Source organism: Micromys minutus (genome assembly GCF_963924665.1).
Source record: "Micromys minutus genome assembly, chromosome: 13".
In the NCBI taxonomy this organism is placed as follows: Eukaryota; Metazoa; Chordata; class Mammalia; order Rodentia; family Muridae; genus Micromys; species Micromys minutus.
Genome location: NC_137982.1, coordinates 36,398,683 through 36,461,182, shown reverse-complemented (window position 1 = coordinate 36,461,182; position 62,500 = coordinate 36,398,683). Strand labels below are relative to the sequence as shown.

The window sequence follows — 62,500 nt, the reverse complement described above, 5'->3', positions numbered from 1 at the left end:
TGCTTAATCATTTTTCTTTATCTGTGTTGCTGGCGTTCTCTTGTGTCACATAAATACCTGGGTTTGCATCAGTCTTTAAGAATAAAAACAAAATTATCGTGTCCAGTTTTTGTTGTCTAGTCATTAATACCAAAAAATATTTATAAGATATATAAAATTATTTTTAAAAAATTGCTTTTTATGAGTCCTAGAATTGAAGAATAGAAACCTCTAAGTATAAATGGCAAGAACACGTTTGAGTTTAACCACTCAGTAATAATAATAGTTATTATTTTCTTATATTAAAATATTTCACATATTTTCCACTGATAAAAATAAAACTAAATATCTTTTAACATGCTCCCGCATCTGCAAATGCTTTCTAAGCATGTTTTGGATTGCTATCACAATTAGTAGTTCTTCTTGACTAATTTTTTTAGTTATCTCTGGTATCTACACCACTGTTTTATGTCATAAGTCACTTTATCCAATTTTAAAGTTTAAAATTTAACTCCACCTACAAAAGCTTCTCTTTTTCGATTTGTTCTACAAAGTAAAACATATAAGAAACAAAACTCTCTTCTGAGAGTGCAATTTACCCTGACTGACACTTCTTCAAATCCATATCTGTGAATTCTTATATATTGTCCATTCCAAATATAAATATAAAATGTGATCAAAACAAATAAATACAATATCTTGAGCAGCCTTTGTTGCAACCTCTTTTTTCCCCAGCATAATGTCCAATTAAGCTACATATAAGCTTAAAGGTTTACATGAGTGTTCTTATATATTTATGTGGTGTGCCTAGATATATACATAGGTGGAGAAATCACAAATGCTTGATCCCACAGCAGAGGTCCTCAAGTTTTACCACATACTCATTTCACTGGGTAAGTTATAGAAGTGCAGATTAGAAGACAGTAGTAGGTCTGGACTTTTCAGAATCCACACTTAAACAGGTTGCCAGCAATAGTCAGTGTTGCTAGAGTAAGGATCACAGATAAGATGACATGAAGGTTCTTGGCAATGGCCTTTCCATTGCCCAACCCACCAAGCAATGCGTCTGCCTGTCACTCTCATGATACTGCGTGATGCTGCACCCACTGTTACAATTTATTATCCATGTCCTTCACTTCCTTATTTTACTGTTTGTATGGTATGTGCATGTGCACATATGATGGTTATATGTGTGCATATATGTGTGCATGTATAGAGGTCAAAGTTGATACTAGATGTCCATCTTAATTATTTTCTAATGTATTCACTCAAAGTGTCTCAGCTGAACTCAGAGCCTGTCAGTTGACTCCCATAGGTATCCAGATTTCTTTTGGGATCTTCCTTCTGTGCCTCCTGAATGTTGGAGTTAAAGGTGGTAGCCATATCTGCCCAGCTTTTCATGTGGGTTCTGGGAATCCAAACTCTGATCCTTATGCATGTCCTGGCAATAATGAAATCACATTCAATTATTATTCATCATTGTGTTCTCATCTCTCCTTCCTGCCTTATGTCAAATCTGATTGATAACATCTCTTTGAGTAAAACTATTCTTCTTCCAAAACTTTAACAATCAGGCAAACAAAATCTAAAACTGGGTTATTTTGCATTTTAAAAATGAAGAAAAAATAGAAATTCTTCTCACCTCCCTGTAATTCTTTCTATATATTTTAGTCTCCAAAGAATATATTCTAATTCAGCAATAGACCTGACCATAGCATGAAAGTAAATATTATCATTGCAAAGACACTTATGACCATACCCTCTTGCTGATATACCTAATCAATCACCTAATTCATTTTTTAAAAATCTTGAAAAATGAATATATATGCTGTAAATATGCATTTAGAAAATAGGATATGCATAGAATATATATATACTTATGTATATGTAGAACATAATATACATATATGTATATAGCAAATATTAATGAAAATAGAGACCATAAATTTGAAATTTTGTGTTTTTTTGTGATTATAATATAATAACATCATTTTGCTCTGCCTTTCCTTCAAACCTTCCCATGTTATTATATTATAATCACAAACAAAACAAAAAAAATAGTTTTGAAAAATGTTAATAATGTGGGGAAGAAGACTAAGATAGTCAGCTGCATCGAGCCTCAGACAGGGCACTACAAGGTATAGTGATCACAGGCCATTGTGATCTGGGCCTTCAAGGTAGAAAACTGCTCTTGTTTTTCCAGGCCATGACAAATAATATTAGAAAAGCAGTTTCTAAGGGGTAAGTTTTATATTTGTTCCTGGTTTCAGATGTTGTCTTCCGTGATTTGGGGGGAGGGGGGGCTGTAGTAAGGGAAAACACCACATATCCATCAAGGATACACTCTTTGGGATATATTTTCTCCAACTTGGCCACAAGTATGAAGGTTTCCTTTGCTTCCAGGTAGTACCATCAAATCAAAAACCTACCAGTGAATTAACCTTCTGAAGAAACAATTTATATCTAAACCATTAAAAAGTGGTAAATTTCTAACATAACACTTTGTATCTGATGGGCAAAGAGAGGTGAGAATACTATAGAAAGACTTGATAATGTTTGATTAGAAAGTTTGTTCAGATGAGGTGATTTATAGATATTTCTGTGCTGATATACCTAGCTCTTAGTCTCAATTTTCTTAGGCAAAACTTCCTTGCAACAAACAGCTAAGCCAAGCTAATAGAGACAGTCTGTAGTCTTATCTAAGTAGAATTAACACAAATGGTCTCCAGTCTCACCCTACGTCAGCCATTTGACCTGACATGATGTTCTCACAGCCACAGACTGCAATTATGAGGCATACGGCTGCTGACGACCTGCAAATGTGTCTGCAATAGACATTATTTAAATAGGATCTATTATAAAGAGATTCTTTTTCTCTCAGACACTGCTGCTGTTTAACAAAAGCTTTTCAGGACTCAGAAATATCATCATCTAGAATCTAACTTGTCAATGAGACATTTATTTCATAATTCACAACCAAGTCATTTTACATCCATGGCGTATCTTGGCAACAATAGAAAAGAGCATCCCACAATCCATCCACTATTAAGATGTCACCATTGATAAGATAAATTTGTACAAATCCTCATGAAGACATTTGAATTTCTGGGCCAGTGTTGCAGGGTTAGGGGAATAGAAATAGTTATGGGGCACTCACCGAAGACAACCATTCAAACAGTGCATAGCCAATTGAAAGACTTATTCCAGCCTGCTGGAACCACACCCAAGTGTTTGGGGGACCTAAGTGTGGTCCCTACTGTCCAGAACACAGGTTTTTACAAAGCATAAACCATGACCAGGTCTCTTGCTCAGCAGTTTCAGGGAGATTTGCAAAGGCAAGAAGTTTAACCGAAGTCAAGGCAAGTTAACTAGTCCATCCTGACCTTTCATTCCTAAAATAGAGTTGGGTAGATTTCCATGTGATTTTCCATCAAAGAGATCAAATTCTAGTTAAAATGGAAATGGCCTCAGTCAGAACATTAAATAGAGGAACCTTTGCACTATCTTGCCCCATCACAAAATAATTCTGACTGATTTAAATGAGAGAAGAATTTTTGGTGCAGATAAAATTGGAGTTGACTCTTGAAGTATAAGATGAAAATTTGCTTCTTAACAATCAAATAATCTTGTTTGTTCTATTTAACTTGTACCACAATTGCATAGGACATTTAGGCATCAACTAGCTGATACCTTCATTTTTCCATTTTCAGTGTGCAGCAGAGACATTTATATGACACAATCAGCTATATTTTATAAGCCATTAGTAAGAGGAATACCAATGCATTCACCAGTTATATTTACCAATGAAAGAAAATCTATAGGAATATATCATAACTCAAAAAGAATGATTCTTATTATGAATGTTAATATTAAAAGATAAAAAGAACCTTGCATCTGGCACACCTATAAACCCATTAGTTCCAGACACTTGAGAAGTAAGTGTACACTAGAATGACCTCCCTGCACAGAAAGATATTACCTTAAAATTAAAGTGAAAAATCATATGTAGCTTCTCTGTTTCCCAGATTTTTATTCTCTTTAAAAAGCAAAGCTAATTTCCACAAATATGTGTATTTAATTGAGAAAATAATTCTAAATGTTCCTGTTGTCTCTAAATTCAGTGCTAAATCACAAGTACAAATATGATAATTCAAAGAACTTTCTAAATATGCATATGGTTCAAATTTTGCTCTTACACCCACAAAAATCCCTTATCTTAAGCTGTCCACACAGGGTAATAAAACTATATGTGAGGGTTTTGGCACCAGATGCATTTGAGGGGGCTCAGTAAAGTAACCGCTGACATGAACGCTCTGTGGTATTTTTGTTTGTTTGTTTTGAGACACAAAACAACCAGAAGCATCTGGAAGAGTCCAGAACAGCATATTGGATGGAGAAGAGCAGGAGACAAAGACTAGAGAAGGCATAGGGGGAGGACTAAGAGAACCAGAAAACACGGGAGCAAAGTGAGAGTACCAAGAGGTTGAAACAGCAAACATTGTTGGGTTAGATGCAAAATGAGTATCTGGGGAAAGGGATAACAAGGAACTGGAGGGAATTTAGCGTAGAGAAGGAGCTGAGATAGGCTGGAAGTCTAGCATGCACTTTGAGATATATACCAAATGAGAGACTGGGGGAGCCTAGTGGCTCCCTTGGTAAGCTGATAAATGCCAGAGGCATCTGTCAATTATCTCTGTCTCTTTTATTGGAGGTAAGGGAAATGATTCCTTCTGGCCTGTGGAAACTGGTGTCACAAGTTCCAGAGGAATTGCAGGGTTTTCTCTAGCTGCCAAAATCCTCCTAAGTTCACTTGTGGCTCACTTCAGGATATTTGGATAGCTTTTGGGATTTGAGGATTTGGAGTTTCCTTTGGACCTGGCACAAACCATCTATTTTTCTCTAGAATTTTATTTTAAAATGAGTGGTTAACAACTTGTGAGCTTTGGAGAAAGCAATGGTTGTTCATACATGGTGCAGGCCAAATTGGTCACAGAGGCAAGTAAACTTTAAGATAAATATTAGAGAGAGAGAGAGGGAGAGAGAGAGAGAGAGAGAGAGAGAGAGAGAGAGAGAGAGAGAGAGAGAGAGAAGAGGAGGAGAAGGAAGAAGAAGAAGGAGAAGAAGGAGGAGGAGGAGGAGGAGGAGGAGGAGGAGGAGGAGGAGGAGGAGGAGGAGGAGGAGGAGAAGAAGAAGAAGAAGAAGAAGAAGAAGAAGAAGAAGAAGAAGAAGAAGAAGAAGAAGAAGAAGAAGAAGAAGAAGAAGAAGAAGAAGAAGAAAAAGAAGAAGAAGAAGAAGAAGAAGAAGAAGAAGAAGAAGAAGAAGAAGAAGAAGAAGAAGAAGAAGAAGAAGAAGTACCATGACCAAAGCAAACTGAGGAGGGAAGGGTTTATTAGACCTAAATTTTATCACAGTAGTCATCAAAGAAAGTCAGGACAAGATGTCAAACAGTGCAGGAACCTGGAGGCAGGAGCTGAAGCAGAGGCCATGGAGGGATGCTGCTTACCATGGCTTGCTTACTCATAGAGCCCAGGACTACCAACCCAGAGATGGTACCACCCAAGATGGGCTGGGTGATCACTAATTAAGAAACTGCCCTCCACCCATTCTTACAGAGGTGTCTTCTCAATTGAAGTTCATTTCTTTCACAGTAGCTCTAATTTGTGTGTAAAGATGACCCAAGACTAGTCAGCAGAGCACATAGTGAAAAATACAAATTTTTGTTAGATGCTTTCCTGAGAATTTGTAATCATAAAGAAACATGTGACTGAGTTCATCTTCAAAGGAGAGGGAAAAGCAGTTCACAGACTTGAGAGAACACCTAATCAAAATCAAAAGGTTGATGATTGCAGTGCTTCAAATGTACTTTATATGTTAAAATCGATAAAATTTTTGCAAAGATAAAGCTTATTGTATGTGTTCTCTTTTTCTGTTAGTACATGCATAAGAAATCAATGACCTATATCAGAGTACTGATTCTACAGGAAGGGTCAAGTAGGAGTGTCTCTGCCCCTCCCTCTTTCCGGTTTCGAGCAGCTCCTTGTAGTCCTGTTTGTTAGCTTTGCTGATGCTGTCTCAGATGTTTCTGCAGGTCGGGACTATTTAAAACTATCTGTATCTTGCAGACTTGAATCCCAAATGACAGCGGACATCCAGGCCATCTTACAGCTCCTACAGAAACAAGCCACGGTCGTCCCTCCAGCCTACAGCATGGTGACCGCAGGATCAGAGTACCAGAGGCCCATCCTCCGTCTGCTGAGAACCAGTCACCCCAGAGCATCCATTAAGACAGACCGGAGCTTCAGCCCCTCCTCACAAGTGAGTGGAGACATTGCAAACCTGACCGTGACTCTTTGAGCATATCTCCAGAGATCTCCTGAGTAAGAGTCACTTGTGCAGAACATACATTCCCATTCCCATTTTTTTAGGCTCAAGGGTTTCTGTAAATTGGGCTTGTGTTTCGCATTATGTGCCCTTAAAAGTTGCGAACAACAGATTTTTTTTTAAATTATTTTATTTGTTTACATTTCAAATGCTGTCCACCTTCCTGGTCTCCCGTCCAAGAACACCCCTTCCCTTCCTATCCCCTTTGCCTCTAGAACAAAGAGAAGCAAACACATCCAAGAGGAATAAACAGCAAGAAACAATCAAACTCAGAGCTGAAATCAACCAATTAGAAGCAAAGCGAACCATACAAAGAATCAACAAAATCAGAAGCTGATTCTTTGAGAAAATCAACAAGATTGATAAACCATTAGCCAGACTATCCAGAGGGCACAGAGGCAGTATCCATATTAACAAACTCAGAAATGAACAGAGAGACATAACAACAAAAACTGAGGAAATTAAAAAAAAAAAAAAACTCATTAGCTTCTACTACAAAAGCCTATACTCAATAAAACTGGAAAAATCTAGAAGAAATGGATTGTTTTCTAGACAGATACTACATACCAAAGTGAAAGGATTAGATAAACTATCTAAACATTCCCATTACCCCAGAGAAAATAGAAACAATCATTAAAAACGTCACCCAACCAAAACAAAAACCCCCCAAAAAACAAAAAACAAACAAACAAACAAACAAAAAACCCAGGCCCAGATCATTTTAGTGTAGAATTCTATCAGACCTTCAAAGAAAACTCAATGCCAACACTTCTCAAACTGTTCCACAAAATAAAAACAGAAGGAACACTATCTAATCCATTGTATGAAGGAAGGCACAGTTATGCTGATACCTCAACCACAGAAAACCACAACAAAGAAAGAGAACACAATTTTTCACTAATGAACATTGATGCAAAAATACTCAATAAAATTCTCACAAACAGAATCCAAGAATACATCAAAATGACCATTAACCACGGTCAAGTAGACTTCATCCCAGGGATTCCAGGATGGCTCCTGATCCTAAACCTTCTGATAGTTCCCTTTCAGTTATTTAAGCATGGTGGGCAATAAAGCCTAAGAAAGATTATTTGGTTAAAAATTTGTAGACCATCTTGTGGAAATCACTCTGTGGAAATTAAGTGTAAAATAGTCTAGAAAGTGAAACAATGTGATAACAGAAGGTTGCATGTCAGAAGATAAATAATGGCAATCCAAAACAGAAAAGTTAATTTATCTCTGACTGTTTCTGAATGGATGGGAAATACATGCAGCTATATTTTTATTCTCTGTTTGTAATCGGTTTAAACTGTGTTTTCTGCTAGGAATGGTGATTTTATTTCCTTTATCTCCTTCTTAGATAAAACTAGTCTCCGAGAGACATTTCTAAATCCAGTCTCATTTTAACTAAAGCCTATACAACTCAAAGTTGAATTTTTAGGAAAAAAAAACCCCTGAACTTTCAAATCTGGCTTTAGAGTGAAATTTATGTTCTTTACCTGAGACAACAGACCCCCAGTATCTTGACCTTTTTTAAGAGAGAGATGTTGGCCAATATCTTTAGTTTCATACAATGACTGGGGAGAGAACACACGTCTGGGTTACTTGATTTTAGTTCACTATTAGAGTGAACTGTAAAAGCACATTTTTCCTTCTCTTTCTACCAGTGTCCTGAGTTTCTCGACCTTGAAAAATCCAAACTCAAATCCAAAGAATCACTGTCCAGCGGAAGGCGCCTGAACACAGCTTCAGAAGACAACTTGACTTCACTTTTAAAACAAGACAGTGATGTGTCTTCAGAGCTTGACCCGCGGCAAAGAGAAGCTTACCTTCATCCCGTCCGGCATCCGTCGCTGCCAGATTCCTCCCTAAGCACTGTAGGGATCTTGGGTCTCCATAGGCATGTTTCTGATCCTGGTCTTCCAGGAAACTGACCCTTTTGTACCGTTTCCTCCTCATTCAATGTAAGTGCTTTTAATGGCTGTTTTCCTTTTTTTGTATTTAAATCCTCTCTACTTGACTCAGGGGCTCACAAGGTACCATTATATGCAAAAGTACTGTATATTTTTCCTAAATTGAAGCTTGTAAGGTAAAGTTGAGCAGTTAGGATGTAAATATACATAAGAGCTTTTTGGTTCCAAATGTTAAAACTGCCAGCATCTCAAGGCACCTTTGTTTCTTGAATTTTATTTTTCAAATCATGTGCATGTTAGGGAACTCCAGTTTCTCTTGCATGGAGACTCCTATTGACTGCATTTACTGATCCAGTGCTTCATTAGGAAAATGCCTTCCAAGCGAATAAGAAACCAAGGAATGAAAGAGTTCATGAGTCCAACTCAGATGATCCTCAACTTCCGGAAGGTCCGGGGGTGGGGTGGGGAATAAAGAGAAGTTAGTCACTTTGGAGCACAGACATCCTTCTGTATTGACATGTTTAGAGTTACTTACATTCATTTCCTTTGATAACAATTAATTTTAAAAAGATGCAACGTTTGAGTTACACACAGTAGTCAGAAAGGGAGCAAGATCCCCAAAATACCAAAAGATATAGTTCTTTCTGGATAGATTTTACAGGACAGGTTTATGAAAGACAAATGGAAATGGAATTAGTAAACTTCAGATCACATGGGAAAAAAAAACTCATAGGAGGTTTCCACAGCAACCTAGGCCCTGGTTTTATGTCCCTAGCAGACCTGCAGCAAGAGCTACTCATTTTGGCGAGATGACAGCACAAAGCTGTCTCAGGCTTCCAAAGGTGAGGGAGCCATGGGTAGCAGCTGCCTGCAGTCTCTGGGCCAGTGAGCAGTCTGTCAGTAAAGAGGATCTAAAGAACAAAAAGATCTGGTGTGAATTCCAGCCCTACGTTTGGACAGATTGAGGAGGCACAGCTCCCCCGAGCTTGTCTTCAGCTAAACCGTCATGAATACAGGACAGTAGTGGGGGAGCATCGTCTTTCTAGCAAATTCTGCATTAGCTGCATTTACAAACTACCTAAAATATTTACAATAGGACATTTTTTTCTGAGGGCTTAAAGGGAAAATAATTTTGTTTTGGGTGTGGTCCTTAACATGCCATTTCCACAAAATGACATTCACAATTTCTTCAGATTTTTATATGGGATAACAATCTTGCATTTGATGAAATAGTAGACACTCAATTTTTTTAAATGGGCAATTTCAGAGTACTGATGTCAAAACTTTTTAAGAATGGGCTGCATTCATGCTTTATTACCCCAGCTGTGGCAAACGGTGTTCATTGACCCACCTAGAAAATTATTAGGTTAATTAAAAATTAAGTAAAAAATAATATAATTTAGGCTGATTTATACATTGTTTCCAAATCACAGGAGACATAGTAGAATACATTCTAACATTTAATTATGTTAGGTATTAGAAATGGAGATGTCATTTGGACATAAAATCAACAGAGGGAAAATATAATTTACAACTCTGATTTCGTCAGAATCTAGTTAAATTTCATTTTGAACTCAGTTATAATTTTAATATTTTTAGACACTGACCTATTCCTTTCTTCGGGACAAACACTCAGAAATCTTTTAAAGTTTTCTTAGTTTTTCTATTAATTCTTATGCTCTCAGCAACCTTTAGATATTATTTTATCTGTACATTATTAAATGGTTGGATTTTCCTTCTCTTTGTCAATGAACACTTTGACACTAACCTGTCAATCCACTTCAATGCAAGCAGTCTCTTAAATGTGCATAATAATACTACTGTATTTAAAATGTGACTATAGAGTGATCTTAAATTGTTCTCTCTATATTTTTAAGCAGTCACAGAATTCAGTAGTCTGACCTGGGTGGAAGTAATCAGTACATTGAGAATGTTCTTATTCTCACTTAACTTAAGGAAAATAATCATAAGTGGTTGCATACTTATGGCAAAAGACCAGTCAAGTCAACAAAACTATAGAAAATTAGAATGGGCTTCTCAGATCATTTCGTGACCACTTTCAATCATTCACTCAACAGACATTTGAATGAAGTGCCACACAGGTGAGAGAGAGAGAGTCCTATATGTATCGAACAATTTTAGATGTGGGTTTAGGGATCCTATTTCCATGTCAGGGCACATTTCTGCAGCTGCAACCACTTTCCTAAGGACTATTCTGCCTAAGCTTTGTGAGCATTCAGAATAAATTCATGAGCATTTGCTCATTTGGACATAGAGAGGATTTGGCAGGTGAGGAACAGAGGTCTAGTTGTTTGATTAGTGAATGTTTCCACTGCAGTATTTGACATGATACGCATACAATTCAGCCTGTTGAAAGTCTTGGTTTATACTTCTGTATAGAAACTGGGCGCGCAGAGAAAGGAAGATGGTGGGCCATGTACAAGCATCCACCTAGTTTAAATTCTAGCACTACACAAAGCTATATCCTTCTTAATTCTTCCACATACAGTGAATTGTTTGCTGTTTAAATTGCAAGTCTCAGGGGACTGTGTAAGAATATAAGCAGATCTTTTATAGAATATTAGTTTTAAAAGCGCCCTAAGCAAAATAAAGATGTACGTAGTCATAAATGTTAGATGAAAGACAGTTTAGTTGACTTAGGGGTAATAAAAGCAATTATCTTGATTACAATATACACCCTAAAATAGCTTTAAAGCAGCATTACCCTACCTATCATCTATAGCAAAAGCAATCAGTCATCTTCACCTTGGAGTCTTGCCCAAGGCCAGGTCTAACTGGAGGCACCAGACAAACCTTAGTATAGCAGATGCTTTCCTTAAAGAGTATTGATGTAGCACCTTTTGCTCTTAAGCCAAAATTAGTTTCTGGTTCATGTCCATAAGAAAAATGCTATCTTAAAGTTTATTTGGATGAGATGTTCTCCTGCTGCTATTAATTGCAGGACAGAGAATTGCCTCTAAGACTCATCATTTTATCTCAGAGGGGAGCCCCATCCTTTAATTAGCTGATGAGAAAACCAGGAAGAAAAAATATAGAAGAGATGTTTTTAATATAACAGTCACTAACTCAACAAACAGGGGAAAGCAGGGGGCCAATTTGGGGCCATGTAAATTTCAAGTTTATTATAATGGACTGGCTATGAGATTTAAGTTGCATACTCTTTTCATCAGGGGAGCAGGGACACTGACATTGGCAATCAGGTGTAATATGTGCATTTTAGAGCTCAAGAGCGTGTGGACTTGAACGAGTACAATGGCTCCAAAACACTTCTGAGAAAGCATTTGTATCTAGATGTCATTTTCAAACCCTAAATTACACATCACAGATAAGGTTAAAATGTGTCAAGTCTTCAGATCATACAAGAGATTACTTAATAATAAGTAATATATTTGATAGTCAGAAAAAAGCAATTCAGTAATCAGTTCTTAGAAATGAACTATGATTCTGGCTATAATTTAATATAAGGGACTCTCTATTGTTTACTTATGGATGAAACAAAACTAGAAACCATGGTCTTGATACGTTAATGAACTTTTTATTTGATGTTAGAAACTTTTAGGTCAGAAAATTCTATTGTTACTTCATTTGTAATCACATTTTTGCAGTAACATAAATATTCGAATCCTGGTCATTCAGAGAGGCTATGGGAAGACAGGATATGGTGGTGTGTCCTCAAACTGTGGTCCCGAAGTTAGCATTGCTCATATCACCCAAGACCTGAGAAACAAATGGTTCCAAGTCACATCCCAGATCTAAGTGAGACACATGAAGACTGGGCCCCAGCACTGGTCCCTCAGTGGGCAATCCTTCACAGGGTCTGCATGCACACTAAAAACACTGAGGTCCATGATGTGCACCCCGCAGTCAGGCCAACTAGGTCCTAACAGCAACTGTTTTATTCACATGCTGTATGACCCTGAGTGAACTGCCCACTTTGAGTTTTCCCCGGATTCTTTAAAAATGAGATAATCATCCTTGCCTCACTAAAGTTTAAGAAGAAGCAAAATCAAGTAAAGAGAAGGGCCTGGCATAAAGTGTCTGCTTTAAGAAAACAAAAACCCTAAAATCCACCCCCACTCCCCAAACATGACATTAAAAACAATTAGGAAGACAACTAATTCCCTTTTGCACAAGTGCTAAGTAACTATGTCATTGTTTCCATGACTAAAGCTTTTGACTCAGAAAAACATAACTGTGGCTACAAGCTACCCTTAATGTTGTGCTATTCGAGTTACAGCTTTAAAGTAATGATATTGACAATAATAGTGATAATATGATAATATGACTTTCACTGTTAAAACACACACACACACACACACACACACACACACACACACACACACCTGCTCTAAATTAATTCTAAATTCTTCAGGGTGACCTGTTCAACTCAAAGCTACTAGCGTATGCTCTATAAAGAGTAGTGCACTATACATTGTCTCCTTGGATGTGATATAGTTCCTAGATGGACGTTGGAAACCATTTACAAAATTTAACTTAGACTAAAGCCCCACAGTGGTAATGGCACTTTCAGGCCCCAGATCCTTTCCCTCACCGCCCACATACATCCTATAGATCTTAAACACCCGAGTTTCTCGTTCGGAATGCTGGAAAGGGCAAAAATGTTTGGTGTGGTAAACCTGAAATCAAATCCTACTTTCTCTGCTTATGACTGAGGAAAAACCCCAAAGTGAACCCCGGGTTTGAAACCCATGCAAATAGAAATGATTTCTGAAATCTCTTCTCTGAAATGTACAGAGCATACAATGGGAGTGTGCGAGACATGTGCTGTGCGAAGAGGCAAGTTCAGCCTGTGATATGGGTGTTGTCTGTGGTGCTCGGGCTTTGGCACTGTTCACAGTGAATGATTACCATGTGAAAACACCGGCACCACTCCTTCTTCTACCTTATTCTCCACACGATGCTCAGTGTGTGACAGAACTCTCCAACGTGGGTCTCATGCAACTGTCAGAGATGGGGTTGCTAAAAAGAGACGGTGTTAGTGCTGGGGCCACCTCTTCTGTGTTTTCTCCTGGGTATTTGGTTGACATATGTAGACTGGTGTATCCACACTACGAATGCTGTCTAGATTTATGATAGGTTACCCACCTTCTCCATGATTCCCCAAATGATTTTGTTCAGAGCTGTTTCCTTGGGATTCTTAAAGAATATTAACATTTTAAAAAGAATATTTTCAGTGCATTATAAAATATTGGGTATCACAACTGAGCAGGGCCCCTGCTTAGAATATCATTAGAGTCTTCTGTAGTTAAAAAAAAGTGTTTTATTTTAATGTCCAGTACCGAAGAAGATTCACAGAGGACATGACTTGGCATACGGCAGTGTGAAAAGAAACCATCACAAAGGTTATTTTCCTAACTATCACATGGAAGTTCAGAAATGACTAATTGGAAGTTATTTAAAAGGACCACATTTTCACTATATGAGAATAAAACATTCATAGAAATGGGATTATACAAACCTATGCTCAGTTGACTCAATCTCTCACTCTACCAGACATGACTGGGCTTTTAAACATACACAGCAAGAATAGCAGGAGTGCCCCTAGTTAAGCACCTGTATTTGTGAGAAGTACCAGTGGGAACATGGTCACTCTTATAATTCATGCCAAAACTGAGTCTGATTCCTGAACTCTACTCCTGTCATCTGCAGCTTCCATAAGTTAACATATTTTGAAAGATTTAAAATAATTGGCTGCACCTGTGACTTCAAAGCTTTATATATTTAATTCACACTTTGGACTTCCTCTGGTATATTATGATGTAACTTAAAATCTCATAATTGTGAATGGCTAGTTTTCATTGGATTTATACTCTGTTCGAGCATAAAAATGTCCGCACCATACCCCCTTATCACTACTTAGGTGCAAAACTGAAGGGTAGGTAAGGTTTTAATGAGCTCTTCCTACACTCTCCTCAAATGCTCAGTTACAACAGCAATAAAATGGTACACACACACACACACACACACACACACACACACACACACACACACACGATACCCAGAAATCCCTACTTTACTCTGTTGCTCCTACTGATTCGAACAAAAGGCACATGTCCTCTGTAGAGCTGGAATTTCCACTTTATAATTCTGATGAGAAAATGTATTACCCCAGAAGGCTTACCTGTCCATGAATAATGTATTTCAGAAAAGAAGGTGTGTGATCACTTGAGAATGTCAGTCATCTGATCATCTGATGTAAGGAAGCTCACTCACATGCTGTTACATATAGAACTCTGGAATGCTTTAAACTCAATGAAACAATCGACCAAAACACACACTACTTTGTAGTCTTTATGCACATAATGTAGCATGGATTCATGAGGCTTTTGAAATATTCTGTGCAGAAATATTTATTTTTTAGCCAATATTTTCCTCAAAGATTGGTATGTGGTGTTGACAGTGTAATTTATTTGCACAGCTAGTTTTGCAATAATCTTCTACAAGTAACTGTACATAAGAAAAATGTAAATTTCATGTAAAAATGGTTGCGAATTTTTGGTAGCTGAAAGAAGTATACAAGTTGTATTGAAAATATAGTATATATATACATATATATATACCTAATTTAAGAATGAGACATATAATTTCTGATCTATTTATACATGAAAAAATTCAAGAATTTATAAAAGAATTTATTTTGGAGGAAAAAAAGGAAGTAAATCCTATTAGCTAGCTAGTGTACTTTTAATAAAGAACCCAACAAGATCCAATGTTTTATTAGGTACATTACTAGACACACTCTAGGCATGGTGGTGCTGATCACTTCGAAACTCACATCATTGTAAGAGTGCTCCAGTTTTACTGAGTTCTAGTAGACTGCTAGCAAGCAGCACTAAGTGATTTTTAAAAATCATTAAATCTGAATTGAAAGAAACTAACAAAATTTACGCATCGCCCCATTAGAACCATGGCAGTAAATGACTGAAATATTTATTGTTCACCAAAATTCGCTGAAGGATAAATGGCCATTAATGTGCATTCAAAGTAGCTCATTTGTAACGAAAGCTTGGCTCATCTTTTCATTAAAGAATGAAAGTGTGGAGCTATTATTTTTCCTTGCATAAGTTCCATACAGATCTGATTTCTCCCCTAGCTGCTTTTTTTTTTTTTTTTTTTTTGGATCGTTTTAAGAAAATTCACATTATCTTTCGAAGAAACTTTTAAACAAAATTTGTAGGCTCTGGCCCGGCATGTCTGAGCACAGCCTCGGCTGGCTGTGCAGCAGCGGAGGTTCTCCATGCTTCGTTTTAAAGATGTAAGGAGCCAAGAGCACATCTCCCCATGTGACAAATGTAAAACCAAACCGATAGAGTAGTAGAGCATTTTACACTGCCTCCTGGACATGAAATCAGAACCAAATCAGAGAAGACAAAGTACCTGGAAATATTCCGTAACATAATTATCCCTTACCCTAAGACCTATTTGAGAGCCCGGAATTAACACAACTGTGGGAATTTAAATATGCATGAGAAAGTCCAGAAAATCCTAAAGCACTTTTTAAACGGCCTTTAATTTCCAAAGTAACCTGAGTATTTAATTAGTATATTTCTAGAGCAGTGACATCCACACTGTTCAAGTTGTCTTTTGAAATTTCAGTAATCATAGAATAAGACAATAAGAAACACAATTAAATCCAAATGGTTATATGCATGTATCTATATATTTAAACCTTTGTACTTAGAGAAAAGATTAAACTTCAACCCCCAGTACATCGGAATCGGAAAGCCATCATTCCTGATTCACTGTCTTTCCAATTAGCTATTAAATGATGCTATGACTTCCTGGTGTTAAAGAAGGGGCATTCCCGATAACAAGACCACCACATGAGCAGAAACCCTGTGCATTTTCTGATTGTGGTGTATGGTAGCGAACTAGCAGTGCTGCTGTGTGTCTACTTACCATACGCTCAGACTGAGAGAAGCAAACCTGTGCTTCCATATACTGAGCTAAGTATAATGAAGCTACTAGGACATTAGGAATAAAAAGAACCTATGCTCTTCTTTTGTAAGATGGGGAAATCGTGCTTCAAAATAAGGAGAAGGGGGTGCAACCAGGATTCAAAGGTCAGTCTCCTAGCATTCAAATGACAGACCTGTCTGAGTCACCAAGGCTTCCAGATTTCTCCAAGTGTTTTTGCTAGAAAGTTTTCTCTGTGTTGTAAATTACAAGAAAATTTTAGCTTACTATATGGAGAGATGTCTTGAAACGATGAGACTTGTATGCATTTAAAATACTGTCTGCATTCACCACCTCAAGCCATTCTAGACATCTGCATTTGTATCTTCCAATGTTGCAGACATACTCTGCAGACATAGTTTAGTTGATTCCTGAGCCTTAGGCATTCATTTGAGGAAGCTTAACTCACTACATAAGTGATTTCACTAAAGCAAGCAAACGAGAGCTTTTCAAGCAAGCACCAAAGTGTTAAGAGAGCCATGGGTGTCTTCCCTGTTGAGCAAAGGCTGTGCTAACTGAAAGCAGTCTGCTATATGAGCAGTGGGTTCAATTTACAGACTTTTAAAAACATATTCCTATCAAATTCACAGAAAGTTGCTAATGAAATGAGACAAAACATATCCACTTTAGTTTGTCAAAAATAAAAGAACATTTAAAAAAAAAGCACATTTCTCACAAACAGTATTTATTTTGTGTGTTCAATTACTCCAAATACAATAAGATTACGAGTGAACTTGATTTGTATATTTTAATTAAAGAAATATCGCAAATTGATTTTGTTATTTTTTTAATTGCACAAAGTTTAAACTACCTTGATACATTCTACTTTCTTCCAGGCTAAATGCCTTTTCTGGAAATAAATATATAACTTGAATATATATTTGTTAACCTTCTTTTTCTGAGTGCATGCCTAAAATAGGTTAATGAGCACAGTTCTTAAAATACATTTAAAGTGGACCAAAATAAGATTCCCACAGTATTGACTTTCCCTGATGTAATTTAAAATGTGTAAACTGCCACTCAACCTAGAAGTGCAATACCTGACATTTAATCATTTGGCAATCTTTAGATAATAGCTGAATTAATGCACCATTGTTTGAACTGAAGCATCTCATTACAGTATATATGTAACAAATTTTGTATGATACAAAACTTTACAGCAAGCTATTTGAATGTTTATTAAAAAATTCTCAAAATGACATGGAAACATGTTTACTGTATAAATAAAAGCACTTATACATTAAGAGTGTACATTGCTTAATGACTTACGATATCACAATGTGGCTTCTGTGTTTCTAAAATAGCTTCAAATTCTTTACATTCAGTAGTTCTCTTCAGGCTACTAAACATGTGGTCATGAACCAATAGGCAGAGGACAGTGTGTATGGATTATTCATTGATCTATTCTTATGAAACTGACAGAGTGGGTTTGATAGAAAATTACATATTAATCAATGTCAGAGTGATTAGGCATCATTTCCTTTCCAGGGTCTTTTAAAGTCAAAGCTGATTTTAAGTTTTCCAGATTGATAAAAGAGGTTTCACTTTTGTGGAGTTTTGTTTACAAAGTATTTTTAAAAGTCATGGAGTTTTTTTTTTTTTTCAAATATTTAATTTGGTCACTAGCTAAACTAAAATTATACCTGTTTGCATCTGAATTTAGCTAGAATATATTCAGTTAAAATACATGAAAATTCAGAAACTAAATTAAATCTGACATCTTAGACCAGACAACCTAATGCAAAGAACCTGGAATCTACTTGAAATCTTTATAGAAAATTTTACCAGAAATGCTGCTTATGCAGCAAAGAGGAGGAGGAGTAGAAGGAAGAGAAAAGTAAAAAAAAAAAAAAAAAAAAAAAAATCAAAACACTTTTTGGTATACATACACATAAGTCCATACTACCAATGCAACATAGAACTTCTGAACAGTTAAACAGTAACAGGTTGCATGGTTTTCTCTCAACTGTTTCCATGAACTGGGAGCAGCACCGGCTTTAATTGAAAACAATAAAAGTGAATGAATGCTGACCCATCACTAAAGTGCGCCACTCCTCAAAACTGCTCGATTCAGAGATGGCTGACATTTTAGGTTATCTATACCTTCACTAATGGAAGAGAAAGGCATCTTCATTTAAAGTTTTTAGTATGGCCAAGGGCGTGGAAGTCTTCAATTTCTGCAAAGAATGGGGCACAAAGGTAGGGGGTCCATCAGTTTGTGTCCCCCTGGGCTACATAGACAAAGACCATCTCACAAAACACAGCTAAACAAAAACAGAGAAGTTTAGTGGAAGACAATAGAACATATTGTAGGAAAATAAACAGTGCAATTAAAAAGCTGAAACACTACCTACGAATGCAGGCTAACAGACCCAGAGGATGATACTGTCTTAGGAGCCACAGAGCTCTCATTCCCAGGCCAAGAACATGTGCTCTGTTCTCTGACGGTATCATGAAAACCCAAAGACAGCACAAAGTGCAGATGGGCCCTCTGACTCACTCCCAGAAACACCCACAGGCATGAACAAAATCAAAAGTATAACTTGCAGCCTTTAGATAATATCACAGTTTCATCTAGACTTTCATATTTGGCTTCATAGACAATCTGTCATGTGACTACATTCTGAAATGATTTATTGTTAAGAACTAAGGCTCAGGTATGCTGGTATTAGCTAGCTACATACTGTTAGCAACATTTCAAGAGTGTGCATATATCATAGCTTTTCCAAAAAAAATAGATTCCCACATAAAAAATGTTATTGCATTGAACTGTGCTTTCAGGTTAAATAACAGAAAGGGGAGCTTTCACAGGAAGGTATACAAAAAGAGTTCCGCGAGCTTTTCATTTTAGGTAGTCCAGTCTGTTTCGATGAAGCAGAAGGATTCGAAGTCTGTCTCAGCCTTTGGAATGCTAGGCTTTCAAATCGTCATCGTGCCCTGCAAGAACTAAGATGTGAGGAGCATTATCTCACCGCGACAACAAATGGTCTGGATTTGTTTTAAATTAGCTATGTTCCATGAGAACTTTGATGGTAAGAAAATGGCTGCTAAAGGCTTATAACTCAAAGCTGTGTATATATAAAAACAACAAATCCAACTCAAAACCTCTATAGCACGGAAATACATATGAAAAACACTTGCTGTGGTTTCCGTTTACAAACAACTGGAATTGGGTTCATGGATAGTATCTGAAAGGGAAAGCCAGAGGCTTCGTTTGGTCACTGACTGAAAATACTCCCTCTGTCTCTCTCTCTCTCTCTCTCTCTCTCTCTCTCTCTCTCTCTCTCTCTCTCTCTCTCTCTCTCTCTCTCTTCTCTCTCTCTCTCTCTCCCTCCCTCCCTCCCTCCCTCCCTTCCTTCCTCCCTCTCAGAAAGGATAACCACAAATTAACAGTTCCTCATAAAAATTACCTTACCAGTTAATAAACCATGTTTGTAGTTACCACTAAAATGACTGAAAAATAAACTACCAAACACCTATCATGTGAGTCTACCCATGGCTTTTATCTGTCATATGATTCATTAGCCTTATGTTTGCACTAATGAAAATGTAGAAAATAAGGTAGCCACCAAATACATTATTTCCAGTGTTTGTGTTCTGGGTCAGTTCATGGTTTTCAACATTTTACTGAAGTTATATACTTACGGATTAATTGAGAGAAAGAGATGGTAGAGAGAAAGGGAGCCTGTGTGCACACACACATGTTCATGACCTCATGTCTCATGTCAAGGAGCATATGTGGAGGTCAGAGATAATACTTTGGAGAATGTTTTCTCTTTCTAATAAATGGGTCCCTGGAGTAGAACTCTGATTATCTGATTGGTGGCAAAGGTCTACAGGCTAAGCCACCTTATTGGTCCCATCACTTAACATTTTAGTAACTAACAACAAAGCACAAATGTCATGATGTGTTCAGAATACTTACATCTTCATACATGAAGCTCACAATCCCTTGTTGCAAGTGGTCTCTTCGCCTAAAGAAATCTTTACGTGCAAAAAGAAAACGTTTTAGAATTACAATTGAAGACCCACTAATTCTTAATACCTAGTGTCTATGATATTAAGACTGAAAATATCCTAAGTGCCTTAATATTCTAAAAAAGGGAAGCATGAAAATATACAAGTGAGCAATCTCAATTGTCTCTACATTCATATCTTAAATATTTAAGACCATATTCGTAGTGAAGAGAGATGAGAAAATGCTATCATGAATTTCATGAAAGGAGCAAAAACACTATGAACAAACAATAGACACACAAATTGAATCCACTTTTAGATGCTAAGTACCTGTCAGGGCACGAAGCTTCACACAGCAGGCAACATAGTCATCGAAGAAAATTCGGCCATTTTTGCTGTAGCGTCTCACAATGGCAGCTAATGTCTGTGGACTCAGCCTGTAACCTAAGAAGGAGACTGACACATTAAAACCTTCAAAGTTAAACACCATAAAGTACCAAACCCACTGCAATCAATAAAGTCACAAGACAGATTAACTTTCCAAATTCTTTCTACACAAGAAATATTCAATTTATCTTTGGCAGGACTGAAGACTGAGTATAGAGCTCTCTACCACTGAACCAAAGCACTTGACAGTATATATTAGAAATGCATTAATGAATCCACACACATATGGTCACTTGATCTTTGACAAAGGAGCTAAAACCATCCAGTGGAAAAAGAAGATAGCATTTTCAACAAATGGGGCTGGTCCACCTGGTGGTCAGCATGTAGAAGAATGCAAATTGATCCATTCTTATCACCCTATACAATGCTCAAGTACAAGTGAATCAAGGACCTCCACATAAAACCAGATACACTCAAACTAATAGGGGAGAAAGTGGGGAAGAGTCTTGAACACATGAGCACTGAGAATTTTTTCCTGAACAGAACACCAATGGGTTATGCTCTAAGATCAAGAACTGACAAATGGGACCTCAAAATTGCAAAGCCTCTGTAAGGCAAAGGACACTATCATTAGGACAAAATGGCAACCAAGAGATTGGAAAAAGATCTTTGCCAATCCTACATCAGATAGAAAGCTAATAACCAATATATACAAAGAACTCAAGAAGTGAGACTCCAGAGAATCAAATAACGCTATTAAAAAATAGGGGACAGAGCTAAACAAAGAATTCTCAACTGAGGAAATGGCTGAGAAGCACCTAAAGAAATGTTTAATGTCTTTAGTCATCAGGGAAATGCAAATCAAAACAACCCTGAGATTCCACCTCGAACCAGTCAGAATGTCTAAGATCAAAAGCTCAGGTGACAGCAGATGCTGGCAAGGATGAGGAGAAAGAGGAACATTCCTCCATCTTTGGTGGGATTGCAAGCTGGTACAACCACTCTGGACATCAGTCTGGCAGTTCCTCAGAAAATTGGACCCAGCTATACCATTCCTGGGCATATACCCAAAAGATACTCTAACATACAACAAGGACACATGCTCCACCATGTTTATACCACCCTTATTTATAATAGACAGAAGCTTGAAAGAACCCAGAAGTCCTTCAACAGAGGAATGGATACAGAAATGTGGTATGTTTACACAATGGAGTACTACTCAGCTATTAAAAGCAATGACTTCATGAAATTCTTAGGCAAATGGAGTGATCTAGAAAATATCATCCTGAGTGAGGTAAACCAATCACCGAAGAACACACATGATGTACACTCACTGATACGTGGATATTAGCCCCAAATCTCAGAATACCCAAGATACAATTCACAGAACACATGAAGCTCGAGAAGGATGACCAAAGTGTGGATGCTTCAGTCCTTCTTAGAAGAGGGAACAAAAATATTCTCAGGAGGAAATACAGAGACAAAGTTTGGAGTAGAGACCGAAGAAAAGGCCATCGAGAGACTTCCCCACATGGGGATCCATCCTATATACAGTCACCAAACCCAGACAATATTGTTGATGCCAAGAAGTGCTTGCTGGCAGGAGCCTGATATAGCTGTCTCCTGAGGGGCTCTGCCAGAACATGACAAATACAGAGGCAGATGCTCACAGTATAAAACTGTAGAACCATAGAACTGAAAACAGGGTCCTTAATGGAGGAGTTAGAGAAAGAATTGAAGAAGCTGAAGAGGTTTGCAACTCCTTAAGAACAACAATACCAACCAACCAACAAGAGCTCCCAGGGACTAAACCACTATCTAAAGAGTACACATGGATTGACCTATGACTCCAGCTGAACATGTAGCAGAGGATGGCCTTGTTGGGCATCAATGGAAAGAGAAGCCCTTGGTTCTGCCAAGGCTCAGTGACCCAATGTAGGGGAATGTCAGGCAGGGAGGGAGCAGGGGGTAAGTGGGTAGATGAACACCCTCATAGCAGCAGGGGGATGGAATAGGGGATATGGAAGGGAATCCAGGAAATGGGTTAACATTTGAAATGTAAATAAAATATATCAAATAAAATCAGTTAAAAATATATTAATATAAAAAATGCTAAGACCATTCATTAATAATTTCATATTCCATATTCATTAATAATTCCATCAAGGGGTATATAGATGACACAATTATAACTTTATAACAAAATAAATTCTAAAGAAAGACAATAATTATCTTCTTTGGCATTTCAAATATACTTTCATCCTGAAATTGCTACCATCTATGACCATACTCTGAATGCACCCAATCTCTTCTGAAATCACTATCTCGGGTATTTGATAGCGATTTTAACGCTTCAGTATTGCAGTACCAAAAGAAAGATCATTATTAGTCTTCGCTATCACTCAAATGCTGTATTTCTGATAGAATGTCTATTTTTCTTCTAAAGAACACTTAAGAATTCACCTGGTTATTAGTGGTGGAAACCAGAAAATGTTATTACTTTTTCAAGTATTTTTTCCCTTCACACATATTTGTTACTTCAAGAGTTCCTTCTTTAAGCTCTATTGCCATTAAGGTTAGTGTGCACACCTGTCCCTGCACAGCTTCTGATCGTGCACTTCCGGTGTTAAGTCCTTTACGACACTGTTAAGTTCTACCCAAAGGACTGCTCAATTGCTGTCATTTGAAAATATATTGTCTGGAAAACTGGAAGGTTATAAAGAATGAATATCAAGTAATAGAAATAAAAATTCAGGGATTCTATTTGCTACACTTCTAGCACGATCCTGATATATTTAATGAGTCATGTACACATAAATGGGGAGAACAACACATGTCGGTCTACATATTAATAGATCATGTAGATTTAGAAAAAAGGATACTAATCCAGCCAAAGATAAAACTCAGAATCAGAAGGAAAACTCCACCTATAGTTATAATAAAATATAACCCATAGAGCCAAGAGGAGACAGGGCACTTGCACAGTTCAATCCTCAACACTACAAAACAAAATAAATCATGTATATATAGGATACATGTATGATCATATATATATACATATATATCATATGTATATATGTATATATTCATATGTATATACCCAGAAAACATGCTTAAAGTAAATCTAAATTAAGAGCCATACCAAAACACACAATAATTCAGCTACGTGATGATGCATTTAAACATCCATCTTGTGAGTTATGATCTAGATGTGGGATGAACACAATTCCTAAAACTTTTCGATAATCAAGTACTTTAAACATATTTGAAGGTATTAAGTTTGAATGGTTCAGAATAACTTAAACATGTGATTACAGTTTGAGGGAGCACAGGGGACACAGAATTATTTGCAGGTCAGAAGAGAACTTGACAGGAGTCAGCTCTCTCCTTCCACCACTTGGGACCTGGGAATCAAACTCAGGACCTCAGCTTAGCAGGAGGCCCAGAGGAAGACTTCCTTACACCCAGATGCTGCTTCACCCCATGAACCTTTTCAGGTTTGTTTGTTTGCTTGTTTTTTGGGCTTTGGGGGTTTCTTGTTTTGCTTGTTGACTCTTTTCAAGACGGGTTTTCTCTGTATAATCTTCCTTGGTTGTCCTGGAATTTAATCTGTAGGCCGTGATGTCTTCAAACTCAGATATCAACTTGCATCTGCCTTCAGAGTGCTGGGATTAAAGGGGTTTGTGTGTGTGTGTGGTATGTGTGTGTGTGTGTGTGTGTGTGTGTGTGTGTGTGTGTGTATGTGTGTGTGTGTGTATGTGTGTGTGTGTGTGTGTGTGTGTGTGTGTGTGTGTGTGAGTTGAAATAAATCACTAGTTTGAGCTTTGGCATATAATTTAAGACCATGTACCTTAAGCTCCGAATTTAAATTTAAACAGGTAGTTTTCATTTATATACATTTTGTTTGTAAGTAACCATGTACAAAATTAACAGATAAGAAAATTAAGAAAATGACTTAGAACTAGGTACAGCTACTAAAAAACATGGTTCACATTTATAATTCCTGAGACCAAAACAGAAGGATCTCAGTGTATTTGAGGTAGGCCTAGATTACACAGTGACTTCCAGACCAACCTGGGTTATAAAGTGGATATATAGAGAGAATCTATCTTTAATATATATATATATATATATATATATATATATATATATATATATATACAATATTGTATATACATGGAGAAGAATGAAAATATAAAAGAGAGGAAATTATGGCATTACCTGTCAGCACAATAAACATCAAAGTATATTACCATTTTTTGCAAAGTGAACCAAGAACCTTAGCCTATAGAAAGTACAATGAAAATAATTACATCTTTTAAACTAATCTGAAATGCACTCTTTCCACTTTGAAGTTTTTCAGGACCTATCATATGAGTTCTATACTATGTAACAAAAATTTAAAAAAATTATTTTTCTCTTAAAAACACAGAGACACCCATGTTTGACAGTTATAAATCTTTGTTACAGAACTAAAGAGTCCACTAAGCTGTAAGTGTATAAAATCCAAATGCCAGGTGCTAACATCAGGAATGATGATGAAATAGATTCAGGAAATTCACAGTGAATAAAAGGTGTCTTTGGAAGAAATTTCAGATAAATTACAGAATGGACATGGGGCTCCATGGGAAAATGTTGGTCTCCTATACACAAGACTGAAGACTCAATGTTTAATGCTACCACAAAAAAGAAAGAGAGAGGGAGGAAGGGAGGAGGGAAGGAGGGAAGCAAGGGGGGGGAGAGAGGAAGAAAGACAAGTGAAAATAAAACAAATAAAGATTGTATTAGTATCTTTGATTAGGACTGATCTAGAGTTCTAAGCCAAAATTAAGGGACACACTAATATAAAATGGTCCTTTATTAATTAAAGCATCTAACAAACATAATTTTGTGAGCGGAAAAGATGCTTAAGTGGTTAAGAACACTTTGTGCTCTTGCACAGGACCTGGGTTTGGTTACCATCGTGCACATGGTAACTCCCGTTCCAGAGAATCTGATGCCCTGTTCTGGGTCCCTATGGCACCAGTCACTTATGTCACACACATACATAATTTCAAGGACACAAACTCATAAGATAAAATAAATACGTTATTTATAAATATGGCAAACTCCATAGGTCATCGAAGAGTGATATTGTTAAAAGTCTTACCCATAAGCGCGATGGCCTGGCTCAGCTCATGATGTTCTACGGTGCCGCTTTGATCTTGGTCAATGGTCATGAAGTTCTGCTTCCAGGCAGTGAGAGCTGCCCAAAGCTCCTTGAACTCGTTGAATCCCATTTTTCCTGTGTAGTCTCTCTAACAGTTTTGTTAACAAAAATAAGTTTGGGTATCTGAGAGAACTTATTTGATCCTATACCCCAAATCTTTGTCTGAAAAGCACATGTTCTTTTGCAGCTAGCCTGACACAGCCTATGAATAGATTTCTGTGTGAAAAGGAAACTAAGTGGACTTTAAACAGGATCTTACAGAGTACAGTTAGCTCTAAAATTAACACCTGGTTTAATGTTAAGAAAGCGGTAACTCTATATTCTCCTATTTTCTATTTTCATTCAAGGATACATCCAACATGGCGATCATAATTCTGCAGGTTTCCAAACTGAAAGCTGTAAGAACATTCAATATTTGAATATTAGGCTCTTCTCAGTTTTATCTATGCAACATCAGGATATTCTTTACATTGTAAAAATATTCACAAACAACACAAAATCAATATAATTAGTAAATATTTATCGACTGCTATGCATTTAGAAAAATAAAATAAAAATTATAAAAAAATCAGTCTTCAAATTACTCATACTTAATGAAGCCAGTTACAGAGAAACTGAATGTTACTATGGTGGAGACATTACAGACTTCCAGGCTTTGGCCAAAGCCTGAAAAGAAAGCAGGTTTCAGTCTTTGAAACACCAGAGGCAGGAGAAAATGCAAGAGGACATCAGATAGGCAAAGAAGGGTCAGATGAGGACATTCTTAAATACTACACTTTAGACCAATGAACATTCTTGCAGTGACCCAGCAGAAAAGAAAGCTGAATACTTCACATGTTAGCTCTAACTCACAACAAAAGGATTTTAGCTGAGTGGAGACTGGGATAGGTGAAGGGTGCTGGCTTAGTAAATCGATCTAGTGAGGTTCTGCATCTGTTCCAGGGACTCTTAGGGAAAGATTGCAGGCCCTTGATAGAACAGGAACTCCGAAAGACCAACAGAGCCAACTAAGCTGGGCCCCTGGAGGCTCTCAGAGACTGGCACATGTACAGCAGATGTGCCTCAGTCTCCATGAGTCCTCTAACAGGAAGTTGGAGCTGTCCCTAAAGCTGTAGCCTGACCATGAAATCTGATCCCCAGCAGGGCTGCCTTGTCAGACCTCAGTGGGAAAGGATGTGACAAATCCTGCAAAGACTTGCTGAGCAGGGGGTGGGGGATAACACAGGGTGGGCCCTACCTTCAAAGAGAAGTAGGGAGATGGAAGGAGAAACTCTGTGAGGACGGATTGAAAGAAAGGAGGGAGGAAGATCTAGTGAGAAACAGTGATCCTCTGAGCAGAAGAAGCAACTGTTTTCTCTCCAGAAGGGGAAGACCAATATCATCTTAAGAAAGGAGTTTTGAGGGTACTGTCTGCATTCCTAAGAGAGACAGACTCACAGCAAACTCCCCGGTCCTCTGGCCCTTACTATCTTTCCCTCACTGTTCTGCAATGATCCCTGAGCTACAGGCAGACAATGAATGCAGAGAGGAGGAAAAATAGTATTCCCTTGGGAAGAGAATACCATTGGGTTATACAGTACAAATGGTCTGCCCTGAGAACATTCATATTAGCAACATTCTAAAGACTGAGAAGAGAGCATTCATGTCTTTAAGAATATATATGTGAGTGACCTAATGAATAAAAAAGAGGCCATGGATTTGAAAGAGAGGGTAAGCAGGGAGGTACATGGGAGGGGGTTGGAGGGAGAAAAGAAAGTGTGGAATTGTTGCATTTTTATTATAAATAAAGGAGGTAAGTTAAATAAAAGCATTGTAAGAAATATTAACATTTCCTTATTTATTTACAATGAAGCCAAACCACTAAAAATATTTTAAATTTGTAAACTTGTACCATAATTACATTCAACTAGTTGGGCTGACTTTACTAAAATAAGAGATATGTTAGCAACTTTCAAGTAAGCTTACAAGATTCTTTTAGATCCTTGATATTAATGAATGATTAGATAATTTACTCACTTTATTTTATACTGCTTGATAACCTTTTGAACTCCTTCAAACCAATTAAAAGAGATAAATTTCAAAATCACTAAAAAAAAATGATCAAACATTCTGCTAGGAACAGTAAGGTGTAGGTGCTACTTCTCTTACTGTTGTGTAAAATACCTAAAGAGCGGAGCACGTGGTGGCTGCTCACGTCTTATCTGCAATCAGAAGTAAAGAGAAATGAATGCATTCTCCTCTTCCTTTTTTACACAGACCCTAGCCAAGGAGAAGGTGTCACTCACACTCAGAGTGGGTCTTCCTCGAATGCCCCAATACACAACCACTGGAGTGTATCCTAGGTGATCCCAAGTCCAGTGGTGTCTATGGTAAAGATTAACCATTCCAATATATTATACAATAGAGCACAGCATCTCAAATGTATAGTAGTCCTGATCTTACAAATAAAGCAAGGTGTGCCCAGAAAGAGGGGTTTCTAATTGACAAGCTGGTACAGACAGAAGCACCAACACTGGGCCTCATGCTCCTTCATAAATAAACTACTGGAGTTATTTGTTCTGTGACATCTTTTTGACAGCGTAGTTTGGTTCACATTCAGGAGGAAGAAGAACCTAACCAGATTAAGACAGAAATTAAAAATTATATAAACAGAGCCGGAGTGATGGCTCTGTGGTTAAGAGCACTGAGAGATCTTCCAGAGGTCCTGCATTCAATTCCCAGCAACCACGTGACTCACAATCATCTGTAATGAGACCTGATGCTCTCTTTTGGTGTGTCTGAAGACAGCTACTCATATGAATAAATAAATAAACAAATCTTTTTAGTTACATAAATAAATAAGCATATCTTCAGTCTCGGATTAGAAATGTAAAGAAATTATAGAAATATTTCTATGCAGTAGAAAAGACTTTTCATCTAGAAAATGAGATTTTACTTCATCCCCAAAATCCACTGGAGTGGACAGTAAACTGATTTGCAGGAGGTGAGGGGCTTCAATTCTTAGAGAAAAAAAAATAGAAAAATATTTTATAAGTTAGAAAGTGGAGAGATATGGCTATTTAATTTTTCTGCATAAAGAGAAATGCTGAGAAACAACCTGGTTACCTTGGGAAAGATGCCAACTGTTGAAGAAATGGCAGCTTCTCAACATGTGTGTGAAGGTGGAGCTAAAAACAGAACTGAGCAAAGAGCTATTTTAAGAGGATGCAAAGACCCAGTCCCCTCTCTGCCTTTATTCAGATGGATGGCTGGCACACCTACATGCTCACCCAGCAGGAGTTTCACTTTTTAGAGATGTTTCTGAACTACAGGACACTAGATGCAATGGGAATAAACTAACTACAGAAAACAAGCCAATTACCTAAAAATTTACAGAGTTGAGAACCATGAAAGTGTGTTTTCTCTCCTAAGGAGAACAAGAGAAACGTCAGCCCAAAGGAAACAAAGGAAATCTCTCTTGACACTGACACCTGGTGAAACTGTCCAGCGTCACCTTACAAGGAAGACCACAGTCTACTAGACCACAACTTATACTCAACATGTTTTGAGACATGAGGAACCAAGTGTCAGATACTGAAGGGAAAAATAACCAAACAGGCTAGAAAACAAAAGTAATTTTGAGGAAGGAAAGGTCATGTAACAAGAATATTAATAGTTTCAGAGGGATAATAGAAATAGAAAGCAGAGCATTTGTGAAAAAGATCAGAGGCTCTTAGAGCTTACAAAACTACCACCAGAAACAAAAGACACAGAAGGTTTATGAAAGTTTCAACCTCATTGGAAGAACAACAATATCCACTAACCACCCATCCCACAGAACTCCCGAGGACTAAAAACACCAACGAAAGAGTATACATGGAGGGACCCATGGCTCCAGCCACATATGTAGCAGTGAATGGCATTGTTTGGCATCAATAGGAGGAGAAGCCCTTGGTCCTATGAAGGCTCGTGTCCCCAGTATAGGGAAATGCCAGGGTGATGAGGTGGGAATGGGTGATTGGGAGTGGGAGCATCTTCATGGAAGCAAGTGGGGGGGATACGGGGGGAGAGGGGAAAGGGGTAACATTTGAAATGTAAATATATAAAATGAAAAAAGTGTTCAAAAAGAAGGAAATTCAAGGGCATTCCACAAAAAGGAGAAGATGAGTTGGTCCAAATAGCACACATTGCAGAAAGAGGAAACATCACTGAAGAAAATTTCCCAGAACAAAAAATTACAAGAGATTCCAGACTGAACACACCCACTCAGTTCCCCCATTCAAGACCACGAGACACTACACTGTGACATGCCAGAGCAGCAGAGACCTACGGGGACAGAATGATCCCTGAGCGTCCAGAGAGGAAAAGCAAACTTACTGCAGGGAGAAAGTTAGATGGACCAGACATGTGAAAAATGTGTGTGCAACTGTCAACCAGACAACAGCATCGTCAGGAGCATTTAAATCCCAGGCCCCTTCCTGCCTCTTCTAGCTGGACATTGCCCATTGCCCTACAAAGCATTCTTTGTGAATTATATGTGGAAATGGGTTGTCACAGAGAACGCCACTCCCTGGCAAGCAGCCACTCAATGATTGAGATAAAAATGAAAGCATCTCCAGACACTTACAGTCTCAGAATTAGATAAAAGCTACTTGATGAGATATCTCAAAGGGATAATAGACTGATTTAATAACCAGTGGACAGCGGAGTCAGAATAAAAGGAGAGATGTTACTCAGGAGTGGGGAAGAGCTGCAGAGCGGAGGTGAAAGACTGAGACCCACCTGTACCCAGAGCAATGCAGTAAGTACTTAGCTGTCAGGTCCAACCAAACACTGATTCCCCAAAGGCTGAAAGGCAGTGCACATGCCCAGAAATGACAGTCTTGGCTTAGCTCAAGCTGGGCTATAGACGAATTTCTGGCAGTTAGATAAAACCCAACATGCCTTAGGAACTTTTGAAACAGGTTCCCATGGGCCAAAAGGAGACATTTCCTTTGCCTATGGCAGAAGGGCACATGGTTCTCCGTGGATGTATTCCGAGGTTGCCTTTCAAAGCCCATACTGTCCTAGAGGCACCTACAGTGCCTTTTCACAAGGACCTATTATATTTTTCTAAGACTCCCCACATCACCTCCTCAGGCTTCCGTCCTCCCAGATAGCCATCTGTTCTCTATATAACAAGATTTTCCTCCTGCCCCCATCCTGATACCCTCACTCCCACCCCACCTCCCCAGCCCACTTCTGCCATTCCGTACTGTCCTCTCTCTTGCTATGTCTTCCTACTCGCCCTCTCACCAGCAGCCCTGACAAGTCCTCTGTCTTTTCCTCTTTGCAGGGGATTCTTCCAGAGGCCTGTAGCTATTTTCTCTCTTACCAACAATAAACATCTTCCCCTGATGGAGCAGCTGTTTCAGCAGTTTCTCTCCTGCACTGCCCCCCCCCCCACACTAGCCACTGTGCATTCTGGGAAAGACAAAAGGCTCCATAACAAAGACAAGTGGCTACACACACACTGTCATGAGACACAGCTATAAGCAACATGTAGATGTAATTATGCTGATGATGGGCCCCAAATTATTATACATCCAACAGCAGGACAAATGCCATAAACTTCACATTGAGGGATGGAGTGACTTCAAGGTGGGAAGGGAGAGAAATACTCATTTCCATAACAGGACATCAATTGATAACCACAGAGCTGCAGCCATACAGTGTTAAATCTCTGACACTTTGTGGTCTGGAAGCAAATTTTGAGTATCACATAACCACTTTTAAAAAATGTCTCTTCTGAGTAGTTAATGTTGAAAGTCAGGAGTGTAAATGAACAGTTGTTTTCATAGTGATATTACGGAGATAGAGATATGTGATTCGTTAAACCTGTTCTGTGTAGAGCTTTTACTGTTTTGGGTGTGGAAAAGGCAGGGATTGGAGAAAAAATCATCCAGAGACTGCCTAACCTGGGGATCCACCACATATGCAGCCACTAAACCCAAGCACTATTGCTGATGTCAAGTAGTGCTTACTGGCTGGAACCTCATATGAATGCCTTCTCAGAGGCTCTGCCAGAGCCATACTGATACAGAGGAGGATGCTTGCAGATAACCAGTGGACTAAACACGGGGATGCCAATGAAGGAGCTAGGGAAAGGACTGAAGGAGCTGAAAGGGTCTGCAACCACATGCAAAGAACAAAATGATAAACTAACCAAATCCACCAAGGCTCCCAGGGACTAAAACACCACCCAATGAGTTCCCATGGAGAGACCCATGGTTCCAGGTGCATATGCAGCAGAGGATGGCATTCTCTGCCATCAATGGGAGGAGAGGCCTTTGGTCCAGGGAAGGGTGGTTTTCCCAGTGTAGGGGAATGCCAAGGTGCTGAGGTGGGAGAGGGTGGTTGGGAGAGGGAGCGCCTTCATGGAGGCAATGGGAGGAGGAGGGTGTGGGAGTGAAGGAAAGGGGATAACATCTGAAATGATGTAAATGCAGAGAACACCCAATAGAAAGTATGAAAGCAAGCAAGAAAGAAAGAAAGAAGGGAGGGTGGGAGGGAGGGAGGAAGGGAGAGAGGGAGGGAGGGAGGGAAGGAATGAGGGATGGAAGGAGAGAAGGAAGAAAGGAAGGAGGGAAGGAAGGAAGAAAGGAGGGAAGAAAGGAAAGAGAGAAGGAAGGAAGGAAGAAAAGAGAAAAGGAAGGAAGGAGGAAGGGAAGGAAGGAGAGAAGGAAGGAAGGAGGGGAGGAAGGAGGAAGGGAAGAATGGAAGGAGAAACAAGAAAAAAACGTGATCTCACGAGCATAAGTTCCACTGATTCCAGATTGTGTCAAGCATCTCTGCAGTTCTTCAGCGTCCACCTCACCATCCTGCAAAAGAGAATGGCCAGGGGCTTAGAGTGCAAAGGTACCAAAGCACATTAAAATCTTCAGGAGTCCTACTCTGGGGCAACCCAGAAATACTCAGTTTCAACCAGAACGAAGCACAGAATTTGCACAGTAACCATTGTCAGCAAAGGCTCACCCCAGACCGTGGAACCTGGTGACCTTCTCCAGGAGTCTGGGGTGCAGGATGATCCCCTTGTCTCCTCGGGGATCAGAACAATGCAAAATGCTTTGTATCCTACTTGTGGTCACCCTTGCCTTGCTCCCTGAAGGCACCTAAGTGCTTCCCTCTCTTCCACCTTGGAGAGCCTTCACCACATCACAAACTCCTTAATTATTTATAAAACTAGGGTTCAAGAAAAATTCGTATACTTCTAAGAGTAAGGCTGCTTTAGAAAAAGTAAATAAATTCTCCAATGACATAGACATTAGAAGGCCTCTCTGGACTTCCAGTACTATACTGAATAGGTAGGGAGTGGGCAGCCTTGTCTAGTCCCAGATTTTAGTGGGATTGCTTCAGGTTTCTCATCATTTAGTTTGATGATGGCTACTGGTTTCCTGTATATTGCTTTTATTATGTTTAGGTATGGGCCTTGAATTCTTGATCTTTCCAAGACTTTTAACATGAAGGGGTGTTGAATTTTGTCAAATGCTTTCTGAGCATCTAATGAGATGATCACTTTTTTTTCCCTTTGAGTTTGTTTATATAGTGGATTACGTTGTTGGATTTCTGTATATTAAACCATCCCTGCATCCCTGGGATGAAGACTACTTGATCATGGTGAATGATCATTTTGATGTATTCTTGGATTCAGTTTGCAAGAATTTTGCTGAGTATTTTTGCATTGAATGTTCATGAGGAAAATTGGTCTGAAGTTCTCTTTTTTGTAGGGTCTTTGTGTGGTTTAAGTATGAGTGTAATTGTGACTTTGAAAAATAAGTTGGGTAGTGTTCCTTCTGTTTCTATTTTGTGGAATAGTTTGGAGAGTATTGGTGTTAGATCTTCTATGAAAGTCTGATAGAATTCTGCACTGAATCCATCTGGTCCTGGGCATTTTTTGGTTGTGAGGCTTTTGAAACTGCTTCTATGTCTTTAGGCGTTATGGGACTGCTTGGATGGTTTATCTGATCCTGATTTAACTTTGGTGTGTGGTATCTCTCTAGAAAATTGTCCATTTCTTCTACATTTTCTAGTTTTGTTGAGTATAGGCTTTTGTGAGTATACATGGAGAGACCCATGGCTCCAGTTGCATGTGTAGCAGAGGATGGCATTGTCTGGCATCAATGGGAGAAGAGGCCTTTGATCCAGTGAAAGCATGTTTTCCCCACTGTAGGGAAACGCCAAGGCAATGAGGTGGAAAAGGATGGTTGGGAGAGGGAGCACCTTCATGGAAGTAAGTAGAGGGGAAGGGGAAATGGGATTGGGGAAAGGGAATAACATTTGAAATGTAAATATAAAGAATATCCAATAAAAAATATTATATCTGTTGAGGCCTGTTCTGTGACTGACTATATGGTCAATTTTGGAGAAGGTACCATGAGATGCTGAGAATAAGGTATATTCTCAGGGACTCGACCAGAGTCATACAGATGGAACTGAGCATGCAGCTAGCCAGCAGACTGAACATGGAGACCCCAACGAAGGTGCTAAAGAAAGAACTGAAGGAGCTGAAAGAGGTTGCAACCTCATGGGAAGAACAACATTATCAACCAACCAAACCCACCACAACTCCCATGGACTAAAACACCAATCATTGAGCACAGACTGAGAGAACTATGGCTCCAGGCTTATATGTAACTGAAGATAGCAGTGTCTGGCATTAATGCCAGAGGCCTTTGGTCCAGGGAGGGCACATTTTTCCAATGTAGGGGAATCCCAAGGCAATGGGGTGGATCAAGTGTACCTTCCTGAAGACAAATGGAGGGGGCGGGAAATGGGAGCGGGTTGGGGGAAGGAGATAACATTTCAAATGTAAATACAGAAAGCATCTAATAAAAAATAAAATTAAATTTACAAAGATATAAACATAAAAAATTATTTAGGAAAAAAGAAGGCCTCTCTGTCACATCCCACTCACATAAACATTACCAATAATTACCTATTCTGAAGTAACTGTTTCAAGCCTGTATTATGGTTTGAGAAACACAAATTATAATAGTTGCTTGATGCATTCTAAGTTGAAATAAGTAGTATTATGCTCTATACCGAGGTCTGACAGCTCTGCTGTGAGAGGGTAAGCCGAATATCAGGTGTGGTCAAAAACCTCACCGGAAAAGACTTTACAAATAAAGGATTAGGAAATAGCTTTCATCCCTCTCCTTTTGATTTTAAACACTGTCCTCTCACATACTGACAGTAACAATTATAAATTGTTTTTCTCTTTAACTCTTAGGTGGGAAAATGCTATTCTAGGTCAGAATAAAATTAATAAGAATTTCTAAGTCTTGTCAGTTTCTTCCCACTAACAAATCAATGAAATATTCAGACAGTACAATGACACACAGAATTCAATGGACAACATAAAATTAAAACTTTCAAGAAAACACATGAATCTATGGAAATTTTCCACCAATGCAATTAAAATTATAAGAAATGAATCCTGTTCAGTCTGATGTCTTCTGTCCCAGTATCTCCCTCTTTTGCAAATTCACGCATGAGTTCAACTATTCCCACACAGTAGGTTTTTTTTTTTAATTCTATACTTCTAAACATAGAAGACAAAATTTGAAGGATATAGAGTTATTTTGTAGCAATAATAGTTAAAAAAGAAACGTTGAAAAAAGTACTGTGAATTCAAGTTAAAGAGCATAAAAAGTGTTTTGGGATCATCTCTGTTCCAGGGGAATGAACATTAAGAAAGATGTCTGAGCAAATAACCCTGAACCTGGAGAGCCTCACATCACACTCCCTCTTTTCTGCACTGGCTTTCTTCACTGCTTTGCATAGATACAATGTAGATCAAAAGGAGTTTCATTTTATGATTAGAAACCTGTTCCCTGACATTGTTTTACCCACTTGAAAAACTCAAGGCTATAAATGGCAGATATCTGTGTTAACTTCCTCAACGTTTTTGAGACTTTATTTGTTTTGAATTTTATTTTGCTTTGAGATGGGACTCTTAGTATGCCCAGGCTGGTCTCAAAATCCTGGATACAAGTGGTCCTTCTGCCCCAGCCTCCTGAGCAGATGGAACTGCAGGCACCTCCACTATTACCCGGATGACCAATTGCAAACTCTTCATCATATGAAGAAGCTTTGGAAGAGATATAAAAACATCCATTTACATGGATAATCCTTTCTGTCCAGTTACATTACTCTACCCAATTACCTTCTAAAAACAAGCAAGTTTAACTGTGTCAAATAGATTGCTCTATGTTCAAATGACTTACAAAAGTACAGTTGTCTGACAGGTTGAAAGGGCTTTGTACACGTAAGCACAGTCAACATGAAAGTGAGGCAAATGTGAGCCGTGTGCAGACACAGGGGTCAGATCTGTCTTAAAAGCTGAGAAAAAATGAGATTGTGCCCATCAAAATGTTAAGTTATTTTTTTTAATCACATTAAAGCTCCATTTATTTTGAACACATTTTAAAACACATTTAAGTTGGGCATCCAAGACAAAAACCTCTCATGTCTTAACCCAGCCTGACCCTAAGCCACTTAGCAATACAGCAACAATGAAAGGTTACACCAGATTATAAATTAGGGGACCTCTATGGCAACTGAAAGGAGTGACAATGAGACAAAGGGTGTATATAATTTCTTTACTAACTATGCTCTAGGCTGATGATGTTATGTTTTCAAAGTATATGAGGTAGAAATATATATGTATATACACATAGTGTATGAATATGTATACACACTTACCTTTACACACACACACACACACACACAATTCCAATACTAAATTAGACTTAAGTACAATAAGTAGAAGCAAACACAGTTGCATATGTCATTGGGGTATGACTGTCATATGCCTTGAATCTGTGAGAAGTGATGGGTAATTCTGCCCTAAGCCTCTGTTCTTAGAAAAGCAATGGGACCTGAAGAGCGTTCGAGTGGAGAACAGAATGTAAGATGCTGTCTGTGTTCTATGAAACGCCACCCACTTTAGTACAACCTCTGCTGCTATAAATCCAGGTGAGGATGGTTACAGACTGCAGCTAACACCAAAGGAGATCCTCTCCTCATCAGTCAGAATCTGAATTTCCAGGGCACTGTTTTCTTCCCTGTTCTCAATCTTTTTCATCCCCAAGCTCCTCCCAGAAACAATCACAATTTATAAGTCACCAATTGATTGCCTGCCCCAGATTTAGACATAGTATTCTACTTGAAATCCTACCCTATAATCTGGATGTACCATTCTGTTATATCCCATAGACACAAATGTTATATCCCTTACCCCAATAATTGTTAGACATAAAAACTGGTGCACAACGTTTATATGTGTGCATGTATAAATAAGACTCTCTCTCTCTCTCTCTCTCTCTCTCTCTCTCTCTCTCTCTCTCTCTCTCTCACACACACACACACACACACACACACACAGTCTACTGCTGTGATGGTGCAACATGACTAGAGCAAGTTGAGGCCAGAGTTTCTTTGGCTTCCACTTCCATTTCACTGTTCATCATGAAGTCTGTACAAAAACTCAAACACAGCAGGAAGCTGGAAGTCGAAGCTGATGCAGAGACCATAGTTTGATTTCCAGAACCCGGTCAACTGGCTTACACCTACCTGTGACTTTTAACTCTAGTTGATCAGAAGCCTCCAGACTTCATGGGCATCATCATTCATGTCCACACACAGGCACACAAGCACACAGAAACACAGACACACATGCACAATTTAAAAATAAACATAATTTCAGAGAAAACAACTAGTAAATATTTAATTTGGGGTATAACTATGCCATATATGCCACTATATGTGGCTATAACCATATACCTGAAGGAGACACATTTATAAATTAAAAAAAAAAAAAAAAACATATTTTGGCTCACAGTTTTGGAAGCCAGGAAGGGTCTGGTTGTTTCTGGAGAGGGCCACCTGCTTTTCTGTGAGTAGCAGAGGAACATTAAAGACCAGGTAGTGTTTGAAGAATAAAAGCACATGTCCAAGAACGAGGGGAGGTGATGGCTTTCACACCACTGGGAGGAAGCCACAGGATGGAACCCTTATGCTCCAACTACCTCTTAGGACTCTGCTGTTGCTCAATACCAACACATTTGCAATTACACTTTATCATGAGCTTGAAAGGGACAAACCACATCCACTCACCACAGAAAGCAAACTGTCAGAAAAATCAAATTCCCCAGCCTTGAGAATGTGGCCCCTTTCAGTTAAGTGAGCAATATACTAGCCTTCGTACTTACAGGCTTCTCACAATGAAACTGTCCATCTCAATTAATTCAGTGGGTCTCAAGAACCAACCAACCAACAAATAACAGTAACAACCATGAAGGTCATGCCTATGGGAAGGGGACTTGGAAGGAAGATGGGACAATAATGGGAAGAGGTAAGAATGTACTTTATTCACATGTGAAACTGTCTAGAGCAATCAATAGGATTTCAAAAATAAAGCAGTTTTGACTACCCTCAGCATTGATAAGAACAGCATTATTCTACATAAGTTTAAGACATAAACTTTATAGACATTTTACATGATACATTGGATAGTGATCATTTATTGACTAGTACTTGATAAAAGATTTATCACCTCACCTGCCCAGCAACAGCCGTGAAATAAGTCCACATGGAGTCATCGGCAGGGGAGTAACTGTCAGAGTATGTAAGGTATCCAGGGTAACCACCAGAGAACATATTGGGACCTGCCCCTGGCATTGGCTGGCCCATTTGCATTTGCATCCCTGGAATCTGACCACTGAAGTTTCCAAACTGTTGAATGAAAAGAAGAGGTTAGTGACAAAAAGTTACGCTACAAAACTTGGCTTAAAGGAAATCATTTATTAGAAGTCACCTGAAAACTAAAAATCCAGTAACCAAATCTTGCAAACATATTCACTACTAATGCTTAAACTTCAAGATAACAGAAGCCCTGTAGTAAAACACAGTTCATCAGCATGTTGCTTGACATGTAAACATAACTATAAAAGAGTAGTTTCAAGCCTCTAATTATGGGAGTATGTGTAAGGGAGAGGGTTGGGCATGTGAGCGCAGATACCTACAGAAGACAAAAGATATTTGATCCTCTAGAGCTATAGTTACAAGTGAGCTGCCTAAGAACTGAACTTGGGTCCTTTACATGAGCAGTATGTGCTCTTAACCACTGAGCCATCCTTCCCCTAAGCCTGTAACTCCTAAGAACTTTAAAGCTGTGGTTCCAAGCCTTCCTAATACTGTGATATTCCAATACAGAGATCCTCAGGTTGAGATGACATGGAACAATAGAATTATTTTCACTGCAACCACAAAACTGTAACTTTGCTACCATTATAAATTGTTATATAAATAAATGTTGATTTTGGATGGTCTTAGGCCACCCCAGTGAAAAAAAATCATTTGACCCTCAAGAAAGTTGTAATGCACAGGTTAAGAACAACTTCTTAAAAAGAAGAATTTAAGTGTGATTTTAAGGGAAACGAAACAGACAAAAACAGAAAGCAAAACCTTGGGGTTTCACCTGTAACAAACTAATAAGTCTATTTCCAGATATGGTCTTAGTTGAAACCATAACCTCAACATGGGAAATCAGAGCTAGAATCACAGAGCTGAAGCACTCTTCACTGTATGAAATGTTTTTTTCCACAAAAAGTATAGTGACTAGGAGAAAATAAAAATATGATTCGAATCAAAGTCCTCTTCCAAAACAGCCTGAAAATCTACAAAACGAAAACATGGTGGACTGCTAGCAATCACTGGGGGCGTTAGTGCAGCCTAAGTACTTCCACCTTTTGTGATGATTTTCATCTCTCTGTGAGATACAAAATGTCTGTCCTTTCTCTCTTTAAGGATCTGAAACTTCAAGGATTCTGGAATGGGCCAGGTGTTCAAACACAGTCTGACTACTGACACTGCCCACACACTTTTAACTTTTGTTAAGGCCACAGTCTATGGTCTTTTTACTTGAAATAAAGTTGAATACTTAGAAAATCATATTACATTGCATTTTTCTGAGTCCGGAGAAGGAAGAAGCGTTGAGGCTATTATTCAATTTTGAGCAAGAGATGTTTTGCCCTGAGTCTTTGCAGCTGGAGCAGCAAAGATTGCCAGAGGGCAGAAAGAAAAGAATGGAAAGAATGAAGGAGAAGCAGACCTGTGACTGAGGAACCTGCTCAGGTGACTCTGGGCTGTGGTAAAGCAGAAGGCAGGGAGGAAGCAAAGGAACTGTGGGAAATGCAATCAGGAAGGGGACAGGAGTCTGTGACCCTGGCACCACTGTACCCTTTGGAATGAGTTACTAGAATCAATCATAGCGAGTTGAGATAAAACGCCCAACAATTACGGGTGTGTCTCCAAGATGAGTCCTTCCTTGTGCCAACACTTCTTTTTTAAGATTTATTTTTATTTTATGTGGTTTTTGCCTGCTTGTATGCTGGTACGACACATGCAGTGCTTGAAGAGGTCAGAGTGAGCATTGGATACTTTGGAACTGGAATTATAGATGATTGGGAGCACTCTGAGAGCATCCTTGTGGGTGCTGAGAATCTAATGCTGATCTCCTGGAAGAGCAACCAACGGTCTGAACCACTGAGTCATCGATAAGGCTCGCTTGCTTTAATATCTTTGTCTCTTCATCTTCCAATCTGGATTTCTCACAAATAAAAGAAGTTCACATAGTATTCAGGTTGAGTCATCAGGCAAAAAACAAAAAACAAACAAAAAAAAAAAAAAAACTACAAAGAAAGATTCCAAGTACAATCCACGAAGGAAAGAGAAAAAGAGACAAAAGCCTCTAGAGGTTTGGAGAAAACAAAGGAGCAGAATCTAAAGCCAAAAAGAAAAGTGGAAAGGAGTATTTCAGTGCTGCCAGCCAGGGGTGGCCTTTTTGGTGGACAATATCATCAAACAGCTAAATCCAGCACCTGGGACATAAAACAACCATTCGGCCATTGAGGAGCTTTACAATTGCCTGGAGGAAGCATCCAAAGGATTTATCTACACATACACTGCCACCACCAATCAAAGGGCTGCCCCGATTAACAGAGCTTTATTAATACAGCAACAAATTACAAGCTCCACCAGCAGGGATGAGCTGTCTAGTAAATCTTCTGACACGTGGCTTCCAGTGGAAGTTCACTGACCAGTTTGCTTGATTCTTGAAGAAGCTGTGGATGCTTGACTTACAGCATAATACACTAAGAAGGATTCCTTCAAGGCAGTAAGTTTGATTTGCTCCCCACTTTATACCATTGGAAAAGGACATGAAAAACCTGCCTAACCTCATCAACTCAGCTCTCAAGAGAACAAAATCCTAAACTAATAGTTGAAATTGGCAAGTTATGTAGCTTCTTTATGCTGGATGTAGCTCACAATCAACTTGAATACTTTCCAAAGGAGATTGAAAACTGCACCCAGATAACCAATCTTGACAGGAAACACAATGAACAAATAGATTTCCTACATACAATAGGAAATCTGTTCAGCTTAAACCATCTTGGCTTGAGATACAATAGACGGTCAGGAATACCCAGATCATTCGCAAAATGGTGAAAATCTAAGAATTTGAACTTAAAAAAATAATAATGACATTTCTACACTAAAGAGACTTACTCTATCTTATAAAACTGAGTAGCTAGACCTTATCTAGAAATCACTCCCAACTATATCCAGTGGGTTCATCTCAGTTTTCCACAATTTATTCCCTCCGCATAAAACACAGTCAAATCAACAAGAACTCATTTTGGAATACTCTCCTTAAGTAAAGAGTAAATTAATTAAGTTGAATATGAAGGCAGTCAGTTAACATCGCTTCTTTTAGATTTGGGAACAGTTATCTCAGGGGATGTGTCTGAACTTGTCTTGCACGAGGTTCTAGTATTGTCAAACAATCATCCAAAGATGCTTCCCCACAATTTTGGAAACCTTAGGAACTTTAGAGAATTGGGTCTAGAAGAGAACAAATCAGAACCCTTGACCAATGAAATTACTTATCTTAAGGATTTACAAAAATTGTTTTTGACCACAAGCAGTGGACCACTCTTCCTGGCGACAATTGATCACCTAATCACTTGTCAATCCTGTCATCCTCAGAAAAGACCTGCTACTCATCTTCCTGAAAAATCTAGTACCCTGGAGAACCTGGGACTACATTTGAATGACAAACACAACCCGCACAGCCTTCCCTTTGAGCTGGCTCTCTGCAGCAAACTTTCAATCATAAGTATTGAGTACTATCCCCTCAGTCACCTTCCACTTCAAATTGTTGCTGGACCATCTTCTTTTACTATTCAGTTCTTACAGATGTAGAAGCCACATTGGATCATGACCAGAAACAAACCCCTGAACCAACACACCTTTCAAAAGCAGACTGTATAATCAATCAGTCTTTCATATCTACATTCTCTATATATTTATGTGCGTATTTGTATAAGAACAGATTTATAAATATTGTTTTAGTTGTTTCTGCTAATAGAGGAATCAACCATTAATACTTCTTTAGCCATTAAAATAAAAGCCTATGCCCCGCCCCCACCATGCACACATATGCAGATGTGCAGCCTGCTCTTCAGGTAGATCCCAAACAACTGGAGTGGGGGCTAACCCAAAAGCTGCTGACTGTCTGTGGGACATATTCTTCTTCCTGAGCTGCATTGTATGGCCTCGGTGGGAAAGGATGCACCCAGCCCCACAGAGACTTGATGTGCCAGGGTGGGGTATACACACAGGTGGAACCTCCACTCTCCCAGAGGAAAGGAGGGTTGGGGGTAAGAATTAGGGGAAGGGATGACTGTAAGGAGGAGCAGTAAACAGGATGTAAAATGAATAAATGAAAATGTAAAGAAGACAGCACTTACAAGTTTTCTTTGCTACATTTTGGTTGGTGTTTTTCTGTTGTGTGATCTGATAGTCCAGTCTATTTAAAATGTTGAAAGCAATTTATGAAGTTACTGAATTTAAGGGACAAAGAACAGTTAGATATGTTGCTGTTAGAAAAATGCCCCGCCCTTTTTTGCAACTATACATACATTTTTTCCTTATCAACTGCCAAATCTTTATAAAAGAATGGACCCTGAGGATAGAATCTTTTCTTAGTTTGAAGTCAGAATTTTTATTTTAATATATTTATAGTTAAAGTAAACCCCTGAATTTTTTTATTGTTTTGATTTGCTGTTTAATTGGTCAGATCTGGAATTTAAATCCTTTCTTAAATATTTTGAAAAAACTAATTAAAAGATACTTCTTTGTTTATTTGTTCAAACAACTAGCAAACTAAAAATACACACTCAGAAATGGAAAGTTCCATTAATTTTATTCATCAGATGAACCATAGAACAAAATGTCTGAAGTGGATCCTTAGGATGGAGGAATTGTGACATTTCCTGGTATAAACATGTTTCCTTAACTTGCAACAAGGAAAGCGGGCTTTTCTGTTTTCCTTTTTTTTTTTTTTTTTTTTTTTTCTTTCCTGCAAGTTGCAGAAATTTAACTTGAGAAATATGACAAATTCCACCTAAATGCTCATTCTATACATGAATCTACAATTGTGTGTGTGTGCAATGATACAGATGAACACCTTTCTTTAAAGACTTCAGTGTATGTGTGTATCAGTGTTATTTAACGATGTGCTGTGGTTTTATACATTGACCCTCCTTGTGGATAGCGTTCTGCAGTATCTGTGTGTCTGGACTATCATCGCACTGTGTGCTCTATGCCTGCTGAACTACAAGCATTTTCTCTGCACATGGGGAACTAGTCTCCAACAGTTCTGTTCAGTGCCATTCCGTTTAGTATCAGCCTTCCTTTGTTGCTAGGTAGCCATACACTTAGGAAAAGAAGCTGTACAGACGCCATTGGTACTGTGGGTATTGTGTGAGGTAGGTGTGTACTACTTGATACTATTTTATTTTTCTCTCCACTTTTAGGACAAGCAAAACGGTAACTGTGTGCTCCCTATGAAGTACTCTCATTTTTGGTAGTAGTGTTCATTTAAGTCCATTCTGTATATTTTATGGAAGAAACTCACAGAGCAACTATATCCTAAATACAACCGTAAAATAAACCTCTCATATGATGAATAATTGTTACATATAATTATATGATTCTGCTTGGGTTATTTTGGTTGCTTGGTTGGTTTGAACCACTGCCCCATTTTGTTGGGCACTGTATTTTAAACAACTTTTAAAAATTAAAACCATGTCAACATAACTATTTGGACATTTGCTTTTCCTGGCACTCAACCTCAGAAATGGGTTTGGGGTAAATCTGTGTTTATAATTATCAAATGTATAAGAAGCAACTAAGAAATGAAAGGCAAAGACAGAAAAAATTATAGTTCTTGACTGTGCAATAAAAACTATTTCAGATGTTCACCATATTTTCACCAAGTAATATACTTTCTTCTGTGGATTATCAGTTAAATATGCTTATATAAACATGTTTATAAAACAAATTAATTTTTTAGTTCAATGGAGAACTCATATGTTTGTGTGTTTAAAATAAATTTCATATACAAGTGTACTTATTCATTAAGAAGAGAACTGAAACTTTAGAGGTAGTGGTCTAGTATCTTTACTTGAAGAAACAGTTTCCCCAAATGAAAATATATAAAAATTGTAACGATTTGGGTCCCTTACATTTATGTGTATTTAATGGTTAAAATTTACCAAAAACAAATGTTCTTCTCACACTTACACTACAATATGTATGTTTATTTATTTTGGTTTTTTTCTTATGACCAAAATAAGAAAAAAATCCCTTAGATCACATACAATTTTATTAGTACAGAAATAATGAAATATTTGAGGATTCTTATTTTATTTTAGTCTTTGTACATTTGAGGGACAAGACTTTGTACTGTGCCTGAGAATAGCCTAGATCCCATTGCAGACACAGGCTGGCCTTGAACTCTCAACAATTCTGCCTTGGCCTACCAAGTGTTAGGTGACAAAGTGAGCTACCACGCTCAGCTGGTTCTAGCTGGGTTTGATTCCTTGTTTACTAATTTATACAAGGTCTCACGAAGCTCAGATTAGCCTCAAACTGAGAATGACCTTGAACTCCTGGTATCCCTGCCCCCACCTCTCAAGTGCTGGGATTTCAGGCCAAGCTAACAGCCCAGTTTATGTGGTTCTGAGGATCCAACCCAGGCCCTTAAGTCTGCCTGCCAAGCAAGCACTCTACCAACTTAACTACTAAACAACTAAACTCAGCTACCCTTGATAATCATTAAAGAAATGAAGTACCTTAGGTAATAAGGTGTATTTCCTAGCAGAAAACACTTTCTTATTTTAAATATAACGAGTATTAAAAGGCGGACTAATAGCATTACCTTAAGGACATTCTCAGTACCTTTAAAGGACTGATGAGGGGTGTATATTGGAAAATGCATGAGTCTAGCTAGAATTCAAGCAAGTAACTACAAGCAAACCAGTTTTAGTAATGTGTGTGCTGAAGGAGAAGGCCTAGTACTAAAAATTACTTTTAAAATTAATCACTTACTCCCCGGGTAGGAATTATTTTTTGAAGTCCATAAGCAACATGCCAAAGTCTATTCCTATCTGTAACAAAACATTAATTTCTCTTTTCAGTGAACCACAAATAGCAATAGGCCTAGGAAATTTGTGACCACTGCACAGCCCCACTTGATAGCCCACCTCGCTGTGCAGATCATTGACAAGGGGAGTGAAAGTTTAGCTTCTTCCGAAAGAGGGGTTTGTCTACCACAGGTCGCAATAATTACATGTAACTCTCAGGTACTGAGGATGACATTACAGAAGTGGGAACAGCCATTCCCCTCCAAATCGAAGTCTAGAAAATCAGGTCGCGCTTGGTACTATAAAAAAGTTTAGCAGGCACTGAAAGTACTTCTCCCATTTTTTTTTTCATAAGCAACTAAAAAGACAAGATATGGTTATAAAAACAAATAAAAAACCAACTCAGGAGGAAGACAGAAATGCTACTTAAGTTGAAGGAATAAATCACAAAAGGTAACTGCAATAAGACGTGGTCTTTTGCTCCTCCATTCTAAAAACAAAATCTAGAAAACACAAACACTTCACAACACCGGTTGGACAAGGACGTTTCTTGAGGCTCTGGACCAGACGCCAGCTCTCGGTTCTCCCCGGAGCACGGGGCTCCGCCCAGCCCCAGCTTCTTAGCACCTCAGAGAGTCGGGGCGTCGCCTGGTACCAGACAGGGGTCACTGCCAGGGCCACAGGGTCATGATGCGGCCCGTAGGGTCGCCAACATCTAGTGAGGACTTACCGCCCCACTGTATCCCGGGTAGGCCATGACCGGGCGATCGAAAGTCACGCGTCACCAGTAAGTCAGCGTCAGCGCTGCTGCACAAGGGTGTGCGACAGGTGCGGAAGGTCCGAGCGCTGTGCGGCGCACCTCCGCTCGGGCGAGCCGGCTCCGCCCGGAGTCCCGCCCCCGACCGCAAGCCCGCCCCTGACCGAGCAAGCCCCGCCCATCTCACCTGTGATTGGCTGCAGCCTGTCTCATGGATTTCAGTCCATCTTTCCTACTGGTTCTTTCAAGTTCTTACCAGAAAACTCCACAGTTATTTCCCCACCCTCTGAGGACAGCTTCTCCAGGCCCGTCAACTCCTAGAGTTTCTTTTCTCCATAGAAACCCCAAACCCACCAGGTGATGACTTCTTTTAACTTCTCGGTACATTCTTTGGATTAGAGAGTTGCAACTTTGTAGTTGCTCACGGTTCTACGTAGTGTGGATGCAGCATCAGAGCTTTGAAACCCTGACCGTAGCTATGCCACATTTGATGCCTGATGTGAGAAATGTTATCTGTAGTTTTGTAGAAAAATGGTGGTCAAAAAGTAGCAAATAAAAAATATCGAGTTGAATTTGATGTTTGAATAGATTTTAAAATATCTGTATGTCCCCAATACTGCATAAGAATACACTTCTATTTTTTTTAGAATATTGCTTACATGCGTCCTCCATATTATTTAGTAACTTTACCAGTAATTCAACCTTTGAGAAAAATCTTAATATGTGATATCTGATTATAAACATCAAAAGAACATCTTGGATTTTATCATTTGGCAAAAAGGAACGACAAGCCAGATTTTCTCTGAAATTCATGAATTTTGTTTCTCCAAGTGTAGAATTCAGAAAAACAGGGCAGCTTTAGAACTTATAAACAAAAGGAATACCATTTTGATTTCTTTCTGAAAAAGAAAAGGAAGTCCTAACATTAAAAAAAAAAAAAAAAAAGGACCGTCAAAGAATGTTAAGTATTACCAGAGGAAATCAGCCTTGCAGCACTGAGTAATTTAACAATTGCTCCGCTGCACTACAGCCGGAAGAACATTCTGGACCTTGTGAAACAATTTTATCAGAAAAGGCAGAAAGAAGCATGTTGCTAATATCCACCTTACTATTGAGAAAGCATAAATTCTGCAACACTAGCTACTTATTTAGCTAATGTTGGGACCTACTAGAAGAGAAGTGCAGTACAAACCTGCTTGACAAAACGACTGAGAGTGTGACTCGGTATGTACCCGGTGATTCTATTAGCAGAGGAAATCTATGCCAAGTTGTGTTTTGATTGACAAGCTGTACATTCAAAGTGCTTAGGAAGGGTTGTTTGTCATTGCAACACTAATCCCAATTTAAGATCAGAATTCTTCTATACCTTCTTTTTATCAAAGTAATTTCATTGAAGCATTCCCTTTATGTATGCTGGGAGTCAGATCTCCATAGGTCTGTTAAATGTCTACATGTCTATTTTCAAAGATAGTGTTTTTCCTCCAGGACAAATTTTGGACTTCTTTGTTAACAGCTCTTTTAAAGAGACTAAGCTTTCCTATACATGGACTTCCTGCAGTTTGATAGCAACCCCAGTGCTTATGTAATTGAGTGCTCTCAGGGACGCTCCCCCTGGCCCAAGGGAGCTTTGCCCAGGCCCCTATTATACTTTCAGCAAGGAAGCCCTTTGTTTCTGACCCAGGAATTCCATGCCTCCGCCAACTTGTATGAAAAACTGGCAATCTTGTTAGCTTGCAAGTAGGACAAAATACCAAATGCTGACAATGTAACTCCCTTAGAGAAAAAGAGGTAGAGGGAGATACAGAAAAGGTTTTCAAATCCACAGCCTATAGCAGGCTTTCTAAATCCAAAATTTAAGGTACAGATGTGGCAGGATTATAAGCTCTGTTGTGAAAGTTTCACTTTAGCCCACAGGTGTTTTAAATAGTAATAACATCTTTATGACCAGTTAGCATTGTATAGGAAGTAGTGTCTTATGGAGACTGTTCCAGATAATTATGGAATATTCCACAATACCATCGAATTAATATTTATAATGTTACGAAGAATATTCCATATTGTTTGGTAACTTTACTAGATATGCATATTCACTAAATGTGCGTGTGTATGCCTTAAATCACATGCTTCGCTTTTCCTAAGCTGTTCACTGTTCAGCAACACAGCTTTCTGTGTAGATTGAACACCATTAACAGACACTGTGAGTTGTAAAGTGTTATTCTTCAATACAGGACTACATCAGGCATGGACTTTCATTTTTCTGTCTTACTAGAGTGAAAAGGAAGGGGGGGGGGTGCGAGGGAGAAAAAGGGAGAGAAATACAGGGTTTATTGCTGGTTGTTTTGGATTTCCTGCTCTGAAGATTGCAAAAGAGCCATTTATTTTGGATGAGGCCAAGTCAGTAGTCAATACTGGAATATCAGGTGTGAGCATCTTTGAAAACAAAAATATACTATGGCAGGTATATTGTTGAGTTTAGGCTGCTTGGAGTGACAGTTTAGCTGGTAACATTACAGTGATAACCTCTTAATGAATTGTTATTCTCCTCTTCCGATATAGCACCTATAAGAAGAGGCAAACTATAAGAAGAGGCAATAAATAACTAAATAAAACAAAAAATTAAAATTAAAATTAAAAAATTTTGAAAAACCTTGTTTTTTAAGGATAGAGGACCTCATTAAAACATGGCCTTAAAATGAAAACGAGTTGTTAATTTTGTAATAGAAATGAAAGTGATCTACAAAATTATTGAGATTTTGACATTATTGCCCATAAAAATAACCAGTAAGGAAGACAGCACTCTTGCTTAGTGGATTGAGACTATCATGTATGTAAAGTAATTCTGGGGACATTCAAATCTACGTAGCACTTGAGCGATTACACACACACAGAAGCTCTGTCAGCCCAACTTCTATGGAAATGGGTTACAGTCTTAGTGGATAAAATAAGAGAAATTTATTTCTCATTGTTCTGGAAACGGGCATTTTCAGATCAAGATGCTCTAGGGATAATGATTTGTGATGGATTGATTCTTGAGTTGTGGCAGCTGCTTTCTCTGTGTGTCCTAAAGGAGGAGGTGCTGATACTAAAGTCTGGTTTCCTGATTGGTTCTTGATTTGGTCAGTAAAGGAGTCTGGGAGCCAATTGCTGGGCAGAAAGGACAGATGGGACTTCCAGGTCCTAGGAGGAAAAGGAGACACAGGGAAAGAGGAGGGCCTTTTTCCTGCCAGGCTTTGGGCGGAGAAGCATGGACAATCATGTAAGATTTGGGGGAAGCTAGAACCAGCGGCCTTCACCATGACGGATAGCCAAGGAGGTCGGTGGAGGCCGGCTGATAAGTTTATAGCAGGAGATTTTGTGCCCAGCAATTGTGTAAGGGGCAAGGCAATAAAGCTGAGTGTTTTTCATCCGCGGAGCAAAGGTGGGTAGAGAGAGAAACCGATTTGGTGATGGCCCCTTGGCGAAGCTAAGTCGGGAGGAACAAGAGGAAGCCAGGATCAACCAGAGCACAAGCAGCAGGTCCAGGGTTATAGATCCCAGGCAAGCCAGATGTGGGGCTGGAGCTAGGTCGAAAGGAACCAAAGCTCGGGCCGGGCCCTGGCAAAGGTGAGATCAGGTTTATAAAAAGTACACGCTGCAGTGTCCTAACATTGTGTGTGTTTGGTAAATTGAAGTGGAGAGAGAAAAAAGTTCTGTAAATCCTCTTATAACAGTAATAACCCAATAGTAAGACTGAATCCTCATTGAAACGACTAAATAATTACCCTTAAAGGCTCAGTCTCGAAATACTATCATATTAGGGCATATGACTTAAATATATGGATTTAAAGGGGCATACATTTGAATCTAGCATACAAAATCTGAAGGTTAAGGAAAAGATAGTTGTAGTTTCTACTATTATATTTTCTGCTTAGATCCACTGTGTTATTTATTTATTTACATTTCGCTGAAGTACGGTCACATATAAATGTATGTGAGCACACAATTATGCACACTTTCTCCAGAAATTAATCTGTACATTTTACGTGCTATTGGAAAATGCAAACAACAGTATAAAATGAAGCCACTCATTAGCTAAGTTTACAATGGCTCTTTTTCAGCAGCTAAGTAAAAGTTACTGTCTGCCATTGTAGATAGGAAGGAAAACAACAACAATAAAAACAAGTTCTATTTGCCATTTATTATACCAACCAGCCACTTGAGAAACTGACCTTTCTCGGGCTAAGCTTTCAACAACAGTTTCCAGCTTCTAATTCTCGTAATATTAAGTACTGTGTTGGCAGAAGCACAAACTTTAAACCAATTTAGCAAATCGCGCACATATGAGAAGTGTCAACAGGGCTCTTCACAAGACTTCTGAAAACACACATCTCGCCTTGGTTATTTAGCCCTGTTAAGCAATTTGGATTCAATGCAAACTCTGGAGAAATATTGATCACAATATGTGTACACTACTAAGGCTCAGCATGAGCTATAACACCATAATTAGTAACCCTCAGAAAGCGAGCTGCTGCTTGGGCAAGACTGGAAACATGTCTGTGGTAATGTTGAACTCCAAGCTCACACTTGTGAGAATAAATTGTACGCAGATGCTGTTATGGTTTGCATATGCTTGGCCCAGGAAGTGGCACTGCTAGAAGGTATGTCCCTTGTTTGAGTAGGTGTGTCACTGTGGGTGTGGGCCTTAAGACCCTCATCCTAGCTGCATGGAAGTCTTCCACTAGCAACCTTCAGATGCAGATGTAGAACTCTCAGCTCTGCCTGGACACCAACCTGCTCCCACCTTGATGATAATGGATTGAACCTCTGAACCTGTAAGCTGGCCGCAATTAAATGTCCATTTTAAGACTTGAATTGGTCATGGTGTCTGCTCACAGCAGTAAACCCTAACTTAGACAGAAGTTGTAGTTTCCTCCACTTGCTAAACTAAGTCCATAGAACCATGTAAGCGAAATATTTTGTTTCCAGGTACTTAGGCTCATTTGTTAGTAATTTGATTACGTATAACTAAATAAGTCTGCATCTATACAAAAATATCAAAAATAGTACTAGCAAAAAAAAAATGCTCTGACTGTTAAATAGATTATAGACTAGGTAAAAGTCTTCAAGTGCCATGCTTGAATATGTGAAACAAGATCACTCTAACTTTATACAATCATTAATGAGAATAACCAGGTAGTAAGAATGAGTAAATTCCAATACACCTAATAATATAGCATTCAGTGCCCTTTACAGTTTTGGGAGCTCTATCATTTTGACCTTTATCACTGTCTTATGAAATGAGAAGTCCTAGTAACATTGTGAAATGAAATTGGGATGTTAATAAGTGGCTTGCTCGGGCTAGGGAGATGGCTCAATGGTTAAGAGCACTGGCTGTTCTTCCGGAGGTCCTGAGTTCAAATCCCAGCAACCACATGGTGGCTCACAACCATCTATCTGTAAGGAGATCTGATGCCCTCTTCTGGTGTGTCTGAAGACAGCTACAATGTTCTTATATATGATAAAATAAATAAATAAGTAGTTTGCTGAGGAAGATATAGAGCTGTTAGCCAGTTTTTTTTTGTTTTTGTTTTTGTTTTTGTTGATGTTAAAAAAAAAAAAAATCAGGGGGAGACATGTCCTGAAGTCTCCTCACTTGAAGAAAACAACAGCCTGCAGATTTTCAGTAGCTAAGAGACTTAAAGTGTGACAATGGACTGATAAGACATGCAATTGTCTTAATTACCCCAAGTTAAAATTTAAAACTGAATAAAAAGAAAAATGAAAGAACTAGGTTCTTCTCTTCATAAATGTAGGCTTATGTAGCAATGTAATCAAGGATCCAGGTGCAGAGATGGTGTCAGGACCCTGACAGGTAGCAGTAAAATGACAACCATCATACACTGAATTTAGTTTACCTTGGACATTTGCTTTGCTTTCTGGCCTCTAACCATAAGTCTCAACTGCCATCTCTTCTACCTGAACAAAATCTATGGCAACCACATTAAGGGACTGTAATGAAGTTTTAACTACAAAGGTATTACATGGTGGCTCACAACCATCTGTAGTGGGATCTGATGCCCTCTTCTGGTGTGTCTGAAGACAACTATATATAACTAATAAATCTATTTAAAAATTAAAAAAAAAAACAAAAAGAGACACAGTCAGAGATACTCCAGTATCCTGCTCCAAGCATCATTAAGCCATTTCCATCCTTGGGCTGAAGAGATAAGACCAGAGTGTAGTTACTGAAACCTGGTTACAGATTCTGTATGAAGTGGGCACACTGACTGGTGACCTTCAGTTTCCCAATCCATGATGGACCTATGAACTACAGTTAAAGGGATACTCAAATCGTATTCTGTTCCCTAACTCTGATCTTCAGCCAATGATATGTAATCAGAAGCCAGATGAATAAGAAATCTATGGAAGCAGCCAATCAAAAGCCAACTTTCTAGATACAAAACTATGCAGAGAATGATAGATAGAGAGTAAACTTTCAGGGGCAACCAGACATCATCAAATGCTGAAGGGGGAAAAAAAAAACTTCTAAAGTGAAATAAGCTGCCCCAGTTAAAACACCTCTTAAATTAGAGCCTTAACCTATGTGATTATTGTGTAAGGATATAAGAAATGAAGGAGAACCCAGATAAATTACAAAAGATAATGGAATATTGAATTGATTGGGCTTTTTGTTTGTTTTTTAATGTATCCATCTGGTTTTAATTAAATATAAAAACATGATTTGAGCAAACAGGCTATAAATTGATGTGGAGAGGCAAGGGAGAGAGTCAGAAAGTTGAGAGATAGAGACAGGTTGGGGAGAGACAAACAGAGAGAGAGGGGAAAGAAGGAAAGAGAGAGAGAGAGAGAGAGAGAGAGAGAGAGAGAGAGAGAGAGAGAGAGGAGAGAGAGAGAGAGAGAGAGAGAGAGAGAGAGAGAGAGAGAGAGAGAGAGAGAGAGAAAATATTCCAGCCAACAAGATTGCAGTAAAGACTTGGGCGACCTGTTACATGGGAAACTATGGTAACCAGTTCAGGAGAAACAGAGGGAAGAAAAGAGAAGAGAAAAAGATGTTACCTAGCAACAGAACATCTATGTGAGGTATGCTCGTGAAGTGTCTAATAAAACCAAACTGGGAAATATCAGAAAATACAATTACATGAAAAGAAGATACAAATGTGTTATGTGGGAAGAGATGAAAAAAGATATAAAGACAAATATTAAATACTTACATGTCAATTTCCCATATAAACTATCTTTTTTTAACATTATTTTAGATGAATCTTGGGTAAGTTAACAAAGAAACAAGACATGTGTTTCTTGGAAAACCATTTTCTTGAATGATATGTGAGCCATACCACACAGAAAATAACTACCAATGCCTTGTATTCTTTCCTTGCTAATTGTTTTAGATCCTTCTCAGTACTTACTCCGTCAGTTCTCTCTCACTCTGATGACAAGAGAATGTGTCCATTGGTTTTCTCAGCAGTTCCTATACGAATGTTCCTTTGGAAGGAACATTGCAAAACTATTTAAGAGACTTGGCCATTGAGCGCAGGCTCAGCTGCTGGGTATGATACATTGGCGAGCATTATGCAACTTCCTTAAATCTAGGCTTCTCCTTTTGCAAAATGAGGATAACTGCTGTCAGGAGACTAACTAGTCCCTTTCATGTTGTGACAAAATTTCAGCTTGGAGTGTATAAACTGTATAAACTGGATTCTGGTCCCAACCTCATCTGATCACTATAGCTAAAGTGGGAGCATATGGAAGAGCTGGAACTAATTAATCTCTAGACCTGGTTCTTAACCATCCTAATGCTGCAACTGTTTAATACATTTCCTTGAGTTGTGATGACCCCCCAACCATAATATTATTTTTGTTGCTTGTACATAACTGTAATTTTGACACTGTTATAAATCCTAATTTATAACAGTGAAAGGGTCATTTGACAGCAGAGATATTTCCACCCACAGACTGAGTGAGAACCGTGGCTCTAAATGTACAAATCCCTATTTCATGGCAAAGAGGTCAATCATACAGAATAAAGTATGAGAATATGGTAGAGAAAAAGGGTTGCTTTGCCTAAGGAATTTGGGTGCAATTTCACCAAAACCATAAAAATGATTACTGAGCAGGAAAATATAACTGGCCCGCCCACTCATGATTAGACTTGGTAGTTGTGAAAACTGAAGTGATAATACATGGAAAGTTCTGGAAAAGAATATAGGTGTGTGTGTGTGTGTGTGTGTGTGTGTGTGTGTTTTCCTTCAGTGACTAGCACATGAAAGATATTTAAAACTCAGTCATTCAATACTGGGTATCTCTCATGCCAGATTACTAACTGTTACAGGTAGATAAGATTTAGGAGGAACATGTGGCACGGCCTTGTAGAACTGGATTTTTACTAGGAATGGTAAACAAAATTCCACCCCTGTCCCAATCCCAATGAGATGGGTGAAAAGCCTAAAGTCCACTATTGCTATCATAGCTGGTGTGGTGATACAGTGGCTTAGCTCACCCTAAAATCATCTCTTCCTTCAATCATCCTTAGCACCTACCATCCTGCCCCTTACACACAAGTGCCTTGTAACAGCAGGACCTGAGCCCTGAGCAGCTCCATTTATGTTCTTTTCCAAGACCAGGCAGAACATTGGCAGTGTAGGTCATGAGAAAGTTACATTGGCTTTTATAAAAACTAACACTTTAAATCATAACCTATTGGGAAGCATAAATTGCCTGCTTTCCCTATTAGCTGCCTGAATATAATCTATGCTTTGCTTAATGCCATTCAGTGCCTCTAAGTTGTGATAATGAAGCCCCACAAGGTGGCAGCAGAGGAGGCTCATCTTGGAGAAGCAGTCTGCAAGGCTAATGAAGAAGGCAAGTGTTCTCACTGAGAAGGGATGGACCGGACAATGTCCAAGTGTTGATACTGGTTCTTTTGTGTCCACCGGCTTCTCGGAGGAGATGCCAGGTTGTGGAGGATCTGGGAACATCTGAATTCATTTGTGAGATACATTTCAGGCTCCCCCCACCCCGATTTGTTGTATTCATTCCACAAAATAAAGGCAAAGTAAATACTCTTGATTACTAGAGTGCTGCATGCAGCACCTTTATTATGCACATAATGGGACTGTTTATAAAAAGGACAGAGCCTTCCTAAAGCCTGTCCAGACTCCACTCACAGTCCATACCGACAAACTTCTTTACTGTTCTCTGTTGAAGCCATAGATCTTTTATCTTCAGGTATTCTTAACTAGATAATTTGATACCGTCAAATAATTTGAATCATCACATTATTGAAAAGAGAAGGAAATAATTGTAATACAAGATAAATGTGTCCTGACACTTTTGTTTCTTTTTGTTTTGGGTTATTTATTTATTTATTTATTTTTGCTGATTTTGTGGCAAAAAAAAAAAAAAAATGAAATCATCTGTTCAGATAGATATTGTACAGAATGTGAAGACCAAGAAAAACTATACAAGATATGAGAGGAATATATTGGCAGCACAAATACCCAGTGCATTGCTAGTTAGAAATTTAGAAGAAAACTAAGAATGTGATGGGTAATGTTAAATGTCAGCTTGGGATCACCTGAGAGACTAGCTTCCAGGAATTATGTTAATTAAGTTGATTGATGTGGAAGACCCTTCTTAGAAGTGTCTGCATCCCTCCCTGGGCTTTCGTCCTTTCCCTCACTTAGTCAAGTGCCATACAGGTTCAGTATCTGGCAATTTCCTAATACTTGACTCTATGAGAAGCCCATAGAATAAACACAGCTACCTAGGCAAGCTCACCTTGCTACTTTGAAGAGTGTAAATATAAACATATGAGCTGTGAGATCATCTAAATATTCATTTTTATAAGATTCCTCTATTTGGTTTTTCATACGGATTGTGAAAACACTTTCACCAAACCATATAACCTGAACATGTAACACTGAAAAAGAAGGGACCTGCTCTCTTTGGAGGAGGTGTGAGTCTCAGAGCTCCAACCACTGAGGCATATCTGAATCTCTTTGGTTGGAATATTGGTCACCTCGGGTGCAATAAGCAGGCAACAAAATGGCTGTTCTTTATATTCTCCTGGAAGTCCAATGTCTTAATAATATTGCTAAAAGCATAACAAAATTAATTATAGAAGCATAAGATATTTAATTAACTATAAATAAAGCATGCTTATGTTGATATGAGTTGCTCATTGTTCATTCTCTTTGCAGAGCCCGTAGATTGAGGAAACAAAGATCCAGCTCAATATCAAGTCCTCTTCCGTAGCATGTCAAGTCGGGTTGCTAACTCTTGCAAAATTCTCTTGCATTTCTAAACATTAAGTAACTTTTTCAGGTGAATTCATATGTGACTTAATTTTTTTTCCAAATGCCAGGTAGGAATTTATGTTCGAAAGTATCCCAGATGTTACTGTTATTAAGTTATGCATTTTAAGTCCTATATAAGGGATTTATTTATTCTAAGGAAATGTGTGGTGATGCCTAATTCAATTGGTTTGGCAGATGAAGGCTCCGCGCTACAACCTGTTCATTAACAAATTACTGAAAATATAAGCCATTTAAATCATGTTAGTCAAAATTAATTATACATAATTCAGAAACACGTCTGAAATGCACAATCCAGTTTTCCAAATAAATACTAGCTAGACCAAGAAAATAAGAATAAGGAAAGGAACGTGTAGGATGTATATGCATGCAGTTTGTCTCAGTCTTCTCTTCTTATTTGTTTTGTTTTGCTTTTATTTGTTGACACAGGTTTTCTCCGTGTAGTCCTGGAACTCTGCTGACCTGAGTAGCCTTGAACTCAGAAATCCACCTACCTCTGTTAAAGGTGTGCACCACAATACCTGGCTGGTTTATCACGGTTTTTTTTAATGCAAGACTAGGACATCCAAGGTGAAGCTGGCAGGCTCTTCTGCAGAAGCCTCAGTCGAGCTTCCTTATGGTGTCTGTATACTTTGTGTTCATATGGACCTGAAGGATAAGAGGGGATAAACCCTTTGAGGAGCGACTAGCCCCATCTTGTACACTACTCATCCCTTCGTGTTGTTTCACTTGAATGTTTTCTTGGACATTGGTAAGGATTTAAGTTTCCAAACCATAGTTGATAACACATCATTTATTGATTTCCTTCTGTGGATTCGACCCTTGCTAACATTTGTCAGCAACCCCCAACCAATGTGGGAAGATGACAACCAGCCCTAATCGGACAGCTCTGTTTCTGCCTGCCCAGAAACAAACTGTTCTATCCCAGTCATTAAAGTGTTCAGAACTGAGTGTTGATTTGCACAGGTCCTGTGATGACTAAAGACACTTACTGTGGAGCCAGGCATCCCTTAAGAGCCTATGACCTTTAGCTCTGGAATACCTGAGAGACCCTAGTGGCCTGCAGGTGACAGAAGGCTAGGATAATGGGACATTGCTGTAGTAAGAGCTGCCTTTGCCTCTGTAAAATTTGCTTATGGCTGTGGATTCCATGAATAGTTGTAATGCAGGCCTTTCTAATATCTGATTTAAAACCCCTGCCTTCCCTACTCTTCCCCACCACAGGCTGTGTGACTCTGAGGCTATTTGAATTCCTAATCATTAAGAATAAATTAATTTAATATAAATCCGAATTGGGCCTAAGTCTTTGGTTTCTCTTAGTGGATTTGAATGCTGCAACACCAATGCTCAGGATACTGGCTTACACAATTGTCAACATGTCAGCATTTTTCAACAAGATGTCTGGGTGAGACATTTGAGTCACCCAGACCAAATATTCCCGCTAAGGGCAAACATCTGTGTCCATAAACATGACCGAAAAGCAACTTAAAAGAAGCGGAATTTACTATTGGCTCACAGTAGAGAGGATCCCCATCCATCGTTACGGGGAAGGCAGGGAGGTAGGAAGAGGTTGGCACCAGTGAAGAAGCAAAGAATGGGTGAGAACAGGGAACCAGCTGGCTTTCTCCCTCTTCTCCTTGTGTTGTTTACATGGACTCCAGCCCCTGTGGTGGCTACATTCAGGGGCAGCTTTGCTCCTCAGTCGAACCTCTTTAGACACCCAAAATGTGCACCTTACTAATGTTCTTTGTATTTGCTTCTTCAGTCCCTCTGGTGACTGAAAACTGCCCTGTGTGTATCTGGAGGTGTTTATTGTGCTTTTTCTTTGACTCCTTTTCCCATTTGTTCTATTTGATTCTAATTCAATTTTGAGCGCCCTGCTTGTTTTCTAATGAGAGGTAGGGTGTGGATTGGGTGGGGAAGTGGGTTGGATAATGAGGAGTTGGGGGTGGGAGATTGTGACCAGATAATATTGTAAAAATAATAATAATAATAATAATTCTATTTTTATTTAAAAACAGAAATTACCCATCATGCAGTACAAAGTTCTACTTCTGAGTTTTGGCCTTCCTGCTACACAAGCAAGGACCTTTTCGCTGTCCCATTCAGTACTACAGTTTGCACATTTTTGGGCTGTGTTGGTAATCCTACTATTTGGGGTGGTACTCACACACACAAATGAGTGTCATCCTAAGCACTGGGTACTGGTTATGAACGATTCAATGTTTAAAAATCAACATTACATCTTAAATACAGTATCTATAAACAGAAACACACACAAAGCAAAGTGCTGTCATTAATAATCTGATAAAAACACGGCCAGAGGGCCATAGGAATTTGAGATTTTGTGATCTTTAATATCTACCTGGAATGATGGTATCTGAGAATCCACAATGTTCTGCTTACAATCACTGTGAAGAACTTCTGGTTTTGTTTTTTTTTTAAATGCATATCAGTAATTAGGGTGATGGCTCAGTTGGAAAGCACTAGCCGCACACTGGGCAGAGCAGCATACATATACAATCCCAGTACTGAGGAAGCAGTTCTCTGGACTTTGCTAGCCAGGTCTAGCCTAGAAAAACCAATAAATTCCAATGAAAGGAAAAGATCCTGCCTCAACACAAGTAACAAAAGTAAAGTGGGGAGAGTCCTGAGAAATGGCAATCTGAACTTGACCTCTGGCCTCCACATGTACCTCCCCTCACCCCATGTACATACATAAATGCCAACTATGTCCTTAATTCACTCCAAGAGATTCTAATCCCAGGTTTTTGCCTGTACCTGGAGAATGGAATCACAAAAGATACTGGCAGGAAAACATTCCAATCATGAAGAATGCAAAAGACAACTTCCATACCTGGGTGGTACCACGGCTCACTGTGTGACCCCAGAAGGAACTGAGTGGACAACGTCTTGAGTTCTTTGTTGGGTGTTTTCCTTAAAACTGGTATGATGCTTAGATACGTGAAACAAATAGAAACAGATTTCTAACATTCTTTGAATTCTTCCTCTTGTTTTAACATTCAAGTAAGGTGCTTCAATCCTACATGATTGTCTTCCCATTAAAAATCAGCTAGGCCAGCTGGTCTATAAACACTAAGGATCCTGTGATTCATCTGTCTCCTCTGTCCCAGCACAAGGTTTATAGGTACGCACTGAGAACCTGGCATCTTAGGTGGCTTCTAAAGGATCTGAACTCAGGACTTCATGCTTATGTAGCAAGCATTTTACCAGCCAGAGCCCTTGCTCCCAAATAAGTTTTTGAGTCTTCTTTATATATAATTTACTTATATTTAAATGATTTATTTTTATTTGTTGCTGTTGTTTTGTTTAGTTGTTTTTTTGCTGTTGGTGTTTTTTTTGTTTGTTTGTTTGTTTTTTTTTTTTTTTTTTTTTTTTTTTTAAGACAGGTTTGCTCTGCGTAACCTTGGTTGTCCTGGAACTCACTCTATAGACCAGGCTGGCCTCGAACTCACAGAGATCCTCCTGCCTCTGCTGAGATCAAAAGGCATGCACCACCACTGCCCAGTGCTTTTTAAATATATATGTTTAACATTATGAATTAGGAATTCAGCATTTTGAATCAATGTATCTAGACATTATATTTTAGTAGCTCATTCTGTAGTGCTCCTACTTAATGGCTTTGATGATAGTGGCAAATAATGCAATATTCAACATCTGGTACAGGGTAAACAGGAAGCACTATAAATGTTACTTCTCGATCAATAAATTCAGTCTGGAACATCTAGCCCTGCTGTGTCATTGGGTAAATGTCAACCGGGATTACAGCATACTTCAATGCCAATCTAACTACATTTGACAGCAGTTCACTCTTGAGCATATACTTATGTTTTTAAATTATTTTCTTTTATGTGTATGAGTGTTTTGCCTGCATGTATACAAGTATGCCTGGTGTTCATGGTTGGCAGAAGAGAGCATCAGATCTTCCAGAACTTTTGTCTGGGTACTGGAACCAAACTCATATCCTACACAAGTACGCCGTTCTTTAGCACTGAGCCAGCTCTGTTACCTATTAAGCATTTACTTTAAAATAGAACAATCTGAGCATTTGAAGCACAGCTACTATTTTATAGAAGCGTACAACAGAAACAGTTCTCAGAGTTACTGAAAGCTGTAGTGGACACATTTGAAAAGTGAGTCATGGGTACAAAACCATCAATATGTAATTCCTTTGCCAAAAAATGTTTTCTAGAAAACTTCCTGTATGTGCACACTACAAACCAGAAACTTAATTGCATGGGTAAAATAATTAAGCAATGAGTATCAAGTTTTTATAAACTTAGCTGGAGTTTCTTTTTTCTCTTTTGGGAATTGTGGTATCTGGTTTTCTGTTAACTGGACATATGCTAGACTCATTTGAGAGATGGGAACCTCAGCTGAGAAAATGCCTCCAGAAGACCAGGCTGTAGGCAGGTAAGCCTGTAGAACCTTTTCTTAGTGATTGATGTGGGAGGACCCAGTTCGTTCTGGGAGATACCATCCCTGGGTTTTATAAGACGGCTAACTGAGTGTTCACTAGTGTTACCCTTGGAGATTCCAAGGAAACTCCACACCCCCAAAATGCTTCCAGTTCCAGTTGACTTTCCCAATATTAGACATGAAGCCGGAACTGCCTATACTTTGTAACCAGGCAAGGCCTCAAATGGTGGGATTGGTACACCAACCCAACCACAAAACCTCTGACCTACATTTAGTCATGCCTGCAGGATGTGCTGGAACAGGAGCCAACCGTTATCAGAGAGATGAGAGAGACTTCATCCAGCAAATGATGGAAGCAGATGCAGATACTTACAGCCTAATATTAGGTGGAGCTTGGGGAGTCCTTTGGAGGAGAAGAGGAAGGATTAGAGGCACTAGAGGGGTCAAGGAGACTATTGTGAGAAGACCCGCAGAATCAACTGGCTATTATTCAAGTAGATTCACAGAGATGTGGTGTAGGGGTAATTATTAGAAAATGAATCACCAACCATCACTGTCGCTGGTATTGTTGGGCCACATGTTATCTGTGGGGTATTTTCATCTCATTCAGCAAAACATCTCCACCTGACTCTCTTAAGTTCTTACTTTCCACCCCAGTCTGTTGCCAGCTACTCTCTGGTCCCAGCGGCCCGCGGTGGCTGCCATCCTGCAACTCTCTGTTGCTGGCAGCGGCAACCCTCTTGGCTCTCTGCCCCTGGCTGTCTCTCCACTGCAGACACTGCTCACATTTCCAGCAACTACCTCCTGTGGTTATTGTCACAACTCCCACTAGCCTGACAAAAATCAAAACTCTAGAAACTTGTAACTTATCAATCAGATTTTTATCAGTAAATGCTTACTCCACAAAATGCCCAGCCAATAAACTCAGAGCCACCTGATATTGATACAAACTGCCCACCTAGATAAGACAGATTGCCCTATAATAATCCATCCTTGTAAGATATGCATAGCTGCCTGTGGCTATTTAAAGCCACACGGGGGGGGGGGTGTAAATCATCTTCCTCCTCCATCTTGGCTTCTTCTCCTCCCCATCTCTTATGTCTTTCCAAAACTCTCTCCCCACCTTACTTTTTCACTGTCCAATCACAGGCCTTGCCTTATCTTTTGCCTGCCCTTACCTGTACATCAACCACAACCCGGGAACCTGTATGGGTCTGAACTAGGTCCTCTGCACATAAGTTATGGTTGTATAGCTCTGTGTTCTTGTGTGATCCAACAACAGTGGGAGTTATGGTCGTGTAGATCTGTGTTCTTCTGTGATGACCAGTAGTGGGAGCAGGAGCTGTCTCTTGCCTGCCGTTGGAATCCTCTTCCTTCTACTGGGCTTCTTAATGCAGCCCTAATGTGAGGATCCATGCCTGGTCTTACTATGGCTTCTTATGCCATATTTGGTTGATGCCCTGAGGAGGCCTGCTCCTTTCTAAAGGAAGTTGGAAGGGTGGTGTATCTGAGAGAAAGGGATGGTGAGGGGAGCAAGGAGACACTGGAGGAAGGGGAAGAAAGGAAAATGTAGTTGAGATGTAATATATGAGAGAAGAATAAATAAAAATGAAAATAAAGTGAGAGAGAAGAAGAAGAAGAAAAAGAAGAAG

General features: G+C 38.9%; 2 protein-coding genes across 2 annotated transcripts in view; one reads left to right on the top strand and one right to left on the bottom strand.

Annotated features, from left to right (window-relative positions):
• The window catches only part of KCNH7 (potassium voltage-gated channel subfamily H member 7), a gene marked incomplete at both ends in the record, with an annotated part of 460,182 nt that extends 451,888 nt beyond the window's left edge, over window positions 1-8,294 (top strand). The window contains 2 exons of the mRNA XM_080927932.1: window positions 6,102-6,294; window positions 8,028-8,294. Of these exons, the coding sequence (XP_080784058.1) occupies window positions 6,102-6,294; window positions 8,028-8,294 (460 nt within the window). The remainder of the gene's footprint in view (window positions 1-6,101; window positions 6,295-8,027) is intronic.
• A 7,214-nt stretch (window positions 8,295-15,508) lies between these two features.
• Window positions 15,509-46,206, bottom strand: GCA (grancalcin). Its single transcript, XM_080927285.1, has 8 exons — window positions 46,066-46,206; window positions 38,404-38,577; window positions 32,594-32,663; window positions 26,177-26,220; window positions 25,765-25,912; window positions 20,559-20,672; window positions 20,197-20,255; window positions 15,509-19,217 (listed from the first exon to the last, which is right to left on the bottom strand). Exons 1-8 carry the CDS (start codon window positions 46,090-46,092, stop codon window positions 19,191-19,193), a joined length of 663 nt encoding a protein of 220 aa, XP_080783411.1. The 5' UTR covers window positions 46,093-46,206; the 3' UTR covers window positions 15,509-19,190.
• Between the last annotated feature and the right edge of the window lie 16,294 nt (window positions 46,207-62,500).

What these genes read in the sequence shown, in the direction of transcription:
- GCA (XM_080927285.1), bottom strand. Translation starts at nt 46,092, where the DNA reads ATGGCCTACCCGGGATACAGTGGGGCG. An exon ending in AATCAGTGGAACTTATGCTC is followed by an intron (nt 26,221 to 32,593) that starts GTGAGATCACGT and finishes ATGTTCTTACAG; the next exon opens with CTTTCAGTTTGGAAACCTGC. An exon ending in TTATGATCGCCATGTTGGAT is followed by an intron (nt 25,913 to 26,176) that starts GTATCCTTGAAT and finishes CAAAACTGTTAG; the next exon opens with AGAGACTACACAGGAAAAAT.